Below are 72,089 nucleotides of genomic sequence, written 5' to 3' on the forward strand. Positions count from 1 at the left end.
CACCATTCCCAACCACTCACCCCACGCCTTACCATGCGCCTGCCAAGTAGCCGGGGAAAACGATGATCTGACCAGCGACATCAGCTCCTGTCCACCAGGTCCCACAGGTACAACGGGCATTTCCTGCCCTCCAAATCCGCTCCCGGAAGAAAGGACCTGAAATCCTGCCAACGAAAACGGGAAAGAGCATCAGCAATCTTATTATCAACTCCTGGAACATGACGAGCCCTAAAATAGATATTACATTCGAGGCACCGAAGTACGAGATGACGAAGCAAAGCCAGAACCGGGAGGGAAGAGGAAGACAAGCTGTTAACAGCATAAACCACACTCAAATTGTCCGTCCAAAACGAAACATGCTTATTGGCCAACCGGTCCCCCCACAATTCCACCGACACAATAATCGTGAACAATTCCTACACAAGCCAGAGGAACGCCAAGTGTCAGGCCACTCCCCGGCACACCATTCCACCCCCAAAATCATACCAAAACCACATGACCCGGAAGCATCCAAAAACAGGGACAGTTCAGAATTAGGGGTAATCTCAGACATGTAGCAGGTATGACCATTGAAAGACTGCAGAAAAACCTTCCAGACCCGCAAATCCTCCTTCAGTGACGCAGTGATCCGAATGCGATGATGGGGAGACTGCATACCCCTGGTAGCTAGAGACAAACGCCTGGCAAAAACACGGCCCATGGGCATCACCCTACATGCAAAGCACAAGAGGCCCAAAAGAGACTGCAGCTGCAGGAGGGTAACCTTCTTGACTGCCAGGAACCCATCAATCAAACCCACAAGCTTCTGAAGCTTATCACAAGGCAACCGGAAAACCATATCAACTGTGTCAATTTCAATACCCAAAAAAGACAAACACGTAACCGGGCCTTCTGTTTTCTCCATAGAAATCGGAACCCCAAACTGAGCCATCCTCTCCAAAAACAGATTCAGCAATAACAAGCAACCATCCCCGGACCCTGGAGAAACAAACAGAAAGTCATCCAAATAATGTATAACTGACGTAGAGGACGACCCATTCCAGAAAAGAACCAAACAACTCAAAATAATGACATGAAATGGAGCAACCCATAGGAAGACATGTATCATAGTAAAACTTACCGTCCACACAGCAACCTAGTAAATGAAAACAATCAGGGTGAACAGGGAGCAGACGGATAGCCGATTCAATATCCGACTTGGCCAGGAGGGCCCCCTTGCCCGCCTCTCTAACCAACGCGACCGCGCGGTCAAAGGAGACGTAAGATACCGAGGCATCCTCCGGACTAATGGCATCATTAACTAACGAACCCTTCGGGTGGAACAAATGATGAATCAACCGGAACTTACCCGGTTCTTTCTTAGGGACCACGCCAAGCGGGGAAACCCGTAAATTAGGGAACGGTAACACCTCAAACGGACCCCTAATCCTACCCAATGAAACTTCCTTAGAGACCTTGTCCCTAAGAACCTCCGGTAGCTCCCGGGCGGATTTCAAGTTATCCGAAAAAAACGGGAAGCGGTTAAAACAAAAGGGATAAAAAACCCATAGGAAAAACCAAACCGGAGTTGAGCAGCAGCCTGTTTATTGGGATACCTGTTTAACCAGGGGCCCATCTCTGCTCAACTCACGCTCACCGGGGTCCTTGTTCAAACTGCCTGGAAGGCTTAATCGCGGGGCGGGAGCATTTACCAGCTGGGTGAGGGCTGCCTCATGCTTGAATCTACACAATCCGGCAAACCTGCAGTTCCCCTCGTTAAACAACCAACAAGACCCGGAGCGGCGGACGGCCACCGGTCCATGGGAAGGTGATCCCCCTGAACCAGTGGCCGCCGCTGGAAAGGGAGGGGGCCTCTGCGACACCATTAACCTCGGCCAAACATCGGTCGCCTTCACCCCCCACCCAATCTCCGGATGTAACGCCAACCGACGACGGAACTCCTCATCGTACCGCCACCAGGCGCTGCCCCCGTGCGATTTATAGGCACTATAAATAATATCCTGATAGACGAACAGCTCGGAACATCGCTCAGGATGATGCTGTCCCATAACACAACCCAAAACAGAAAAGGCCTGCAACCAATTGTTCATGGTCTTGGCCACCCGGGGTCTACGCTCAGAAGGCCTATCCGAGAAACGCCTCTCCTTGTCTACCGTGTGTTGGTCAACCGATATGAGGGACCAAACATCCACATACTGGTTAGCCCACACCTTCTCCCTAACCGCCTCGTCCAGGTGGGCCCCAAGGAGGCTAACCCCGCAATAGCACGAATCCTTGTGCACCCCCGCCAGAACAGGCGCCTGTTTAACACTGGGAGGAGGGGGCTCCTGAACCTGGGCAGGCGGTTGCAAACGGTCTAACAACATCTTCAATAATTCGGCCGCGTTCGCATCCCCCGCCCTCTTCAACAACTCGGCCGTGTTCGCTTCCCCCGCCCCGCCCCCAACACACCCACAGAATGGTACTCACCGGACGAAGAAACAGGAATCACCGGAGGAACAGGCATCGGAACCTCAGGCTGAACAGACGCCGCAGGAGCCAGGCAACGGACCCTGGATGAGTGATGCCGCGACCGCCCACTGCGACACAAACGTGCTGCTCTACCAGACTCCCCCAACGCAGCCAGCGACCCCTAAGAGGAGGACGGCGAGCGCCACCTGGAGGATCTGGAGCGCCTGCTCCACGCCGAGCCGCCAGACCTGCGGCGGGAGTGAAGTCTGCGGGAACCGCGCCGACCGCGTCTCCTGCTTTCCGGAGAGGAGGACGACGAGCTGGACCGAACCCTGCGCTGGCGTAACCCATGGGGAAGGGGAGGGGGGGGGGGCGACAGAGAGAAAGAATTAACTGCAGAGGCAGAAAGGGGATCCACCCCATCATCATTGTGAGAAGGGGGGGGCCACCTCCACAACCGCCGCTGATGGCAGAGCCCCATCCATCTGCAGCTGCCCCTAGGGGCCAAGGGCTGAGAAGCTGGAGGAGTGAGGGGGAGACTTTGGGAGGAGGAGCTGCTGGCCTGTGCACCCATCACTACTCCACCGCTCCACGCCGCAGTCACACAAGGGAACCGGAAGGGGCGGAGCCACCGCTGACTCGGCAGCACAGGGGACCTGCCAGCCAGCCTGAGAAGCAGCAGCGCCGGCGGCAGCAGTCAAGGTAATGGGAACTGAAGGGGGGGGACTGCGCCCGAACCTAGCGGGGGGGCGGATAAGCCGAGCAGACCGCCTGCCCCCCACCGCAGTACCGGGATCCGCGGACATTACCTCCCCAGGGGCACACGCCAAGCCAGGGGAGGAGGAAGGCTGAGTGCGGGGGGGGTCAACATATTTATTGGGGCTTGTGCTACGGATCTTTTGAGACCCTAGCAACGCCCTTGGCTACGCCCCTGCAGAGGAGTGATATCTACACCCCTGGACAGATACGTCATTCATGTAAAATATACACAGTACATCTGGGAGTGATGATGAGCGCCTCAGACCTGAGATCCGCTCGTTACCAGCACCATAACTGGAGATTGACTTTAATTCTTACAATCTATTATTTCTAGAGGGTTCCTTCCAACCCCTCTAGTTTCAGGGAGCACCTACCTAACCAAGAGCTTATCACTATGTCATGCAAGTTTCCAAATCCTTCTCAGGTGGCAGAAATCAGACCAGATATTGGTGTAGAAAGGGTCTATCAGTACATTTCTAAGTGACTCCCATGTGAGAGTATCCTCTTAATGATTCTGGCATTTATAAGGACATCTGGACTTCAATAACGCACTGCTATCTTTCTCAGACTAACTGGTCCATGTCCAGAATTGAAATGCATGGCCACTTACACCCCTCACTGTCTTGGAAGTCTGATATCAGCGCCGACATTCACTCTTTTGGGTTTGTGACTATACTATCAATGCGTTAACAAAACACAACTGAGCAACAGAGGGTATCCTATGGGTCATCTAGAAGTAAATACTGTGCAGTGGGGTCACCAGGTAGCGAATGTTCTTTTTCCTGGATGTAGAGGTACTTAGTGATGTGCTTTCACATCTTGGAAATATACTATATAATAGTGTTATATCATTAAAAAACTTATTGATGAAATGTTTAGAAACAACCACAAATGATTGAGGAATAATCCATGTAAGCATGCCAGAAGGTAGCCATGAGTAATTGAGATGTCCTTTTGCCGTTGTGGGGGGGATTAAATGGCCTGTGCCTAAACCATGAACATGCAGTTGTCACGGCGCGGTGTGGGCAGTAAACTCCACACCAAACACAAGAGGGAAAGGAAAAGGTACTAGGCCTGGAAACTAGAGAAAGGGGAAATGTCCCCACCTAGTGAATCCCTAAACCAAGCCCTGACTACTATCAGTATGAACAGACCTCGATGGTAGGAATGTTCATACGCAGGAAACTAGAGCCCTATCTGACCCTAAAGGGTCCTGGAAATAGTGTCAGGACAAAGAAGTCCTGTTCCTTCCCAGCTGAAGGAACAGGAGACTTCCTCAGGCTTAATACCAAAAGATAGGGGAAGACCACAAACAAGAAATAAGGTAAAGACACTTAACTCCGAAGTACGCGGACGAGCAGGAACTCAGAGGAGAACCAACACCAGCACTTCCACAACCAAAAAGGAGCCATCAACAACATATCATGATGGGCGAGACCAGATTAAATAGAGGAGTTGGAATAACCACTTAAGCTACACCTGAGACAAGAGGTGTGGTCATAACCAGCAACAACACAGAAACAAGTGAAACCAAAGAGGCTGTCAGATCGCATCACGTGCAACCAGTCTCTTAGATCTTCTGACCCCTGTCACGGGAGAGACCGTGACAGCAGTAGATGGACACTGATGGGAAAACTGTCAGGAGCCTTCAGCGGTGTATCACCACTCTGGGGAAGACATAGTATCTTTGGGCAAGATGTAATGGACATTGTAGATGAGCAGCACTGGGGACGATGAGAAACACATCACTGATGTTATACTGCACCAGGATATGAATGCAGTGCACTGTATGCTGCACTGCATGTGTGTAAGTTGCAAGCAGCGCTGAGGTTTTGTTGTGACCTAGTGGCCTATTGTGTTACTGGTATTGCATAATGTGCAGTGAAGCGCACAGGACCTTTTTGATCACATGATCTAATTAAGCAGGTCCTTCAACTATAATGAGAGCACATGTCTGTTACAAAGAGTCATTTGAATGCAGGCAGAGAGAAAATTTGTGCTGGGGGAAGCTTCTGTTAGGAGCAAATCCAGCAATATTCCTACCTCTTAGTCGGCTATCAGTGGAGGGGAGTGACGCTAGTCACGAGGGTGCACCTCCACAGAGCAGCTGAGCAACACAGTGCAGATGGGTAACCTGGATTTGGGGTAGCCTGCTTACACTTTCTAACTTCAGCACCCTGAAGCTGATAGAGATCTGAAGAAAAGCCAGGTCGGGACCACAAATACCAGTTCTCCTGCCATAGTGTAAGCAGAAATTGTATGTGTCACAAGGAGCGATATGTGAGATAATGCAATGTGGAAGCATCTGTGCAGAATAATGCAAGGAAGAGGAGGCCTGTTAGAGGAATGTGCAGATTGTGCGATACTGCTACACATAGAGAGAGAGGACCTTGGAGATACAATATCTGTACATACAACTCACGTTCATTGCTGCCACTCTGAGGAGACCAAAGCCACAGTGTTGAATCCCAGAAATTTGGGTGCAACGCAAGCCAGAATGAGAGAGTGTTTAAAGGGGTTTTCTGAGATTTTGATACTGATGACCTATCCTCTGGAACCCCCGCTGATCAGCTATTTGAGAAGGCACTGGCACTCCTTTGAACACCGCCGCCATCTCACAGCTTACCAAGCACATTGTATAGCATAGTGCTTTGTATCACGCTCAGCCCCATACACTTCAATGGGGTTGAGCGTGATACCAAGCACAACCGCTATACAATGGACGGCGCTGTGCTTGGTAACTAGGAGAAGGCTGCGGCTCAAAGGACCCCCACCGATCACATATGGATGACTTATCTAGAGAATAGGCCATCAGTATCAAAATCTCGGAAAACCCCTTTAAAAGAATGGCGTTATATTTGATTTTTGCCACTCAGATTGTGTCCCCACTGAGAGACCCTGAAACCTATGTTAGGTGCCTTTTGTAAGACTGTAACCACTAAGATCTCCACCTGCCATAAGACTACTGTAACCATTAAGGTTGTTACCCAACGTGAAACCAGTAACACCACATTAAGTTGCAGCTGTGTCCACCTTATTCCTTATAGAAAGTCAGATTGCAGCACTCACCTGCGCATGGTATCAGAGGCCCGGATGTGGCCAGGACAAAGCCAACACAAACTGTGTAAAAAGTAGAAGGCTCCAGCTTCTGATAAAACTATATCCTTTATTATCTTTACAAGTATCGTTAACTTGAGATCCGAAAAGCGTCGATTTTGCATCTGTCTTGTTTTTGTATGGATTTTACCGCATTGAATAAAGGATATCATTTTATCAGAAGCTGGACCCTTCTACTTTTTACCCACCTTCTTCCTTCCACCATCCTAGGATAGAGAACCACGTATACCACCCAGGGCCAAAAACATACTTTTGATGGAACAGCAGAACACGTGCTCAACCACTGGTCCACCCATCTCCTCTTAGCTGCCGTCTTGTGGGAGACTGGGGTTCCCATGCCTTGTGATCGGTTTGGGTCCCAGAAGAACATCATTTAAAAATGTAAAATTGAAGGATCACAAGAACGATACGGTGGCAGCCTGAAAGAAGTTAGACTTAGTGAAGGCCCCTTGATTTAATATCAACAGACAAAAATCTATGGAATTTGGGTTGCCAATGTATTTTAAGACTCCCCTCCCCCTCCCATTGCACCTTGTGATGATATATGAGCACCAAAATGTACTCCAGATGTATGTTCTTGATCACAGTCTTTGAAAAACTAAGAAACTATGAACCAAAATTCAATATGAATATGATGGATTTGCCTTGTTTTGTGGTAAGGGAAACTTTTTGTATTTTCAGTGACCTGAGCTCACACTCCTGAAAGCAAGCTAAGCCTGTTTTTTTTGTAGTTTTTTTTTTGCTTCAAAAATAAGATGACAGGATGTGGAAAAAGAATGGTCTTCAGGATTCCACCCGCTATCCCAAAAAGCCACATGACCTCCAGTTATTTTGTCTCCAGGATCTGGTTCAGCCAAGGGCCTTCACTAATAACATTATTTTGGCAACTCTACAAATGGAAGCCTTTCCGTGATCCTCGGGACTCAGTACCTGTAACATTTCCTTGGAGACTTGTTTCAGGATGAGATGATTTTTACCACCTCGATTTGTAAGGGCCAAAAGTTTGTTGTGTTGCACCTGTGTGGGGGTGTCTGCAGTTTAGGTGTAAACACTCCTTCCCCCGGCCAAAGCTTCAATCCTGTGGCCTGGGCTCAGCCCTGTTGGAAGTTCTCAAGGAGGAAAAAAACTGCAAAAGCTTCTGATACTTTTACTGACTTTGTGGAATGGATCAGGTTCCAAATTAAACACTTGGATAATGTACAGCTGAATTACATGCATGACTAAAATATGCTGCACAATGGAAAAAATGCAGGTTGCGTCCAGATTAGCAATCATACATCGAGCATTTTATACAACCCACAATGGGCTTCCCGACGGCTATAAAATCCATGTTTGTAATGTCCTGTATGGAAAATATCTGACAAATATATTTGCAAAAATATGAAAAAAGTAAAATAATAAGTCACATTCTTCTGCTCCAGCACCTGATGGTCCTCTAAAAATCTGCTCAAGGAGACCAAACAACACCAGAGATATTTAGATGTGGAATATGAGAGCTCACAATGGAGGGGAGATGTGTGGGGCTGTAAGCAGGACCCAGGCAGATGGGAGAATCGAGGGGTTAAAGGTTCACAAAGATTCACAGAGACATTAATAGAGAATTTGAAGATTCAAACCCAAACCAAGAGGTGGGCATATGGAAGGAATTCAGTTTCTCAGGGCAGTAACTTGAAGCCCCTGTGGTGGTCTGAAATTAATATATTTAGCAAAACCAGCACCACCCCTGTCCACAGGTTGTTAGCAGTATTGCAGCTTTGCTCCATTGACTCTAGTGAAGCCAGGCTGCAATATCAGAAAAAACCTGTGGATGGGATGGTGCTGTTTTTAGAAGAAAGCAACCATGTTTTTCTAATCCTCGACAACCCCTTTAATATAGGGGTTTAATCTGGGGTCTGATATTAATATATGGGTCTAGTCTGGAGTCTGATATTAATATATGGGTCTAGTCTGGGGTCTGATATTAATATATGGGTCTAGTCTGGAGTCTGATATTAATACATGGGTCTAGTCTGGGGTCTGATATTAATATATGAGTTTGGTCTGGGGTCTGATATTAATACATGGGTCTAGTCTGGGGTCTGATATTACTATATGGGTCTAGTCTGGGGTCTGATATTAATACATGGGTCTAGTCTGGGGTCTGATATTAATATATGGGTTTGGTCTGGGGTCTGATATTAATATATGGGTCTAGTCTGGGGTCTGATATTAATATATGATTTTGGTCTGGGGTCTGATATTAATACATGGGTCTAGTCTGGGTTCTGATATTACTATATGGGTCTAGTTTGGGGTCTGATATTAATATATAGGTTTGGTCTGGGGTTGGATATTAATATATGGGTCTAGTCTGGGGTCTGATATTAATATATGGGTCTAGTCTGGGGTCTGATATTAATATATGGGTTTGGTCTGGGGTCTGATATTAATACATGGGTCTAGTCTGGGGTCTGATATTAATACATGGGTCTAGTTTGGGGTCTGATATTAATATATAGGTTTGGTCTGGGGTTGGATATTAATATATGGGTCTAGTCTGGGGTCTGATATTAATATATGGGTCTAGTCTGGGGTCTGATATTAATATATGGGTCTAGTCTGGGGTCTGATATTAATATATGGGTTTGGTCTGAGGTCTCATATTAATACATGGGTCTAGTCTGGGGTCTGATATTAATATATAGGTTTGGTCTGGGGTCTGATATTAATATAGTGGTCTGATATTAATATATGGGTTTGGTCTAGGGTCTGATATTAATACATGGGTCTAGTCTGGGGTCTGATATTAATATATGAGTTTGGTCTGGGTCTGATATTAATACATGGGTCTAGTCTGGGGTCTGATATTAATATATGGATCAAGTCTGGGGTCTGATATTAATATAGTGGTCTGATATTAATATATGAGTTTGGTCTGGGGTCTGATATTAATATAGTGGTCTGATATTAATATATGGGTTTGGTCTGGGGTCTGATATTACTACATGGGTCTAGTCTGGGGTCTGATATTAATATATGGATCAAGTCTGGGGTCTGATGTTAATATATGGGTCTAGTCTGAGGTCTGATCTTAATACATGGGTCTAGTCTGGGGTCTGATATTAATATGGGTTTGGTCTGGGGTCTGATATTACTACATGGGTCTAGTCTGGGGTCTGATATTAATATATGGATCAAGTCTGGGGTCTGATGTTAATAAATGGGTTTGGTCTGAGGTCTGATCTTAATACATGGGTCTAGTCTGGGGTCTGATATTAATATAGTGGTCTGATATTAATATATGGGTTTGGTCTGGGGTCCTATATTAATACATGGGTCTAGTCTGGGGTATGATATTAATATATAGGTTTGGTCTGGGGTCTGATTAATATAGTGGTCTGATATTAATATATGGGTTTGGTCTGGGGTCTGATATTAATATAGTGGTCTGATATTAATATAGGGGTTTGGTCTGGGGTCTGATATTAATACATGGGTCTAGTCTGGGGTTTGATATCAATATATGGGTTAAGTCTGGGGTCTAATATTAATATAGTGGTCTGATATTAATATATGGGTTTGGTCTGGGGTCTGATATAAATAAATGGGTTTGGTCTGGGGTCTGATATTAATATATGGGTTTGGTCTGGGGTCTGAGATTAATATATGGGTTTGGTCTGGGGTCTGAGATTAATATAGTGGTCTGATATTACTATATGGGTTTGGTCTGGGGTCTGATATTAATACATGGGTCTAGTCTGGGGTCTGATATTAATATATGGGTTAAGTCTGGGGTCTAATATTAATATAGTGGTCTGATATTAATATATGGGTTTGGTCTGGGGTCTGATATTAATATATAGGTTTGGTATGGGGTCTCATATTAATATAGTGGTCTGATATTATTATATAGGTTTGGTCTGGGGTCTGATATTAATATATGGGTTTGGTCTGGGGTCTTATATTAATATAGTGGTCTGATATTAATATGTGGGTTTGGTCTGGGGTCTGATATTAATACATGGGTCTAGTCTGGGGTCTGATATTACTATATGGGTCTAGTCTGGGGTCTGATATTAATATATGGGTTTTGTCTGGGGTCGGATATTAATATATGGGTCTAGTCTGGGGTCTGATATTAATATATGGGTCTAGTCTGGGGTCTGATATTAATATATGGGTTAAGTCTGGGGTCTAATATTAATATAGTGGTCTGATATTAATATATGGGTTTGGTCTGGGGTCTCATATTAATATATGGGTTTGGTCTGGGGTCTCATATTAATATAGTGGTCTGATATTAATATATGGGTTTGGTCTGGGGTCTGATATTAATATATGGGTTTGGTCTGGGGTCTGATATTAATATATGGGTTTGGTCTGGGGTCTCATATTAATACAGTGGTCTGATATTAATATATGGGTTTGGTCTGGGGTGTGATATTAATATATGGGTTTGGTCTGGGGTCTCATATTAATATAGTGGTCTGATATTAATATATGGGTTTGGTCTGGGGTTTGATATTAATATATGGGTTTGGTCTGGGGTCTTATATTAATATAGTGGTCTGATATTAATATATGGGTTTGGTCTGGGGTTTGATATTAATATATGGGTTTGGTCTGGGGTCTTATATTAATATAGTGGTCTGATATTAATATATGGGCTTGGTCTAGGGTCTAATATCAATACATGAGTCTAGTGTCTTATATTAATATATGAGTTTGGTCTGGGGTCTGATATTAATATATGGGTTTGGTCTGGGGTCTGATATTAATATAGTGGTTTGGTCTGGGGTCTGATATTAATATAGTGGTCTGATATTCATATATGGGTTTGGTCTGGGGTCTGCCAACGAATTAGAGGAATATTTTATACAATTTGAACATTTGACCAAAAAAGAGAGTCAGGTATCTTGGAGGAATTCAGATTATGCGGGCAGTAACTTAAACCCTGGGTGGCCTGAATGAATTGGAGGGTCTGGGTTTTGTCCTGAAATTAATTTGGGAATCTGATCTGGGTTGCTTATATTTAGGCTACATTCACACGAACATTGTGTTTTGCAGATCCGCAAATTGGGATTCCGCAGAACAGGATACCAGCCCATGTGCGGTCCGCAATTTGCGGACCGTACATGCCGCGGCTCTCATAGAAAGTACCTAGTCTTGTCCCCATATGTGGACAAGAATAGGACATGTTCTATTTTACATTTTTTTTGTGGGGGGGGGGCCTCGGCAAGGAGCAATGTATGTACTGTGTGTATTATCCCTGTACTGTGACATCACTGTGTGTATTATCCTGTACTGTGACATCACTGTGTGTATTATGCCTGTACTGTGACATCACTGTGTGTATTATCCCTGCACTGTGACATCACTGTGTATTATCCCTGTACTGTGACATTCACTGTGTGTATTATCCCTGTACTGTGACAATCACTGTGTGTATTATGCCCTGTACTGGTGACATCACTGTGTGTATTATCCCTGTACTGTGACATCACTGTGTGTATTATCCCTGTACTGTGACATCACTGTGTTTATTATCCCTGTACTGTGACATCACTGTGTGTATTATCACTGTACTGTGACATCAACTGTGTGTATTATCTCTGTACTGTGACATCACTGTGTGTATTATCTCTGTACTGTGACATCACTGTGTGTATTATCCCTGTACTGTGACATCACTGTGTGTATTATCTCTGTACTGTGACATCACTGTGTGTATTATCTCTGTACTGTGACATCACTGTGTGTATTATCCCTGTACTGTGACATCACTGTGTGTATTATCTCCTGTACTGTGACATCACTGTGTGTATTATCCCTGTACTGTGACATCACTGTGTGTATTATCCTGTACTGTGACATCACTGTGTTAGTTATCCCTGTACTGTGACATCACTGTGTTTATATCCTGTACTGTGACATCACTGTGTGTATTATCTCTGTACTGTGACATCACTGTGTGTATTATCTCTGTACTGTGACATCACTGTGTTTATTATCTCTGTACTGTGACATCACTGTGTGTATTATCCCTGTACTGTGACATCACTGTGTGTATTATCCCTGTACTGTGACATCACTGTGTGTATTATTCCTGTACTGTGACATCACTGTGTGTATTATCTCTGTACTGTGACATCACTGTGTTTATTATCTCTGTACTGTGACATCACTGTGTTTATTATCTCTGTACTGTGACATCACTGTGTGTATTATCCCTGTACTGTGACATCACTGTATGTATTATCCCTGTACTGTGACATCACTGTGTGTATTATTCCTGTACTGTGACATCACAGTGTGCATCATCCCTGTACTGTGACATCACTGTGTGTATTATCCCTGTACTGTGACATCACTGTGTTTATTATCTCTGTACTGTGTCATCACTGTGTGTATTATCTCTGTACTGTGACATCACTGTGTGTATTATCTCTGTACTGTGACATCACTGTGTGTATTATCTCTGTACTGTGACATCACTGTGTGTATTATCTCTGTACTGTGACATCACTGTGTGTATTATCCATGTACTGTGACATCACTGTGTGTATTATCCCTGTACTGTGACATCACTGTGTGTATTATCCTCTGTACTGTGACATCACTGTGTGTATTATCCCTGTACTGTGACATCACTGTGTATATTATCCTCTGTACTGTGACATCACTGTGTGTATTATCTCTGTACTGTGACATCACTGTGTGTATTATCTCTGTACTGTGACATCACTGTGTGTATTATCTCTGTACTGTGACATCACTGTGTGTATTATCCCTGTACTGTGACATCACTGTGTGTATTATCTCTGTACTGTGACATCACTGTGTGTATTATCCCTGTACTGTGACATCACTGTGTGCATTATCCCTGTACTGTGACATCACTGTGTTTATTATCCCTGTACTGTGACATCACTGTGTGTATTATCTCTGTACTGTGACATCACTGTGTGTATTATCCCTGTACTGTGACATCACTGTGTGTATCATCTCTGTACTGTGACATCACTGTGTTTATTATCCCTGTACTGTGACATCACTGTGTGCATTATCCCTGTACTGTGACATCACTGTGTGCATTATCCCTGTACTGTGACATCACTGTGTGTATTATCCTGTACTGTGACATCACTGTGTTTATTATCTCTGTACTGTGACATCACTGTGTGTATTGTCTCTGTACTGTGACATCACTGTGTTTATTATCCCCATACTGTGACATCACTGTGTGTATTATCCCTGTACTGTGACATCACTGTGTGTATTATCCCTGTACTGTGACATCACTGTGTGTATTATCCTGTACTGTGACATCACTGTGTTTATTATCTCTGTACTGTGACATCACTGTGTGTATTATCCCTGTACTGTGACATCACTGTGTTTATTATCCCTGTACTGTGACATCACTGTGTTTATTATCCCTGTACTGTGACATCACTGTGTGTATTATCCTGTACTGTGACATCACTGTGTTTATTATCTCTGTACTGTGACATCACTGTGTTTATTATCTCTGTACTGTGACATCACTGTGTTTATTATCCCTGTACTGTGACATCACTGTGGTTATTATCAATGTATCTATATTTGCATGATGCGTTTTGCTATGGGGCCCGATGCTTGGTTGTTATGCCCCTGGTCGGGTTTCCTCAGTTCTAGTGATCCGTGCAGGACTCAGGTCACGCACACGTCTTTATGACACGCTAAAGGCTTTTCATACCCAGACATCTATGTCATTCCCAGCACATGGATAGATCTGCCCGGTCCTGTCCTCGTAGTGTCCCATTATCATATGCCTCACGAGTCCTGGCCTCCTCAGGGTTTAGGGTTACTCCTCACACATGGCGTCTTTGTCACAGACTTTATTCACATGTTCATATTTAGTTTTCATTAGTGGATAAAATATCAGTTTACTTATAATAAAAACAGCCTTGTGAATCATTTTTCTCATCTCCATAGCAAAAGTGAACACAAATGATCGCCCAGATATTCAGACGCAGCAACTTCATCGTCTTCTCCTCGGCTGTTGACATGTTTTTGGCATTAAGGTGCTCCAGGTTCTACAGAAAGATATTTCAGCGAGATCTCGAGGCGTCCTGTGATTCACGAGGGCATTTACTATACCCGCTCCGTGCGCTCCTTGTTTTGGTACACAATGGTGTTACTATAACGACTTTTGTGTGATGGGAATGGCGGTGGTAAGGAGCGCTGGCACGCACCGACGCATTTTGTAGACATTGAGCAAATATTTGTTAAGGTTTCACTGGAGTTCCTCAATTCCCTTTTTGCAGCCAAAATAGTCGATGTCATATTTGGATCTTGTGTTTCAGTCCAAAGAATTTACCACACCTTCCTAACATCACCTCACATTTGCCCTTTAAAAGATTAGACGTGCGATTAGTTTAAGGAGTCTTAGCTCTAAAAATGGAAAATATTTCATCATTAATCGTCGCGGTGCTTTGGCGCGCTCACTCAGGAGGCTGATGGCACCGCAGTTGTACACTTTATCATGTATAATGGTGTCATGTCATGATGATATCCTCCTTCCCTCCAACAGTATAACTTCATTTCTCAGGATTTCAGGGGTTTGCATATACATTCAGGATGTAGTCATCGTCTCATTTACCCCTAAAATAGATTAAACAATATGGAGTCAGTCAAAGCTCCAGGCAGAAGAACATGCTGGGGTTATGGAGAAGTGATGATCTCCACACTCAGTGATGGAGAACATGTCAAAAACCTTTTGGAACTTTGGAATGTCTGAGCCAAGGTAGGTGATGGTTACAGGTGAGCAGGAATGTACAATATTCTGGTGAGGAAATCAAAGGTGAAGTCCATAAAGGTCAACCAGGGGATGGAAGAGGATGTCAATGAAGGGAAGAGAGAGAATCAAATCTTAAAACTTTCTACTTCCCCCTATTAATCCACAAAAAACATTGCCCACTTGCCAATTGGCCCTAAAAGTGGAGAATATCCCTTCTGATCTCAAGTGGCTTTGTCCTTTCGTGGTCAGTGGTGATCATTTCTCATGAAGAGCATATTGACCTCAAAGAGGGGAGTCCCTGTTTTACATGGACGACTAGTCATCTGAATGGCCGCCATGTAATCCCCCATTTCTCCTGCATGCCTGGCTGCTCATGGTTTCATCAACAAAGTTAGCTATTTACTGGAGATGCCAGACCTGAGGTGATCGACTGATCGCCTCACAGGCCACATTTTAAGGGCTTGTCTCTGGTAATGCAATCCCTTTTTGCCTTTGATTTAGTCCTGCATCAGAATATTTTCCTTTAAAGTTAAAGGGAAAGTTATCACCTATCAGCAGATGTCCCAGTGGTCAGACCTCACCAATCATGGGAACGGGAACAGGGCTCCCCGAGTGAATCAACCATGCGTGCTGGCACTCCACTCTTCTCTCAGGGAATGCCGGGCATAGGTGAGTACTTGGCTTTTCTTCGGCAGTCCCATAGACATGCATGCTCCACCAACTCTCCATTCACTCTGGGGACTGGTTTTATGGGGGTACTAGTGGCCGTATCCCAATCAGATACTCATGACTTATCTTGTGGATAGGTGATATCTTGTTATGGTGGGGTAACCCTTTTAAGGGAAGATCTGTCAACTGGAAACTATCTATGTAATAACACCCTATGGCATATTGTATGAAGAAGGGTCGGTCCATATGGCAAGGCATTGCTTATCCCTAAATCCACCATTCTGATGGATCCTGGTTGAGGGAAAAGTTCGAAAAACTTTTTGAAGATTTTTCCCATGACTGTACATATCATCGAAATGGTGGGGCCGGTGGTCACGATAGGTATGAGGTGAGTTCCCCCCAGGATGGCTGATAATAAATGATAATATCTGCACCTCCACAGAATGGTTTGGTTAGTTACCGCCACATTAACCGGCTGCAGATACTTCTTCCGATCTCGCGCGCTTTTTCGGTTTCCCTGTAATGAAGAACATCCCATGTAATCCTGCTCTAAGTTTAATTTCGGCATTTGACCAAAGTCCCTGTAGACAAAGAGACAGATGAAAAGAACAAAGCCGCGGCATAGAAACTGCTTTGTTTGTGTTCTTAGCCTTGGACGTTGGGCTTTGTAATCAGTTTTAGCGCACCGCTTCAAGCATTTTAATAAAGCCGGAGCCCACGTGAGCGCAGAGCGTTATTGCCCAGAGAGAGCTTTAATTAGAAAATATCTGGGTTTCCAGGGCGACCCGGCCCCATACAAAGCGGCGGCCTCCTCGGATTGTGTTTCGCATTAAAGTATTTTATTATCTTGTTTAAAACGACTGTTTCCTTTTGCTCTGGGAAATTCTTGGGGTATAAAGGGTTATGGCGTTTCTGTGAATTTTATACAATCGCATTTCTAAGGCTGCTCGTGTTCTAGAGGCAAAATGCTTTATTACAGCTGGAGCGTAATCCCCGGCAATCAATCATCTAATGGACGGAGAAAGCCCCTGAGATGTCGTATAATGGAGTAGGAGGGAGGACCCCGTGTAATATGTGTGGGAACCCCTAGATGTCACGCTTGTATCGACGCTCCACAATCTCTGCTCAATAAAGCTTCATTCTTTGCTCCGCAATTAAGTAGTTGTCTCTCTCCTTCTCCTTGTTTCTCTTCCTATCACTCTCTTTTTCTCTCCGTCCTTTTTTTCTCTCTCATCCCTTTCTTTCTATTCTAACTCTCATCCTTTCTCTCGCTCTGTTTCTCACTATCTTTCTCTTTCTATTCTTTCTTTGTTTCTATCTTCCTCTCTCTCACTCTCTATCTATTTCTCTCTGTCCACTTCTCTCTCTATCTTTTCTTTCTGTTTTTATCTCTCTCACTTTAGTTTTATCTCTTTCTCCCTATTTTTTTCTCCTTTTCTCTCTTTTTTGCTCTTTATTTTTCTCTCTCTCTCTCTCCTTTCTCTGTCTTCTCTTTCTCTCATCCTCTCTCTCTCTTTCTCCCTATTTCTCTCTTTCTCCTTCTCTCTCTCTCTCATCTATCTCATATCTTCTCTCTTCACTCTATGGGGGACATTTATCAATAATGGTGTAATTTGCGCCAACAAAATACTAACATTACAAATAAAAAGTGCTGATTTGTTTCACTTCATATATCAGAAGCCACGCGCTACATTTAAATGTGACTTTTTAAAATATAAACCTGATTATCCGCCTGATTCAACATATTAATGCCAATAGCACTAAAATGCTACTTTTTAAACCGAAATGCGCCATTTCAGCTAACCCTGCCCATTTGAAACATATTTGCGACATTTCCTGAGGTAAATTGCGACTTTTGTCTCGGACTCGGGAAGTTTTCGTTGAATGAACTCGCTGTTTGGCTCATTTATATCGTCCTGTTTTATTATTTACCGATCACTTGTTCCCACAACGAGTTGGTTTTACTTTTCTAAATGCGACTTTTTGGAAAAAAAATTGCATCTTTCTGCCATAAATGCGACTTTTTACACAAAACACCACCACATTTAATTGTCAGCAACAATTGGAGCCATTTCTGCTGATAAGAGGATGATAAATGAGGCGTAATATGCGCCAATTTGATAGCCCCGCCCACTTTGACATTTATCATTCATTTCTGGCGTGATGCGTTCTTCATGGTGAAAATTCTGGAGAAAACAGTTGATATATTTGGTGCAAATCGAAATACACCATTCTTTTTGGTGCATTTTACGCCATAATTCTAACACGCTTAGTAAATGCCTCCCTATTTCTCTCTCTATTTCTATATGTTTCTATTTTACTTTCTTCCTCTTTCTCTCTATTTCTTTCGCTCTTTCTCTCATTCTCCCTCTTATGTCTCTCTCTTTGTCTTTCACTCTTTCTCTCTTTATCATTTTCTTTTTCTCCCTCTTTCTGTTTCTCTTTCATTCTCCCTCTTTCTCTTGTTTCTATGCTTTTCACTCTTTCTCCCATTCTACCTCCTTTCTCTCTCTTTCTCTCTTTGTCTTTCACTTTTTCTCTGTAATTTTGTACTTTCTCCCTCTCTATTCTCTATTTCTCTCTCTCTTCCTCTTTCACTCTCTTTCTCCTTCTCTGTCTTATTGTCTGTCTTTCTCTTTCTGTCTCTGTAATGGGTTTCCAATGGCTGGTGGCATGGAGCTGATGTAATACCATACGGTGGTGGACTCCATTTCTAGTTTCCAGCAAGATACCACCCATAAATGTGACACAGATGAGGACACCAGTTTCTCATACAGTTTGCTCTGTGTAAATAATGGTCACCAGAACAAAATGTATATTTGGGGTAGATTTAACATCTGGGTATTCTGCATGGATCCAGACTAGCCAGAAGCTTGGTAGAAAGATGATCCCTTTTTTGAATACCGTGGATGTGCAATAGAGCCGGACTGGGGTATGCACTCTGACCCCAATAATATGCAATGGCTGGGTCAGGTGTAGATGATAGTCTATAGTTTTGTTTGTGACGCCAATTGCAGCGAGAGCAGGGTACTAACACAGGGCCCTTTAAGGTGTTGTAACTCACGTACCAGGTTAGGAATGCCAGAGTGGTGTAATGTCTCTGTGTGGTAATGGCAATAGTGTCAATGGTGTCTTCTACCTGGGTACAGCTGGACTCCTGGATCCTGGCTCACTTGCAATAAAATGAGTGTGGTGCTAGTAGGAGTAATTGAGGAATTTGCAGCAGTAATTGAGATCCAGACCTTTGGTAAAGTTCAAACATGTCTTTACTAGTTGCAGCTTTCATCCAAGCAAGATACAGCATTGGCCTTTAGGTCTCAGCAGGTATTGGCAATGTGTGGCAGGAATATATCTTCTGCTCCCTCATGTACCCGTAGCTTTTGCAGGAAAAGTACGTCTGCTTAGTAGCTCTGTAATGTGGCAGGAATTTATCTTCTGCACTATCTGTCTTCTGCTGTCTTGGGGACTGACTAGCTGAGGAGGAATATGGCTTCTCTTGGGTCTCTGGATGGTACTCACAGCTATCTTCACAGGGTATGCTTCTTCCTGGAGTTCTGGAGTTGTCTGCTTGCTTCTACTAGCTGAGGCTGCAAGGCTCAGGCTGGGGATGATGATCAATTGTCTCAGCCGAGACAAGATCCTGGCTTTGGATCCCTATATCTGGGAGCTCCTACACTCACAGCCTTCCCCTAGCCGTGGTGGCTGGCAAACTAACTTTAACTTCCTTCCTTCCCCATGAGGCAGGATGTGGGCCAGCCCACTTCTGCTCATAGAGGGGGAGCTGAACTGGAAATAACTATTCGAGCTCAGAAACACTAAACTGTCTCTAAGTCCCTGCTAAACACATTGCTGCCACCTGCTGGTGAACATAGAAATTATAGCAATATACAATTAACAAGGCTTAGAATGCACAATTGTAAGGAAATTACATGAAATTACACAAGATAACAATTTTAATGCCCTTAACAGGTTGTAGCGTGGTAAAAGAGTTTCGCAACACAACTCTGGGGTGTTACAGATGTCAAGAAAGAAAGAAGTCGTTTCTTGACCATTTCAGGCTGCATCGGAAAACTGTAATGACTAACATGAAGCTTTACATGTACAAACCGGATTCCCAAAAAGTTGGGACACTAAACAAATTGTGAATAAAAACTGAATGCAATGATGTGGAGATGGCAAATGTCAATATTTTATTTGTAATAGAACGTAGATGACAGATCAAACGTTTAATCCGAGTAAATGTATCATTTTAAAGGAAAAATACGTTGATTCAAATTTTCACGGTGTCAACAAATCCCCAAAAAGTTGGGACAAGTAGCAATAAGAGGCTGGAAAAAGTAAATTTGAGCATAACGAAGAGCTGGAAGACCAATTAACACTAATTAGGTCAATTGGCAACATGATTGGGTATAAAAAGAGCTTCTCAGAGCGGCAGTGTCTCTCAGAAGCCAAGATGGGTAGAGGATCACCAATTCCCACAATGCATCTATCATCATCAACTGTGCAGAACATCATCCGAAGATTCAGAGAATCTGGGACAATCTCTGTGCGTAAGGGTCAAGGCCGTAAAACCATACTGGATGCCCGTGATCTCCGGGCCCTTAAACGACACTGCACCACAAACAGGAATGCTACTGTAAAGGAAATCACAGAATGGGCTCAGGAATACTTCCAGAAACCATTGTCAGTGAACACAATCCACCGTGCCATCCGCCGTTGCCAGCTGAAACGCTACAGTGCAAAGAAGAAGCCATTTCTAAGCAAGATCCACAAGCTCAGGCGTTTTCACTGGGCCAGGGATCATTTAACATGGAGTGTGGCAGAATGGAAGACTGTTCTGTGGTCAGACGAGTCACGATTCGAAGTTCTTTTTGGAAATCTGGGACGCCATGTCATCCGGACCAAAGAGGACAAGGACAACCCAAGTTGTTATCAACGCTCAGTTCAGAAGCCTGCATCTCTGATGGTATGGGGTGGCATGAGTGCGTGTGGCATGGGCAGCTTGCATGTCTGGAAAGGCACCATCAATGCAGAAAAATCTATTCAGGTTCTAGAACAACATCTGCTCCCATCCAGACGTCATCTCTTTCAGGGAAGACCCTGCATTTTTCAACAAGATAATTCCAGACCACATTCTGCATCAATCACAACATCATGGCTGCGTAGGAGAAGGATCCGGGTACTGAAATGGCCGGTCTGCAGTCCAGATCTTTCACCTATAGAGAACATTTGGCGCATCATAAAGAGGAAGGTGCAACAAAGAAGGCCCAAGACGATGGAACAGTTAGAGGCCTGTATTAGACAAGAATGGGAGAGCATTCCTATTTCTAAACTTGAGAAACTGGTCTCCTCGGTCCCCAGACGTCTGTTGAGTGTTGTAAGAAGAAGGGGAGATGCCACACAGTGGTGAAAATGGCCTTGTCCCAACTTTTGGGGGATTTGTTGACACCATGAAATTTTGATTCAACATATTTTTCCCTTAAAATGGTACATTTTCTCAGTTTAAACTTTTGTTCCGTGATTTCTGTTCTATTCTGAATAAAATATTAGAAGTTGGCGCCTCCACATTATTGCATTCAGTATTTATTCACGATTTGTATAGTGTCCCAACTTTTTTGGAATCCGGTTTGTATCTACACCACTGTCCCTACCTAGTTGCAGGATCCATCCTAAATGATAGTCCACAACTGGATGACCATCGCTTCCTAACCATATGCCGGGACCTAAAATGGAATCGGTAGCCGGGAAGAAAATCTAAAAAGTTGTGTCAGACAAAAGTGATACAGAAACAGTGATGAGCAGGGAGAAACCGGCCAGACCAGATCAAAACCAGGAGAGACAAAACAGAACCAAGTTAGCAGACAAAGATCAGAAACGTTACAGTGCTGAGGTCAGTACCAGGAGAGTCCACCAAACTAGAACAGATGACAAGAACCAGAAATTATAATCATTCAGTGTCAAAACCAGGAGAGTATGTAGAACCAAAATCAGAAGGAGTCCAAAACCAAAGTCGCTATTGAGGTAAGAAATACCCTCGATCCCAATTGGTCCCACGTGACCTAGAAGTGACATCCACACATGCAGGCCACCATTGCCACCTCCTATTGGCCTGGTGACTATGTGACTATGCCTTCATCACCTACAGCTTTGCAAAAAACATGCTCCCCAGGCCACAGCGCGGCAATCACATTTTCCTATATCCAGCTTTTCTCTTTTGCTTAATATGCTTTTCAAAAACATCAAATTCCATCCTTTCTCTCCATCCAGTACCGATCTTCTTAATACAATGGAGCAAGTTTGTTGTCCAGACTGCCTGGCTTGACAGGACGTTAGGGTTGAGAACATTAGATTATTTAGAGATGAGCAAACCTTTTGAGATTCGGTTTTGTCACGGCCTTTGGTGTGCACTGTGACACTTATGCCACGCTTGCTGTTGCCTGTGGCAACGTGTTGCTGTTTCAGCATGCGGGGGCAGTGTCACGGCCTTTGTGGTGTGTGCCGTGACATGGTTGCCTTGCATGTTGTTGCCTGCGGCAACATGTAGCTTTTAATGCTGGTGTGTGCACTTCCCCTTTCAGTTGTTTCCTCCTCTGTCCGATGCTGGAGGGGTTAACCACCTTGTTGGGCGTGGTCACTAGGTGCTTCATCGTACCTGTGGCTAGAGGCCAGGAGTCAGTGGTACTCCAGCCATGGTGTGTGTTGGAGTTATGCTCCTGGTCTTCATGTTTCCATCTCCCAGAGTGAGGGCCTCCTAGTGGGACATCAAGGTCTCCAGCGATGTCTTCTCTCTCTTACATGTGTTGTATGTTTGGTGTGGGGTTATGATTTGGTGTGTTGTAATGTCTAGTCTGGTGTTCCTTGTCTGGTATGTTTGGTGATATCTTCCAGCATGGTTGCTAGACTTCCTAGCCTGTATGCAGTGCCACCTGGGGCTGCCATGCACCTTGAGGCATGGGGGTCCTGGAGGAGTCTGGTGTGCTGGATACCTGTGGGAGTTGCTGGTACGGTGTCCTGTTTGGTGTTAGGGCTCCGGTACGTATTCACGGGTTCCAGTTGTGGTGGCAGCGGCAGGTAACTGTATTGTCTTGTTTTCTTACCTGCCGATTCTCTTGCTGCATATTGTCTTTTCCTTTCCCTGCTTCTAGGCCTTTTGAGACTCCTGTTCTTCAGTGTCCTGGAAGAACGCCTCTCCTTAGCTCCTTTGTGAGGGATTCTCAGGGCGACTTAGGGCCTCAGGTATCCAGGGTATGAGCCGTCCTACCATCCAGGTCTGCTCATACGGTGAGGAGTTAGGGCTAGGTATAGGAACACATTAGGAGGTGATCTGCTCCCTTATCCTTGTGTTCAGGCCTAGTTGCTTTCCTTATCACCCAGTCATCATACGGTGGGGGGTTTTCCCCACTCCCCGCCGTGACAGGTTTGTTTCAGGTTTGCCAAATTTTTCTAAAAATGTGGCTCGGACTGATTCTACCCAAACCAAAGTTGCTCCAATTTCCATGAGAATTGGTAAATAACTCTTCTAGCTTCCTTTAGGAAAACATTTCTCTTTTTGTTTTTTGTTTTTAATGAATTTTTGCTTTTTCCTTCCCTCCCTCCCTAAGCTCTTGAACGCAATGACAGCAATAGTAAGTGATGTCTGAATAACACTGACATACATAGCTGTGGGTAAGTGCATGTTTGATGGCGTTAACGAACAGCGTGCTTAATATCACACCACACCGGCACATGTTTTCTGCTTTTTCATATTCCAAAGCTTCCAAAAATTGTCCCGTGTCTGGGAAGATGGTGTTTAACCCCTTAGCGCAGAACGCCGTACATGTACGGCGGGGGATGCATTGCCAGAATGCATTCCGCCTTACATGTACGGCAGGATGATCGGGCGGGCACCGGAGCGGTGCGCACCCGATCACTGCAGGGGCCGGGCCGGCCCTGGTAGCCGGGCCCCTGCTGTATCCGCCGGCATCGCTTTTTACAGCGATGCCGGCGGATTAACCCTTTCTATGCCGCGGTCCGCGCGGACCGCGACATAGAAGTTGTTTGCGGCAGGTGAGTGATCGCATCGAGTCCCCGCGCTGCTGTGGCGGGGACCCGATGCGTGACAAGGCAGCCCGATGCCGTGCAGAGGCTGCCCAATGCCCTGCACGGCATCGGGAACTGCCTTCTACGGGAGCCGAGGAGATCCAGCCTCAGGCTGGGTCTCCTAGGCAACCAGTTAGTGTATGACTCAGTGTCATACACTAACAGGCAATGCATTACAATACAGATGTATTGTAATGCATTGCAGAGGGGATCAGAGTGGGATAGAAATAAAGTTTAAAAAAAAGTTTAAAAAAAAAAGTGTTTGGAATAAAAAAATAAAGTTTCAAGTAAAAAAAAAAAAAAAAAAGCCCCATTCCCCTGATTTTCTAATAAAAAATTGAAAAAAAAAGAAAAAACACACATATTAGGTATCGCTGCGTCCGTAACGAACGGCTCTATAAATATATTACATGATCCACCCCATCCGATAGGCACCATAAAAAATAAAAAATAAAAACTGTGTATAAAAAAGCCATTTTTGTCAACTTACATCACTAAAAGTGCAACACCAAGCGATCAAAACGGCGTATGCCCCCCAAAATAGTACCAATCTAACCGTCACCTCATCCCACAAAAAATGAGCCCCTACATAGTACAATCGCCCAAAAACTGAAAAAACTATGGCTCTCAGACTATGAAGACACTAAAACATTTTTTTTTTTTTCAAAAATGAAATCATTGTGTAAAACTTAAATAAATAAAAAAAATATTTATATATTGGGTATTGACGCGTCCGTATTAACCTTCTCTATAAAAATATCACATGACCTAATCCCTCAGGTGAATACCGTAAAAAAAAAAAAAAAAAAACGGTGTAAAAAAAGCCATTTTTTGTCATCTTACATCACAAAAAGTGTAGTAGCAAGCGATCAAAAAGTCATACGCACCCCAAAATAGTGCCAATCAAACCGCCATCTCATCCCGCAAAAATCATACCCTACCCAAGATAATCGCCCAAAAACTGAAAAAACTATGGCTCTCAGACTATGGAGACACTAAAACATGATTTTTTTTGTTTCAAAAATGAAATCATTGTGTAAAACTGACAAATAAAAAAAAAGTATATATATTAGGTATCACTGCGTCCGTAATAACCTGCTCTATAACAATATCACATGATCTAACCCCTCAGGTGAATACCGTAAAAAATAAAAAATAAAAACTGTGTAAAAAAAGCCATTTTTTGTCACCTTAGATCACAAAAAGTGTAATAGCAAGCGATCAAAAAGTCATACGCACCCCAAAATAGTGCCAATCAAACCGTAATCTTATCCCGCAAAAAATGAGACCCTACCTAAGATAATCGCCCAAAAACTGAAAAAACAATGGCTCTCAGTCTATGGAGACACTAAAACATGATTTTTTTTGTTTCAAAAATGAAATCATTGTGTAAAACTGACATAAATAAAAAAAAAGTATATATATTAGGTATCACTGCGTCCGTAATAACCTGCTCTATAAAAATATCACATGATCTAACCCCTCAGGTGAATACCGTAAAATATAAAAAATAAAAACGGTGTAAAAAAAGCCATTTTTTTGTCACCTTAGATCACAAAAAGTGTAATAGCAAGCGATCAAAAAGTCATATGCACCCCAAAATAGTGCCAATCAAACAGTCATCTCATCCCGAAAAAAATGAGCCCCTACACAAGACAGTCGCCCAAAAAATAAATAAAACTATGGCTTTCAGAATGTGGAGACACTAAAGAATCATTTTTTTTTTCAAATGCTTTGTTATGTAAAACTGAAACAAACAACCAAAAAAAGTTGTCATATTTGGTATTGTCGCGTCCGTGACAACCTGCTCTATAAAAGTACCACATGATCCAACCTGTCAGATGAATGTTGTAAATAACAAAAAATAAAAATGGTGCCAACACAGCAATTTTTTGTTACTTTGCCTCACAAAAAGTGTAATATAGAGCAACCAAAAATCATATGTACCCTAAAATAGTACCAACAAAACTGCCACCCTATCCCGTAGTTTCTAAAATGGGGTCACTTTTTTGGAGTTTCTACTCTAGGGGTGCATCAGGGGGGCTTCAAATGGGACATAGTGTAAATAAACCAGTCCAGCAAAATGTGCCTTCTAAAAGCCACACGCCGCACCTTTCCCTCTACGCCCTACTGTGTGCCCGTACAGTAGTTTACGGCCACATATGGGGTGTTTCTGCAAACGACAGAATCTGGGCAATAAATATAGACTTTTGTTTGGCTGTTAACCCTTGCTTTGTTACTGGAAAAAATGGAGTAAATAAAAAATTTGGCAAAAAATTTAAATTCTCGAATTTCATCTCCATTTGCCAATAACTCTTGTGGAACACCTAAAGGGTTAACAAAGTTTGGAAAACCAGTTTTGAATACCTTGAGGGGTGTAGTTTCTTAGATGGGGTCACTTTTATGGAGTTTCTACTCTACGGGGGCTTCAAATGGGACATGGTGTAAATAAACCAGTCCAGCAAAATCTGCCTTCTAAAAGCCACACGCCGCACCTTTCCCTCTACGCCCTACCGTGTGCCCGTACAGTAGTTTACGGCCACATATGGGGGGTTTTTCTGCAAACTACAGAATCTGGGCAATAAATATAGACTTTTGTTTGGCTGTTAACCCTTGCTTTGTTACTGGAAAAAATGGAGCAAATAATAAATTTGGCAAAAAATGTAAATTCTCGAATTTCATCTCCATTTGCCAATAACTCTTGTGGAACACCTAAAGGGTTAACAAAGTTTGTAAAACCAGTTTTGAATGCCTTGAGGGGTGTAGTTTCTTAGATGGGGTCACTTTTATGGAGTTTCTACTCTAGGGGTGCATCAGGGGGGCTTCAAATGGGACATGGTGTAAATAAATTAGTCCAGCAAAATCTGCCTTCTAAAAGCCACACGCCGCACCTTTCCCTCTACGCCCTACTGTGTGCCCGTACAGTAGTTTACGGCCACATATGGGGTGTTTCTGCAAACGACAGAATCTGGGCAATAAATATAGACTTTTGTTTGGCTGTTAACCCTTGCTTTGTTACTGGAAAAAATGGAGTAAATAAAAAATTTGGCAAAAAATTTAAATTCTCGAATTTCTTCTCCATTTGCCAATAACTCTTGTGGAACACCTAAAGGGTTAACAAAGTTTGGAAAACCAGTTTTGAATACCTTGAGGGGTGTAGTTTCTTAGATGGGGTCACTTTTATGGAGTTTCTACTCTACGGGGGCTTCAAATGGGACATGGTGTAAATAAACCAGTCCAGCAAAATCTGCCTTCTAAAAGCCACACGCCGCACCTTTCCCTCTACGCCCTACCGTGTGCCCGTACAGTAGTTTACGGCCACATATGGGGGGTTTTTCTGCAAACTACAGAATCTGGGCAATAAATATAGACTTTTGTTTGGCTGTTAACCCTTGCTTTGTTACTGGAAAAAATGGAGCAAATAATAAATTTGGCAAAAAATGTAAATTCTCGAATTTCATCTCCATTTGCCAATAACTCTTGTGGAACACCTAAAGGGTTAACAAAGTTTGTAAAACCAGTTTTGAATGCCTTGAGGGGTGTAGTTTCTTAGATGGGGTCACTTTTATGGAGTTTCTACTCTAGGGGTGCATCAGGGGGGCTTCAAATGGGACATGGTGTAAATAAATTAGTCCAGCAAAATCTGCTTTCCAAAAACCACACGCCGCACCTTTCCCTCTACGCCCTACCGTGTGTCCGTACAGTAGTTTACGGCCACATGTGGGGTGTTTCTGCAAACTACAGAATCAGGGCAACCCATATTGAGTTTTGTTTGGCTGTTAACCCTTACTTTATTGCTGTAAAAAATGGGTTAAAATTGAAAATTTTCCAAAAAATAGAAATTTCTAAATTGTTTCTCCATCTGCCATTAACTCTTGTGGAACACCTACAGGGTTAACAAAGTTTGTAAACCCAGTTTTGAATACCTTGAGGGGTGTACTTTCTTAGATAGAGTCACTTTTTTGCAATTTCTATTCTAGGGGTACAAGGGGGGGGCTTGAAATGGAACATGGTATAAACAAAACCAGTCCTGCAAAATCTGCCTTGCAAAACCCATATGGTATTCCCCTCCTTCTATGTCCTCCCGTTTGGCCAAACAGTAGTTTACGACCACATATGGGGTATTTCTGCAAACTACAGAAGCAGGGCAACCCATATTGAGTTTTGTTTGGCTGTTAACCCTTACTTTATTGCTGTAAAAAATGGGTTAAAATTGAAAATTTTCCAAAAAATAGAAATTTCTAAATTGTTTCTCCATCTGCCATTAACTCTTGTGGAACACCTACAGGGTTAACAAAGTTTGTAAACCCAGTTTTGAATACCTTGAGGGGTGTACTTTCTTAGATAGAGTCACTTTTTTGCAATTTCTATTCTAGGGGTACAAGGGGGGGGCTTGAAATGGAACATGGTATAAACAAAACCAGTCCTGCAAAATCTGCCTTGCAAAACCCATATGGTATTCCCCTCCTATGTCCTCCCGTTTGGCCAAACAGTAGTTTACGACCACATATGGGGTATTTCTGCAAACTACAGAAGCAGGGCAACCCATTTTGAGTTTTGTTTGGCTGTTAACCCTTACTTTATTGCTGTAAAAAATGGGTTAAAATTGAAAATTTTCCAAAAAATAGAAATTTCTAAATTGTTTCTCCATCTGCCATTAACTCTTGTGGAACACCTACAGGGTTAACAAAGTTTGTAAACCCAGTTTTGAATACCTTGAGGGGTGTACTTTCTTAGATGGAGTCACTTTTTTGCAATTTCTATTCTAGGGGTACAAGGGGGGGCTTGAAATGGGACATGGTATAAACAAAACCAGTCCTGCAAAATCTGCCTTGCAAAACCCATATGGTGTTCCCCTCCTTCTATGTCCTCCCGTTCGGCCAAACAGTAGTTTACGACCACATATGGGGTATTTCTGCAAACTACAGAAGCAGGGCAACCCATTTTGAGTTTTGTTTGGCAGTTAACCCTTGTTTTTTTCCAGGAAAAAATTGATTATATTGGAAAATTTTCCCAAAAATCAAAATTCTTAAAATGTATGTCTTTTTGCCATGAAGTCTTGTGGAAGACCTAAAGGGTTAAAAAAGTTTGTAAAAACAGTTTTGAATACCTTGAGGGGTGTAGTTTCTAGAATGGGGTCATTTTTGGGAGGTTTCTATTATCTAAGCCTCACAAAGTGACTTCAAACCTGAACTGGTCCATAAAAAGTGGGATTTTGAAGATTTCTGAAAAATTTCAAAATTTGCTTCTAAACTTCTAACCCTTGTAACATCCCCAAAAAATAAAATATCATTCCCAAAATGCTATAAACATGAAGTAGACATATGGGGAATGTAAAGTCATCACAATTTTTGGGGGTATTACTATGTATTACAGAAGTAGAGAAACTGAAACTTTGATATTTGCTAATTTTTCCAAATTTTTGGTAAATTAGGTATTTTATTATGCAAAAAAATTAATTTTTTTGACTTTATTTTACCAGTGTCATGAAGTACAATATGTGACGAAAAAACAATCTCAGAATGGCCTGTATAAGTAAAAGCGTTTTAAAGTTATCAGCACTTAAAGTGACACTGGTCAGATTTGCAAAAAATGGCCTGGTCCTTAAGGTGAAAATGAGCCTGGTCCTTAAGGGGTTAAACACACACAGTGTTATGGAAAAAAATAGTGGCTTGTTGGGACCAAGCGTCCAAAAATTATGACTAAACATGGGCAAAATGCTCAATCGTATTTGGCCTCATGCACATGACCGTTGTGTGCATCCGTGTCCGTTGTGCCGTTTTCCGTGATTTTCTGCGGACCCATTGACTTTCAATGGGTCTGTTGAAAACTCAGAAAATGCACCGTTGTTCATCCGCGTCCGTGATCCGTCAAAAAAATACGACCTGTCCTATTTTCTTAACGGACAACGGTTCACGGACCCATTCAAGTCAATGGGTCCGTGAAAAAACACGGATGCACACAAGATTGACATCCGCGTCCATGATCCGTGTCCGTCTGCATAAAAGCTTTTTCAGAGCTGAGTTTTCATTTTGTGAAAACTCAGATCCGACAGTATATTCTAACACAGAGGCGTTCCCATGGTGATGGAGACGCTTCAAGTTAGAATATACTAGGAACTGTGTACATGACTGCTCCCTGCTGCCTGGCAGCACCCGATCTCTTACAGGGGGCTGTGATCCGCACAATTAACCCCTCAGGTGCCGCACCTGAGGGATTAATTGTGCGGATCACAGCCCCCTGTAAGAGATCGGGTGCTGCCAGACAGCAGGGCGCAGTCATGTACACTGTTCTTAGTATATTGTGGAAGTGAAGCGCTCATCTCCATGGTGATCTGTTTCTGTTTATATCGCTGTCCTCAGGACAGCGATACAAACAGAAGGCTGCAGAGGAGCAGGGCAGGGAGGTGTGTCCCTTTTCTGTTCCTCTGATAGGCTGCCGGCACTACTAGGCCAGCAGCCTATCAGAGGCCGGCGTAGGCGGCGCAATGACGTCATCGCGCCGCCGGCCTGAGCCGTACAGCGCTGGAGTCAGGACACAGGCTGGAAGAGGCCTGCATCGCTCCAAACAGGTAAGTATAAGTGTTCATTTTTTAATTTTTTTAACTACATTATACTGGCACATGATTGGGGAATTTGGGGGGGGGGGGCTGGTATTATACTGGGCTGGCACATGATTGGGGAATTTGGGGGGGCCCTGGAATTACTGCCACAGATTGGGGGGGGGGGTGTCTGGTATTACTGCCACATGATTGGGGGGTCTGTCTGGTATTACTGACACATGTTTGGGGGGTCTGTCTGGTATTACTGACACATGATTGGGGGGGGGGTCTGGTATAGTGGCACATGATTGGGGGGGTCTGGTATAGTGGCACATGATGGGGGGGTCTGGTATAGTGGCACATGATTGGGGGGTCTGGTATTACTGGCACATGATGGGGGGGTCTGGTATAGTGGCACATGATTGGGGGGTCTGGTATTACTGGCACATGATTGGGGGGGGGTCTGGAATTACTGGCACATGATTGGGGGGGTCTGGTATTACTGCCACATGATTGGGGGGGTCTGGTATTACTGCCACATGATTGGGGGGGTCTGGTATTACTGCCACATGATTGGAGGTGTAATAAAAAATATTTTTTTCTTAATGTGACCACTTCCAGCCCAGAGCCCTGATCCGGAGCAGCTTGGAGAAAAAAGGCCTCACAGTCCCACACTCCTTCTGCTTGGCCAAGCCAGCCAGCACCCCTGAGGCCAAGCCAGCCAGCACCCCTGAGGCCAAGCCAGCCAGCACCCCTGAGGCCAAGCCTGCCAGCACCCCTGAGGCCAAGCCTGCCAGCCCCCCTGAGGCCAAGCCAGCCAGCACCCCTGAGGCCAAGCCAGCCAGCACCCCTGAGGCCAAGCCTGCCAGCCCCCCTGAGTCTTCAGAACTGTAATTAAATTATATATATGGGGAGGTTTTGTTTTGATCACAATGTGTACATTTGGCTCAGTCCGCAGCGACACAAATTACAGCATGCTAGATTTTCTGTGCTTTTTTTTTTCCATTCACATGTATTGTATTTTAAAGGGGTTTTCATGGGGGCATATCGCTAGGATATGCCCCCATTGTCTGATAGGTGCGGGTCCCTAGATATATTTGTTTATTTCATGTTCATTTTGCAGTTGTTTGTGTAAACTGGCACTTTACAATAAATGTTGCACTGAATTTTCAGCGAAATATATATTATAATTTTTTTGGGGGGGGGGGGGGGGGGTTTGCAGTGGATCTTGGGTGAGTTCCCACACTTTTTTTCCCAGGACTTGAGCCCTGGTGACACTGGAGGCTGGGAACAGAGAGAGAGTACTGGGTCTATTTGGGCCACTGTTCCAGTCTGTTTGCCCAGAAGTTCTTGGGGTTAGGGAACCTGGACATTGAGACAGTAGGACTCTGTTTGCTGATTTGCCTCAGCCAGATGCAGCACATGAAACAACTGTTCCATCATGTTAAGGAGACTAAACCGGCTGCTGCAGCCATTAGAGGTGGGGCCACAGAGCAGTACCTCCCTTTAAGACAAGCTGGTGTAATACCTCAGAGTGGTATTACCAGTTCTTCACTCTGCTACTGCCTAATGGTTAACATACATGTCATCTTTGTATTTATTTCCAGGTCCTCCACATTGCATTGTGCATTCATAATCTTGCTATGTAACTGGCATTTCTTATATTACATATAATGTGCCTGGCTCACCAGCAGGTGGCAGCATGTATGGCACATCTTCAGACACAATGAAACTTACTATTTCATTCTTCCCCCTTTTGGGCTGAAGTGGGCCATTCCCTTTTCTTACCCAGGAAGGGGGGGGGGCAACAGGAAGAGTCTATTTAGTCTAAACTAGGGCAGTGTGAGATGCAGACGTGCCCATGATGCAACAGTAAGGGGAAAATTCCCCTACTGCAGCCGGAGTCTCTCCAGAGGGAAGTAGCTCACAGAGCTCCCTGACTCCTTGAAGATCAGATTTACCTACAGAGTGTCACTAGGGGGTCAGCAGCCAAAGGCACCCCACTCCACAGATAGAGAACAGACAGAAATTCCAGCTACCAGACTAAAGCCAAGCCCAGCAGAGAGAGAAAGCAGAGTTATCAAGTTTGCCTGCCAGTTTATGCCAAAACCTGCTGGAACCAAGAGAAAGCCTGAATATTGTCTGGATGCAAGTTTCCTCAAACAAAGCTGCTGAACTTTATAAAGTCTGGACTCAAATTATTCTCCATCTCCACCTCCACCATTTCTCATTCCCTTTATTGCTGGGAATCGACAATATCCAGGTGGGAGCACCGTGACACACACATAGAGACTATTGGGGCCACACCACTCGGCATTCCTATAAACCTGGGACATGATCGGCTTTTGCACTGGCAGCAGGGGTCTGTTTAGCAAAAGCCGCTTCAAGCTGTGTACACAGCGTTTTCGTAATAAAGTAATTTGGCCTCCTCTCCAGAAAGAGGAAAATATCCCCCCACTTTGCTTTGATAGAGAGGGTCTATAAGAATGGCTGTCCTTTAATCATCAGACTTCTTGATGTCAACCAATCGCCTGTCAGTATGTAAGTAAGCAAACATACAAGTCACCATTCCAGCCAGCATGCTCGAGGAGCCAGTTCGATCCGGCTTCGCATCCCACTGGGTGTCATCATCATCCTCCTGCTCCTCCATCTCCTACTGATCCATCTCCTCCTCCAGTGGAAACAAATCATCTTCCTCCATGGGACTTTCTCCTTGTGTAACCCCAACAGCTACAGGCTGAACAGAAATATGAATTCCACTGCTCGTACAGATTCTCTAAAATGTGCAAAGTGGAATTCCAGTGAGTTGGAACATCGCAGATCAAATAATATATAGGGGCAGACTGTTTTGTTACTGCAAGTCCAGGAGGGTGTTCCTTGCCACATAAGAATGGCTGAGATGCTTGACTTCACACATGTGATAGGGAGGAGGGGAATGGGAGCAAAGCTGTGCCTTGCTGCTCTTGGGGTCGGGAGGATGTCCATGGAAGAGAAGGTGGATAAGTTCCTGGTGTGGGAGCCAGGCTGACACAATCGTGGGAGGGTCAAAAGGACCTGGCCTTGTTGCCTGGGTTCCTTTACTGCTGTTGTGAAAAACATTAACCCATGGGCCATGAAAGACATGTACTGTCCCTGCCTGTAATAGTGCAATAAAGCGGTCCGCAAGGGGACCCTTTAAGATGAGATAAGTGTTTTGTCAGTTGCAATGAAGCAACAACGCAAGAGAGTCCCTTTAAGAAATGGTGTTGGTGTGCAGGTGTAGGAATGGCCGAGTGATATAAGGTGGCCTATAATGTCCCTTAATGTTTTGTGCACATGTCACGGTGCTCCTACCTGCATACGCTGGAACCCCAGGCGTTGGGTCTGAAGCAGACAACTAGGGTGAACAATTGAGGGATTTGAAGAAATATTTGAGTCCAGACCTTGTGATGAAGTTCAATGGCACCTTTACTTTGCATAAACGTTTCTCCAAATGGTTTACAGACTTTATCTTGGTTCCAGCAGGCTTTAACATTAACTCTGGCAGGCAAACAATCTCAACTCTGCTACATCGGTTTCTCTCTGGCTCTGCTGTACTAACAGACTTAAATGGAATATCTGCTTCTTCCAACATGGAGTCTCAACAGAATTTTTCTACATCTTTCTGGTAGCAAACACGACTGTCTCACTTCTGACCAAGAAAGGAGGGGAGAATGGAATGGTGAGTTCCATTCTCTCTAAGTGTAGCTCTGCCATAGTTGCTGCCACCTGCTGGTGAACCAGGCACATTACATGAACAATTACATAACATTATTATAAATGCACAGTGCTGAGGAACCTGGAAATAAATATATAGGTGACATACAGGTTAGACCATAAAAGATAGTAGCAAGGTGCAGAAGTGGTAACCAGTGGTGTCCACCATGGATTGCACCTTGTCGCACAGCAACAATTGAAAGGAGTGGCACATGTTCCCTGCCATGTAAGAGTACAAGGCAGGGATGACTTTTTGGGAGAAATAATGCTGGCTAGGTATCCTCTTCTACTAAATGGTATGGCAGTGACTACACCGCCAGCAACTTAGCCAAGTGAAAGGTAAGCTTGTGCACCATCGGATTGCCGGGCACGTAGCATCGCTATGCTCGGCACATCGCGGTGTTCGGCCGAATACTGTGTGTGCTCGAGCGCGATGCTCGAGTCTCCTCCCCGCACGTTTGTTGGCTGCTATGCAGTCAATAAACGTGCAGGTAAGTACTGCCGTTCACTGTAATGCAGTAGTGATGTTGGCTACTGGCATTACAGTGATTGGCTGGCCAGCACCCGATGACGCATGTTCGGCTCATTTGTAGTCAGGGAGAGCTGCGCTGTAGAAGGGACAGAGAGTGTAGGGAGTAAAAAAGTAATATTTTATTGAAAAAACTTGTTAGAGACCCAAAAGTCCTTTTAAGGACTATTGTTGTATCTGCAGCAATATATATTTTTAGCGCAACCTGCGCTAAATAGCTTCAATTGTTTGGTCACTGCAGACAGCGACATTATCTGCGCTACATCTCCTGTGTAAAGTGTGCGCAGCCTAACAATATCTGTGACATCCAGTGTACTTTTTTAGTAGACGGTGTCCACTGCAGACAGTTACATTACCTGCGCTACATCTCCTGTATAACGTGTGCGCAGCCTAAATATCAGTGACATTAATTCAGTGTAATTTTTTATTAGCCACTGGTGACAGCAGTGACATTACCTGCGCTATACCTCCTGTATAACGTTTGCGCATCCTAAAAATATCTGTAACATACTTGCAAAACCTGCGCTACTGTACGTGTGACATACTTGCAAGCATATCAACCCTAAGGCGAGCAGTAAGGGACGGGGAAGTGGGCGTGCTGATGATGGTGCACGCAGAGGCCGTGGCCCTGTTCGTGGCGAAACTGTGCCTGTTGCCAGAGCAAAAGAAACAGACTTATCCACGATACCTAGCTTCATGTCCTAGTTTGCAGGGCGGCGCAGGACACCACACTTGAAGTCAGACCATTGCGACCAGGTGGTCGGTTGGATTGCAGCAGATAATGCTTCCAGTCGGTTAAGCGCCACCCTGTCTTCCACAAAGTCCAAGAAAACAAGACACGTCCCACGGTGTGAATTACCGTCAACCAATCACCAGGATCAAGAAGGAATCTTTTATTGCAGCGATACAACGCGTTTCGGGGAATCACTCCCCTTCATCAGGTACAAAAAAGCTGCACCTTTTTTGTACCTGATGAAGGGGAGTGATTCCCCGAAACGCGTTGTATCGCTGCAATAAAAGATTCCTTCTTGATCCTGGTGACTGGTTGACGGTAATTCGCGCAGTGGGACGTGTCTTGTTTTCTTGCACTACTATCTTCTTGGGGGCTCCAGGCTTCTCCTTTTGAAGATCCCTCGTGGTCCCGAGGCTGCAGACCGCCATATCCAGACGTCCAGGCTTGTTTGAAAATACCTACAATAGTGTTGTGCCTACAATTGCACAACCATACAAGGTGAGTCTTGCCAATTCTCTCTGTTTGCAACTGTACACCCACAGAATTACCCTATGGTGTGCCCATCTGTTTTTTTACAGTTCTAAAACCAGCCTGTTATATTACTTCCACAAAGTCCAGTCTCAGTAGCCAAGAGTCTGGTCAACCGAATCCTCACCCTGATCCTCCTTCCTCCCACCATGGAGAGTCTTTCCAAACAAGTGATCACCACACTCGAATATACCAAGGAGCTCTTTTCTTCACCATTCCTTGATTTGGGCCTCTCGCCAAGCCCTCTTGAAGAGGGAGATGAGGAGATCGTGTGCCCTGATTCCCAAACTCTTGAGCATCCACAGTTACAAGAAGATGACAGTGGTGAACAACAATTAGTGTTTCACGAGGTGGATGATGATGATGATGATGATGAGACACAGTTGCCAATAAGTCAACCGCAATTACTGTCTCAAATGAGACACAGTTGTCAATAGGTGAGTTTCTTGTTAGGTCAACAAGTTAGGACGATGACCAGAGTGAGGAAGTGGAAGAGGAAGTGGTGGACGGTGAAGTCACTGACCCAACCTGGGAAGGTGGCAAGCCGAGCGAGGACAGCAGTACAGAGGCGGAGGCATCTGCAGCACTGCAACAGGCTGGAAGAGGCAATAGAGTAGCAAAAGGTTGAAGGCGGGCCATGCCAAACAAGCCAGCAACTGTTCCCTGGAGCACGCCCTTGTGGCAATCTCCCTTGCCAAGGGGTAGGTGTTCTGCAGTCTGGTGCTTTTTGAGGAAAGTGCGGACGATAAAAGAATTGTCATTTGCAACCTGTGCCGCACCAAAATGATCTGGGGCGTGGACACTAGCAACCTCACCACCACCAGCATTATCCGCCACATGGTATCCAAGCACCGTAATAGGTGGGACGAACGCCTGGGTCCACAATCTGTGTCTGTGGTTCACACCACTGCCTCCTCTTCCCCTGTGTTACGTGCTGGCCAATCCCCTATCCAAGACGTAGGCCCAAATGCCTCCTGCCCTGCACCTGGACTTTTGCAAGCACCATCAGCTAGCACATCCACTTCTGTGTCCCAGCACAGCGTACAGATGTCATTACTCCAGGCCTTTGAACGAAAGCGCAAATACCCAGCCACCCACCCACAGACCATAACACTCAATGTCTGATGTCGGCGGCGGTCGCTCGTTACTCTGTCCCCAGCCACCACTATTTTTCCACTGAAGGTCCACTTAACGACTGACACATGGACAAGTGCTAGTGGCCAGGGACGCTACATTTCCCTTACGGCTCCCTGGGTGAATGTTGTGAAGGGCCGGGAGCGAGTCATACCCTGGGATGGCACAGGTCCTACCGACCATCAGGATTTCCGCCACCACCTACATTAGTGGCTGCAACCCCCCCTTCTCCTCCTCCACTTCCACCTCTGAATTCTCATCTTGCAGCACCAGTCAGACATCAGTCGGTAGCTGGAAGCAGTGTAGCACTGCAGTGGGGAAGCAGCAAGAGGCTGTGCTGAACTGATCTGCTTAGGGGACAAACAACACACCGCCGCAGAGCTGTGGCAGGGGATAAGGGACCAGACTGAACTGTGGCTCTCGCCACTCAACCTAGAACCAGGCATGGTTGTGTCTGATAATGGCCGTAACTTGGTGGCGGTTTTGGAGCTCGGCAAGCAAGCTCACACACAAACCATGCCTAGCCCACGTGTTCAACCTAGTGGTTCAGTGGTTTCTCAAAACCTACCCCAATTTTCCTGAGCTACTGGTGAAAGTGCGCCGCGTGTGTGCACATTTCTGCAAGTCATCGACAGCTTCCGCAGGTCTGGCAATGCTGCAGCAGCGCTTGCAATTGCCAGCTCACCGGCTGTTTTGCGACGTGAGCACATGCTGGAACTCCACGTTCCACATGTTGGCTAGGCTTTGTGAGAAGCAGAGGGCAGAAGTGGAATACCAGCTGCTACATGGTCGTCACCTTTCCAGTCAGCTTCCGCTAATCAGAAGCGAGGAGTGGGCATGGATGTCTGACCTCTGTGAGGTTTTACGCAACTTTGAGGAATCAACACAGATGGTGAGCGGCGATAACGCTATTATCAGCGTCACCATCCCACTTCTGTGTCTTCTCAAACGCTCACTGCTCACAAGAAAGGCGGACTCTTTGCATGTGGAAGAGGTGGAAATGGGGGAAGACATTACACAGGGTGATAGCCAGACTACCCTCAGTTCGTCTTCTCAGCGCGAATTGGATGATGAGGAGGAGGAGGAGCAGGAGATGGTTGCCTCCGCTACAGAGGGTAGTACCCATGGAAGTTTTATTCCATCTGTTCAGCGTGGATGGGCAGAAGAGGAGTAAGAGGATGAGGAGATTGAGAGTCATCCTCCTGATGAGGACAGGGATTTCTTGTCTGTTGGGACTCTGGTACAAAGAGAACTTCTCATCTCTCATTCCTGTGGTGGAGAGGATAAGCAAAATGGTGCAATACCAGAAGGTCCTTGTGGAAAAATTGCTCCCAAAATTTCCATCTGACAATGCTGGCTGCAAAGTCCGTACTTCCTTGGGCGACCGAGGAGGGGGAGACAAGGGGAACACACAGCAGTTCCAGCAGAGGCAAGGCAACACTCTCCAAGGCCTGGGACAGTTTTATGACACCCCGCCAGCACCCTCGCCCTGATGCGCGGCCTAGTGTCACAAGGAGGGAAAATTTTTGAAAGATGGTGAAGGAGTACGTAGCAGACCGTGTCAGCGTCTTCAATGATCCCTCTGTGCCTTACAACTGTTGGGTGTCCAAGCTGGACACGTGCCACGAACTGGCGCTCTACACCTTGGAGGTGCTGCCTGCCCTGCCGCCATTTGTTTCTGCTGGTGGCATAATAACTGATAAGCGCATCCGCCTGTCAACTGAAAATGCCCCTGACTTCTCTTCTCTACCAGAGGAAAGCGGCTGAACATAAAGGCACTTTACATGTGTTGTTTATAATGTACTGAATACACTGTATTCCCGCACCCCTTCCACCACAAACAAGGGTATATGGTTGAATCTTTCTTTTCTCGTCGTCCTCCTCCATCATATCAACATGCTTATTAGGCTGCCCTCGCTCCTAATGTTTTAGATGGTCAGTTCAGCAGCAGGCCCTCACCCATAATGTTTTTGAGGGTCACCAGCAGCCATCAATCATAATTTTTCAAGGCTGTGTATGATGTCCTCCTTTATGTATAATAAAGGGTGTATTGGAGTGCCGGTTCCTTGTAATTTTTGGCAGCCCTTTCACTTAGTGCATAGGCTTTATGAGTGTAGGAGTCCCATTACCTGAACTATTGTACCACAATGTGAATGAGGCCCTCCTTTGTGTGATATACAGGTTGTATCGGAGTGCCTCTTCCTAGTAATTTTTGGCAGCACTTTATATACAAGTAAATATACAGGAAAGAATGTTTTCTAACTATTTTTCCTCTAAAAATCGATTTTATCTTCGGTTTTGTGCGTATTATTGTCAGTCTGTAAAAGTGCCGTACTACTAGGACAACATTGTTCCCAGCAGCGACCTGGGAGTCCAAGATGCATCCAGACGTCCTCCCCATGCTGTTCCTGAACCATTTCAGTGGTGTTTCCATTAATTTCTGACCTTTTCCTATGAACCAGACACAATCCCCTCTTCAGAGCAGGGGCTGCCTGGTTTAATGCTTGGGGTCGCCCATTGACTTCCATTGTGCTCGGGTGCTCGGTAGAGAACCTGAGCATCCCGAGGTGTTCGGCCAGAGCACCCGAGCACTTTGGTGCTCGATCAATACTAGTGATCAACCTTCTTCATCCTATGTCATGGTTTTGCCCACCAACGTGTGCAGTAAAATGGTGCTACGCAACGTTTTACTGCATTCATCCAAAGCGAACCTGAAAAGTTTCGGCTTTGTTTGGCAGACAACTTTTTGCGACATATGTAACAAACCCAGTCTGTTATGAATTGATTCGCTCATCCTTAAAGGGATTGTCTCATTTCAGACAATGGAGTCATATTGCTAGGATATGCCCCTATTGTCTTATAGGTGTGGGTCCCACCGCTGGGACCCGCACCTATATCGGGAACGGAGCCCCACAAGGTGGTGGCTGGGGGACTCCGGGCCAGCCACCACCAAGCACGGTCCCCATAGAAGTGAATGCGAGTGCACCGCACTTGACCGGCCCCTGCTTCCATTCAATTCTATGGGCTCGATGGATATAGCCGAGCCAACGCTTGGCTATTTTCGGCGGCTCCATAGAAAAGTAACGGAGGGCGGCTGCGCATGCGCAGTGCACCCTCCAACACTTTCGGCTCTGTCGTTCTCCGTGCGAGTCCCAGCGATATGCCCCGATTGTCTGTGATGAGACAACCCCTTTAAGATGAATGATTGTTTGCCCCTTTTAGTGTTTACCCTGGTGTTAATACATTAGGAGGATAGTCGTTGCATAAATTAGTGCACCTTTTTCTTTAATATTATCGGTGGCCAGAGATGAATGAAAATCCCCAAAATGTTCTCATTGATTCTCAAGTATCCCTCAATGCAGATTTGGACCTTGCAATCCTTCCACTTCTAGCGTCAGCGTCATGCTCTGTTCTAACACAAGTGGTCATGTCTGTCATTTGTGTGCTTTTAGATTAAGTCTAACATTTTGCATCGCCAGACTTTGCTATTTTTCCAGTTTGGCAGCCCATAAAAGCAGTGAATTCTCCTCGCTCATTTACATTACAAATTATTTTCTTTTCTTAATGGGGTTTAAGCACCGCACTTAGTGCTCCCTTTTCATGTAAGTAAACTTTCCATCATTCATCAAGTGCGTGGCTTTCCGCACCTAATCTGAGTCACTGTCCTGGTAAATCTGTGCATTCCTTGCCAATTTATCCCAAGGCTCTGACTGCTCTAATGATCCCTCCTGCGCACTTGGTGCTCATTGGCAGGTCCATTCACAGAAGAGCCTCGCTCAGGAGAAATTATACCCTTATATTTGTGCAAACATATGTGGAATAATTTACTCCATTTTTCAGCCTCTCCTATTTTTCCAAGTCAAGCAGAACCTATATTGCTCTCTGAAGGGTCATATCTGCAGTGTTTGGCCGCGTATAGACAGAACGGGACCTGCTGGAAATGAATAATGTTATGCTTGAAGATATATTTCTGGTATTTGTGGCTGATGTCTTGGGCGTAGCCTTGGGGTATATGCTAATATTGCATCATCCAGTGGACCACCCAAAGGCCATCAAAAATAGAACCCGAGATTAGTTGTGGTTCAGATTTATTGCTCTATACAGTATGTGTGATCCCCAACCAGTGATGCAAAAAGACAACTCCCATCGTCCTCGGACAGCTGCAGGCTATTTATGCCAGTATATAGGACCTAACCGGGTAAAAATTAGAGAATAAAATACTCATCTCTAAAAAAAAAAAATATAGCGTCAGCGTTTTGATCAGTGATTTCCATCAGCCATTGTGGAGGTCTGGTGGTGTAGATAGCAAAATAACTTGTAGGAGAACATCGTCCCTGACAGAAAATCATTGATGCCTTCTTCCCAAAACCAGAAGACCAGGTCTGTATCCACAAAACCCGGGGAGTAGAACAACTTCACACACAGGAGATCAGAAACCTTATCGGTCAGGTAGAGGCAGGGGCGTACATAGAAATCATTGGGGCCCGTAGCACGAATCTGAATTAGGCCCCATAAAAAGAAAAAAACTTTTTAAAATGTTTAACACATTTTTGCACTATTTAGACATACGGTACCTGTACATATGTGGTATTACAATCATACTGACCCAGAGAATGAAGGGCATGGGTCAGTTTTTCCGCAAAGGTAACACCGTAGTAACAAAACCCATAAAACAATGGATGTATTAAGACTAGTGCTCTTACTGTGGGCGGGCGGCGGCTGGCTTGCCTGTGGCACAATACAGGGGCAGCCTGCAGCTGCAGGCAAGTGCAACATGCCAGTCCGCAGGGGTAGAAAACGTGAGGTGCACGGTGGGCCGGAAGGTACAGACAGTTTATCGGTTACTCACGGTTTAGCGGTCGCCTCCCTGGGCCGGCAGTGCAGTGAAGGGGAGAACAGCACTGGGTTCTCCGGGGCACACTCTATTACAGGGGACACCGGCCAGGTGGTGATCGAGGTGCCCTTGATGGTGGATGGGTGCTGAATGCTTGTGCGGATGGGCCCCTGACTTAGGTAGTGTCGTGACGCCAGCACCTTCATGGTGCAAGAGGTTGAGGGTAGTAGTGCTGTGGAGTTGGAAGAATGAGGCAGGTTTAAATCCAACGGTGACCTTTACTGTAACCAGGATCTTGGTAACAGTTTACATCCAGTAGTAATACAGTCTCTGATACACATGCAGGTTGGGTGTGATGAATCCCAGTAACAGGCTAGGGTAGGTACTTAGGTACTCACTGATACTCAGCTCTTGGCCTTACTTCAGCCTCAGTTGAGGTTGTCCCAGTCTTACTGTTCTACACAAGTGATATCACAGAATCCTTGCCTGTCTTCAGAATAACGGTGAGGCTGCCGGAAGCTAATAAGTCCTTCACCTAATTACAAAGGCGCCTAGAGCCTAGAACAATGGCTTTGTCCTTCCTTTGTGTTGATCCACTAAATATCAGAAATCCACTTCTTGCTCCTGAAGAATAAAGGTAGACTTCCCTCCACCTGGCTTCCTGGCTTAGATCCTGAGGTGTATGATAGCTTCTCTGGGCCGTGAAGCTCCAGAGAGCTGGGAGGAGAGGGGTCCTCTCCTTCCCCCTGTAGCTCCTCACTCCTTCTCCTTAGAGAGAACCCACAATCTCCTCTAGCTAGGCCTGACCTACACTATATATACTGTGGTGCTACCCCCATCTAGTGGTGGATGTATGTAGTGCAACTCACAGCCTGGGAAACAGGAATATCACAGGATGATGCAATACAGCATGATATACAGATGATAACAAAACGCTTTTGCAGTTCCCACATAGGCTAGTGGGACGCTGCACATGTGCTGTTTATTCTGGCCGGGCTGGCTCTTTGATCAGTGACCGGAGGAGCCAGGGGCTGGAGCGGTTCTTCAGTCCAGGCTGGGGGATGGCTAATGACTTGAGGCAAGTAGCGGGCAGCATGTGAGCGCAGGTGAAACTACCGCGCCGGGGCGCACCCTCAAAGTTGTGCTGCCGAGCTGCTCCTGCTGCCTGGCCAATCAGCAGCAGAATCTTTGCCCTGCTAAATGCTGATTGGCCAGTTTGCAGCAGACGCAGCGCCTGGGAGGGAGCCTGGCTCATGGACAGGTCAGACATGGAGGGGAGGGGTGAGACCCGGGACATTGTGCTACCTGTTCACACAAGGTGAGCCCTGACTGAGCATAGGAGGTTAGGGACGGAACACAAGTGGCTGAGTGTGCAGAGTAGACGTGGGGTAGGGGGCAGGGCTTTCCATGTGCTCCGGGCCCCCCCTTGCCGTGGGCCCCATTGCAGCTGCGTTCTCTGCCTATTTTGGCAGTACGTCACATGACCTGCAGTAGGGGTCATGTATCAAAACCCATACAGATGAAGAATTATCAATGAGATACTGGACCTAATGTATTACTTGGCCATGAGCTGCTCAGGATTGGAATTAGTCCATCCACCGGCATCACCTGTGTGAACGTCACCTCATTCAGGGCTCTGCAAGCAGGGGTAATTGAAGAATGCACCCCATACTGTCTCTAACCCTCCATGTTTCATATGCGCGTGTGCGGAATCTGATGACGGGTTGGATGAAAGCGTGATGACGTTTCTATGATGTTTACAGGAGCAGTTATCTTAGTGGACAAATTCTGAGCCAAGAACTGACCTCATAAAACTATTAGCATCCAGACTAGCCTCGGTCATGACATCACAGGGGGTTAGTGGGGACAGCTGCAGACCTTCTTAAGGTGTTTGTGTGGCCGACTTCCCTTCCGGGCGACCGGACTTTAGCAGATTAAGTTCCCTTTTATTTTCATTCTGTTATTTTTGCCTTGTGTTTGTATTTCCTTGTATTTTTACCTTGTGATAACTGTATTTTTTGTCCTTTAGATATTAAAACTTCACTTTAATAAGAGAAACTGGCGCTAAAATCTGGGTGACCCTTTAAGCTCCCATCCTGAGTCATCCTGACGGTAGGCTATAAGGGGAAGATCTGCTCTGTGTTTAGAGCCGCCCCTGGTTCTGGCTGACAATCACTGACTGTTTGAATACGGCCTGAACTACAACCTTGCTCAGCTGACGAAGGGCTCCGACAGAAATGCAGGAGTCAGACATTAAATCTCCATCTTCAGATCGAATGTAACATTTGACACTGTGGGACATTTTAGATGGCTCCAGTGTGTATTCTTATTTTATTGGTCCCTTTAGAACATCAGTTCAGACAAAAGTGTATTGTGCTCGTATTATTTTGCCAAACCTGAGCTGTTATACACAGGATAGGAAAGGAGTGCTCTTCTGTCTATCATGCCTCAGCAGCTTGCTCATGGACAGTCCTCGGGGTTAATGTGTGACTTGATTATAGACCTTGTATCCCAAAGGCAGTATATGAGGAGAAGAGGGTTTATCTTCCAGCATCGTAGATACAGTTACTGGGCATAGGCTGGTCCCTTCCCTCTAGCTAAAACTGTAGAGAGTGTGGAGAGTAGCAGTTGTCTGTGTGGAGAAGCAACAGACAGGGATACACCAACCCCTTAAGCTAAGAGAAGCCAGAAAAGTGACTGTAACGAGTGCGCCCCTCTGAGGGAGACTAGAACTGCACCTAACAGAAGGTTTAGCAGCCATTTCAAGGGACAGTGCATGGACGAAAAGCCAGTGAGGGTAATGCATGCATTTTGGCTGTAGACTTCACTGCATTTTGGTTGGGGATAGAAGTTTAAAGCTCCCTACCATATTTAAGAGACAGATTGGCCAGATTGATTACTACGACCACCATCTTCCATGCTACCACTGCCACTTCTCGCTCTCTCCTCTCAGGCTCGATGGCTATGTATATAACATCTTCTGACATGTCATGTGAGCTCAGACCAGTACCAGTAGCTAAATTATAATATCCAACATTAACTGTGGCCCTCTGGCTTCCATCGTTAACCTTCAGGGCTTTCCATCAGTGAGGCTGGTGGCCCTTTACTGCAACGCCCCATCAGCTCCACTCATGGACGCCTCCAAGTGAACCCAACAGAAGCCATAGTCATTTTATTCTGGAAGCTTCTGCGATTCTTGGCCCCCACGTATAATTATCAAACTTTTAGACTATTTTCCCTGGCTCTGATGGATACGAGAATTTAATATTCCAGTGTTTTATGCCCATAGTTTCTAGTTTGATCAGAAACACGGAAGAATTGTGTCCCTGACTTTACTCCACGCTAATGTACCAGTTCAAGTTCTTCCCTCGGGCTCTAAGTGGGGAATGGGTTCTGACAAGCTCGAAAGAGCCCCAAATCCTAGCACCTCATCCATCAACTTACAGCCATTTCATATTTTTCCATCTTGTAACAATATCTAAGGCAACCGTGACTTTTGGCCGGGTCCTCACATGGTGCCTATTGTGAGGTGGGTAGAAGGAGAGCGCTAACAATGGTCTGCGGCTCACAATGTACACAGAGCCAAAGATTTCGGCATTAACAAATGCTTCGCTCTGCTGATGCTTGGAGATATCAGGTCGTGTCAAATAAATGCAATCGTTTAAAAAGTGAAAGTGATATAAGCCAGGGCTAATGGCGGTCCTTGTAATGAATACATTATGTCTGCGCTGGTTAGCGGAAGAATATTGGCAGGGAGCGTTGGAAATGAGTGCATTCTAAACAAGGGGAAAGATATAAAATATCAGACCTGATATAGTAGGTGCACTGACCACTGCCCATGTCTGTCATTAACCCGAACCCAATTAGTGCATGAGGACAGGAATTCTCGAGCAAAAACTCCTAATGTTTTTTACATATTTTATTTGTTGCTTAAATTAAAACAACTTATTTAATTGAAAACATTAACTGTAGTGGAGCAATCGCCGGGATAATGACGGGACCCGTGTTACAGATAGAAATCTAAGGCTGCAAATGATGCAGTGACTTCATGTCGATAAAATGTTCAGCTAATAAAAGGCTCCAAAAACCTGCAGTTAACAGGAGAAAAGAAGCATAAAACACAACATAAAACATTAATAAGACATAGCCGGGTTCATAGAATCAGAAGGGATGATTAACTCAAGACAAAGGTGATAATAAATGGTTAATACATGACATATGATCATGAACCCAAGGTAGGTACGTCGTGTCACAGATGGTCAAAACTGAGCAGATGAGCGAAAAAACGCACGCGACCGGAATGCGGCCGATCTGTTCCGCAGCGTGCGGATGAGGATTCATTGCTGTAAGTTTACATCACAAACATCTGCTCATGTGTGTGCGGAGCCTACAGAGGATGAAATGCATCAGTCACAGAGGAGATAATAAATGGCACAGATGATAAAAACTCTAGGGCTCCATTCACACGAACAGGAAAAATGGAAGAACCAGTCAACAGGACTAGTCACACTAGTCAGAGAATAGCGGGCGTCAGAAAATAGGACATGCCCTACTTTTTGCCCTTTTTCACAGCCAGACGAACCCCTTTGAAATCAATGGTTCAAACGGCCACTGAGACAAGAGTGTGCCCGTCTAACAGCCGTTCAAAATGGGTAACAGTGTCATTTAGGCCACTATTGGGCACAATATTTTTACTAGAGGCCACTATTGGGTACAATATTTTTTACTGGTGGGCACTATTTGGGGCAAAATTGTTACTGGAAGGCACTATTGGGGACAATATTTTTACTGAAGGGCACTATTTCAGGTCATTTTATTTACAGAGAGCACTGTGGGGCCACTATGGGGGCATTATAGACACTGGGGACACTGAGGAGCAGCACCCCATCACTCTCCTTCACGGTCAAATAGCCCTTACACAGCCTGGAGGTGTGTTTGGGGTCATTGTCCTGTTAAAAAATAAATGATGGTCCAACTAAACGCAAACCGGATGGAATAGCATGCCGCTGCAAGATGCTCTGGTAGCCATGCTGGTGCAGTATGCCTTCAATTTTGAATAAATCCCCAACAGTGACCTCTGCTGCGGAGGAGAAGTTCATCCGAGTCACCAGCCTCAGAAATCGCAGGTTAACAGCAGCTCAGATTAGAGACCAGGTCAATGCCACCCAGAGTTCTAGCAGCAGACACATCTCTAGAACAACTGTTAAGAGGAGACTGTGTGAATCAGGCCTTCATGGTAGAAGATCTGCTAGGAAACCACTGCTAAGGACAGGCAACAAGCAGGAGAGACTTGTTTGGGCTAAAGAACACAAGGAATGGACATTAGACCAGTGGAAATCTGTGCTTTGGTTGATGAGTCCAAATTTGAGATCTTTGGTTCCAACCACTGTGTCTTTGTGCGACGCAGAAAAGGTGAACGGATGGACTCTACATCCCTGGTTCCCACCGTGAAGCATGGAGGAGGAGGTGTGATGGTGTGGGGGTGCTTTGCTGGTGACACTGTTGGGGATTTATTCAAAATTGAAGGCATACTGACCCAGCATGGCTACCACAGCATCATGCAGCGGCATGCTATTCCATCGGGTTTGCATTTAGTTGGACCATCATTTATTTTTCAACAGGACAATGACCCCAAACACACCTCCAGGCTGTGTAAGGGCTATTTGACCATGAAGGAGAGTGATGGGGTGCTGCGCCAGATGACCTGGCCTCCACAGTCACCGGACCTGAACCCAATCGAGATGGTTTGGGGTGAGCTGGACCGCAGAGTGAAGGCAAAAGGGCCAACAAGTGCTAAGCATCTCTGGGAACTCCTTCAAGACTGTTGGAAGACCATTTCAGGTGACTACCTCTTGAAGCTCATCAAGAGAATGCCAAGAGTGTGCAAAGCAGTAATCAAAGCAAAAGGTGGCTACTTTGAAGAACCTAGAATATGACATATTTTCAGTTGTTTCACACTTTTCTGTTATGTATATAATTCCACATGTGATAATTCATAGTTTTGAAGCCTTCAGTGCGAATCTACAATTTTCATAGTCATGAAAATAAAGAAAACTCTTTGAATGAGAAGGTGTCCAAACTTTTGGTCTGTACTGTACATTACATTAGTTATAAAGGCTCGTGTTGTCTAGGGAGCAATCAGCAGGAGAAACAAAATGGCCACTGTCCTAATAGTGCACACAGAACGTGTCCTAATCACACAGGAGGACAAGTTACATCACAACAATGAGCCATAGAGCTGCTTCATCCTCCTCTCTGCTCTGCTTGTCAGGGATTATGATGCTGAATACAGATGATAAGATCTTCAGCTGAATCTCTGTAGGAATGGAGGTCATGAGCAGATGTGGCTACTAAGCATTCTGTGCAGTCTCCATTACCACAGTCCGTCCTCTCTGTACTTCATGTCTCCTGATGAGCTTCATTCCCACAAAGATTCAGCTCAATATCATATTAAACTGTATTCGGGATCATATTCCCTGACAGTGAGAGCAGAGAGGAGGATGAGGCGCTTTTACCTCAGGGTTGTGATGTAACTTGTCCTCCTATGTGATTAGGACAGGTTTTGTGTGTGCTAACAGGACAGCGGCCATTTTGTTTCTCCTAACCATTGCTCCCTAGACAAAACAAGCCATTATAACTAATGGAAGGTATTTTGGAAAATATTTATAATAAAGTAATATTTGTGTGTTTTCATTTTCTTAATTCCCGGAGAACCCATTTAAATAATGTGCCCAATTCAATTGTAAATGGTGGTATTTTCTTATACAATTGGAAAACCATTGCTTCCCAGTCACCTCTGAACAATGTCCATAGATATTTGATTTAATTTGATGTTGGCTCGTATGTCTTCTCCTCCGATTGTCACCAGTCCACCAGTCCACATGTGTCACATTCGCACCACCCTGTGAGAGGCGCCTGGCATTGTACTTGTCGTTGCCTTGTGAAGACGTCCACCCCTAATGCACAGACTTCGAGTCCATCTCCATGAATTATTCGCTTCCATCCAGAGTTTGCAGTTGGATTAGACGGCTTCCAGCATGCGTCGCCGGCTCTTAATAATATATCGTTTAGATCGCTTGGATATGGAGTTTCAGACACAATTCCGTCTCTAACGTCATCATCCAAAGCTTCCAACACCATAACTCTATGAACCAAGCCACCATGTCCAAAACCAGGATCTCCACTAAGCACATATTCCACAACAGTAGCAGTTCTATTGGACAACTCATAGGGACACTCCTGCTTCATTTGCTTAACTTTTCCAGACAACCATATATTTGAAGCCACGCCGTACAATGCCTTCAACAGTTCTTTAAGAATGTCCTCTACTTTTCTTTGCTGCCCACAGTTTTGTGTAATCCACAATCCATTTCGTAACACTCTATCCATGTCATCCACATTCAAGTTCTAAGTCTCTATAACTCTCTGCAAATCACAAAACCGTCTCATGAACCTGCTGATATCAGGCCTTGGGACCTGCCCGATTTCTTTAACAATTGCATCCATTTCCCATGGCTGTAACTGTTTTCTAATCAGCTGCACTTCACCTGAATCGTCAGCATTTCATTTAGTTGTAGGAGCTGCTGGAGTATTCCTAACATTATGTAGATCGCCCCAAGGATAAATGAGACTGTTACTAACACTTCTTGATGTTAAGTTTTGATCTACATTATTCACAATATGCTTTTCAGACAATTTATCAAATGCAGTATTACAAACCGGATTCCAAAAAATGATGTGGAGATGGCAAATGTCAATATTTTATTTGTAATAGAACGTAGATGACGGATCAAACGTTTAATCCGAGTAAATGTATCATTTTAAAGGAAAAATACGTTGATTCAAATTTTCACGGTGTCAACAAATCCCCAAAAAGTTGGGACAAGTAGCAATAAGAGGCTGGAAAAAGTAAATTTGAGCATAACGAAGAGCTGGAAGACCAATTAACACTAATTAGGTCAATTGGCAACATGATTGGGTATAAAAGAGCTTCTCAGAGCGGCCGTGTCTCTCAGAAGCCAAGATGGGTAGAGGATCACCAATTCCCACAATGTTGCGCAGAAAGATAGTGGAGCAATATCAGAAAGGTGTTACCCAGCGAAAAATTGCAAAGACTTTGCATCTATCATCATCAACTGTGCAGAACATCATCCGAAGATTCAGAGAATCTGGAACAATCTCTGTGCGTAAGGGTCAAGGCCGTAAAACCATCCTGGATGCCCGTGATCTCCGGGCCCTTACACGACACTGCACCACAAACAGGAATGCTACTGTAAAGGAGATCCCAGAATGGGCTCAGGAATACTTCCAGAAACCATTGTCAGTGACCACAATCCACCGCGCCATCCGCCGCTGCCAGCTGAAACTCTACAGTGCAAAGAAGAAGCCATTTCTAAGCAAGATCCACAAGCTCAGGCGTTTTCACTGGGCCAGGGATCATTTACAATGGAGTGTGGCAAAATGGAAGACTGTTCTGTGGTCAGACGGGTCACGATTCAAAGTTCTTTTTGGAAATCTGAACGCCATGTCATCCGGACCAAAGAGGACAGGGACAACCCAAGTTGTTATCAACGCTCAGTTCAGTAGCCTGCATCTCTGATGGTATGGGGTGGCATGAGTGCGTGTGGCATGGGCAGCTTGCATGTCTGGAAAGGCACCATCAATGCAGAAAAATATATTCAGGTTCTAGAACAACATCTGCTCCATCCAGACGTCATCTCTTTCAGGGAAGACCCTGCATTTTTCAACAAGATAATGCCAGACCACATTCTGCATCAATCACAACATCATGGCTGCGTAGGAGAAGGATCCGGGTACTGAAATGGCCGGTCTGCAGTCCAGACCTTTCACCTACAGAGAACATTTGGCGCATCATAAAGAGGAAGGTGCAACAAAGAAGGCCCAAGACGATGGAACAGTTAGAGGCCTGTATTAGACAAGAAGGGGAGAGCATTCCTATTTCTAAACCTGAGAAACTGGTCTCCTCGGTCCCCAGACGTCTGTTGAGTGTTGTAAGAAGAAGGGGAGATGCCACACAGCGGTGAAAATGGCCTTGTCCCAACTTTTTGGGGATTTGATGACACAATGAAATTCTGATTCAACAAATTTTCCCCTTAAAATGGTACATTTTCTCAGTTTAAACTTTTGTTCCGTGATTTATGTTCTATTCGGAATAAAATATTAGAAGTTTGCGCCTCCACATCATTGCATCCAGTATTTATTCACGATTTGTATAGTGTCCCAACTTTTTTGGAATCCGGTTTGTAGTTGCATGTTTGCATTCCACCGCCTCCTTCTCTACACTCTGTATTTTTACTGATAATTCCTCATTAACACGAGATAACGCTTTCTCAATCAGAGCCTCCCCAGTTATCGCAGCATGCAATCTCAGTTCAGCCATTTTATATCCCAATCCTTCTGCCTCTACTTTAAGCTTCTGATCTCTTTGTACCACAATCTCCATCAACTTCACACAACAGGACAATAAACCGTGCACTATCATTCATTTTCTCTTTACTTTTCTTATCAAACACTTCCCTATCCAGAAAACATTTCATCTTATCCCATGAACTTTTCCATTCCTGTGGGATCTCATATGGTCCACCATGACTTTTTATGTAATTTATGAGCCGCTCATTAACGATAACTCCATTCATACTACCTTCCCCACTAGCCATACTACAATAGAAGTCTTACAGCAATTAACAATGCAGAGTAAGTAGAGAATACTCACTAGCCTTTCTGGCACCAGAGTCCTCCAGTCTTGTTGGGTTATGGGGTCAAAAACTCCCTTCTGGGTTGCCTCTTGCTGAAGCAGGCACAGACTTCTAAGTCACCACCAGACTTTGGGTCACAGCACTTCTGGGTCACGAATCTTCACAGCTTCTTCTGGTCACTTGTCATGGCACCAAAATGTTGTTAATACACGTGATGATGAAAATGATGAATGATGATGGCAGCAATCCTCGGTTCTTTTCCAGAGATGAAGCTTTATTCTGATTATCAGACCCAGATACAGCAAGGTTATAGCTCTTAAGAAGAATGAACCTACTGATACCCAGAAGGATGTTACCTCAGTTCATGCCTCTCATCATTTCATTTTCCCTAACCTTCCTTCAGCCTTCCTTGTTATTCCATATTTACCCACTGACTAACATGTGGAGGACATCTAATTGTCTAGGACAAAATTCCAGCCCTAATCATCTAACATCTATTGGCCGTTTTAAACTAAACTGATTTTCTGATAGGTTGATTGTCGAATCCTGTTTTAGTGGAGGCAGTTGTATAAATTAAAATGTGGAGGGAAGATTCTTGTCCGGGCACTTCTTGTGCCACCTGGATGACAGATAATAGTCACCTTTTCCATAAACAGAAATTGCTCTGGAACGTTGTCCATTGTTCTCCCAGCCACAGAGTCTTCGATGGCCTAGAAAACCCTTAGGTCTACAGTTTTGCATTTGATTGAAACAAAGGGATCTTTATCCTTCCAATCTACCCTCTAGACATCACCTCGGAGTTATACATAGCTTCTGATTGTAACCTGATTAAATGTCCTCCAATGTGTAAACATCATATATAATATATGTAACAATATGTAATATACCAGTAGTGACATCATTGGCGGTTAGGTGGCAGACACATGTATTGCTTTTGCACCAAGACCCCGAAATCCTAAGATGCACCTCTGCAAAGAAAAGATACCTTTGTTTGAGACATGGAGATGCTTTGAAGACAGTGAGAGACGGCAGTCACCTCCTCCCGGACCATATGTTCTGAATTGCCGAGACACTTAGAAGCTGGCTCTGTCAGAAAATCTAGTCTTTAACACTCAATAAAGCCCGAATAATTGACAGAAGATGCTCGGCTGCGACGCGGCGCATTTCTTTACAGGCGTTTGACACTTTCAGTATGCAATAAAAAAAAGAATTTTGATCATTTGGAAACTGAATGCCCAACATTGCTTCCCCAAAATGCAGACGCATTCCTCCTGACCTAACCCCTGCCAATGAATCGTAAAGTTTCCCTCACGCTATGGCTGAAGAGGAGAAAAAGTGAGTGAAGGTGAAGGATCCTCCATGATAATACAAAGACCATCATACTGCACCAGGGGCATTCAGAGGGGGACAGTATGGGAGAGGTCCGGGACTGGACGCAACAGCCCATCCCGGATAGATCACTTCTCATCCATCCAGAGGAAGTCAGCATGGGGTCACCGGTTTCCTCTTCACCCAGGTGACTGATCTTTCGCCTTACACGGAAGACTTTTTAAGGGTGTTTTTCTGTTTGAATAAAAAAATGCAAGAGGTTTGTCATCTATTTTGCTGATAAGACTTCAGATTTGGATAATCTTTAAAGAGAGACTCTTAACTGCAACTACACTTCAAATGAAGGTTAATAATATGATTTTTATTAAACATAACAACAATCAAGTATACATACTATGTCCTTTCTTTTATAGGTTAAGTATCAACAAAGGATAGAGAACTTCCATCACCGATCGAGTTAATATCATCCTACAGCAATTCATCAAGGGCTTCACCCACTAGTGCACGGCAGCCATGTTCAATCTATGAGGGTCACTGTGTCTATCTGGTTTATCTGTTATCATTCCGGACCTTGTAGAGGCCAATTACCAGATCCTGCAAAATCCCAAGATAACCTTGGCAGACAATGCCTAACTTTCTGTCACAAACAAGTCCTTATTTATTTTTAGCTGTTAACGATTCTTTCAAATAAATTGGGCAATAACTTGTACAAACAATTCCAATAAGTCTTTGTTCGTTCTATCAGATAAAATTAACTAAGTCTTTCACAAACATTTCAGACAAGTCTTCAGTTCATTCATAGACCAGGATAGTTTTACCCGAATCCATCTTCACACTTTATAGATCGTAATAGCTGAACAGTTGGCTTTACCTTTGCTTTGCAGGTGAACATCTTGATGGTTACAGTTCGCAATATATGGTCCTTTAATAGGGTTGTGAAGAAAAGTCCGCTGAACCTTAAGTGGAGCGTGTGGACTGCTGGAGGCGCACGAAACAACCGATCGAAGACAATGTTTTGGTTTCAGCAATGTTCCATTTATTCGTAAGACAACGCGTTTCGGGGTGCTAAAGAGAGGTTAGGTAAGAAAGGAGAAACATATGTTGGGAAACACAAAATTTGTGTTTCCCTATAGTGATTCTGTATAACAAACGGAATATATAAATAAATAAATAGGTATAGATAAATATAGCTGTAAATATAGCTGTAAATATAGGTACCAAAGTATATACTGATAAAATAGTAAGTCTCACAAAAGTACACATAGGGAGAGGATAAAAAGTAAACGATGAGATAAATACGGAATTAAAGCAATGTTGTATCTATGCTGCTGTATTATAATAAAATCTCTGTTGTGAGAATAAACTGCATGTTATATTAACAACAATGCTGCAGGATACTAGTATATAAGACCAAATCCGGGACCAGACTTCTTAATATAGTTGCAGGTAGACTATAATAGCATACGGCTGATATTTCCATACATTTGGAAAAAAAATGGATTTTGGATTTTTAAATTACAAACCCTCGAACCCCATGGACTCAATGAGTCCTTAGAGAGCAAATGTTTCTGATCAGTTCTCTGCCAAGCAAACAAAAAAGAAAAGAAATAAAGTTTTTCAATCGCACATACTTGAGCTATGGCCTGCAAGTATAGTCAGGACACTCGTCTCCGCCTTTGAGACCCCTCTTTTTCCTCATTTTGTGGTTCTCCATCGCATTGATCCCCCCTTCTCACTACAACCAATCTTCCCGCTCCCACCCACCTGTACACTCCTTATATCCAACTGTCACTTATTTACCAATTTACATCTTCTCATGTTTGAAATGAATAAAATGGTATTTTGCAGTCAGATATTCCATATTTTGTTCTGCAGCCATCAGTATCGTCCCTGGTGGGCTATGCATGGAGAGGTTAATGGTAATATCTATGGTGATATAGAATAATAAAGGGGTTGTTGGTAACATCTCTGGTGGTCTAGGGCATTGAAGGGGTTAGTAATAAAATAACTGGTGGTCTAGATTCAAAGGGCAGTGAATCTTGCAATCTTTGACTGGACACCTGGAGAGTGCCTGGCCCGCACATGCACTTGACACGTGGTAAGACGCTGCCATCCACATGTGGTTCCCGTGGCCTGGGCTGCACTGTGTACAGGCATTCTTACTTACCCTCTATGGCCTGAGTTGACCCCTCTCACCCCCGTGCACTGGCTCTATTTCCACCCCTGAGTTGATTATGGCTAGGTAGTTAGGTTACTCATTTGCACTTGCAGGATATCCTCTCTTGTTATCCTCATCACTGTGCACAAATAGATTAATAGGATTTGTGTCTTATTAGAAAATGTATCATTTTACGGAAGGATTCCCCATCCATTACACAAACACATTGCAGTTTCAATCATTCAACCAAACTAGAGAAACCTGGCTTCTGGCTTCTAATTCTGGAGATGATGCATCATGGGACAATGTCTATAGGAGGGCTTAGTCCTGGGGTTCACCTTACATCCACTCTCCAGGGAGGGGGGGGGGGGGTCATATCCATAGCATATGTCCTTGTCACTTGATAAGACAGTAGACTGTGAAATCCCAGAAGATCCATGGAGCAGACAATGAGAGTCTCCCCGCCTGCCCCTGTATCTAATGGGTTATTGCACCAGTAAATCTTCCTGAGGAGGCTCTGCCATGTTGCTTTCTGCATGCATTCCCAGACTCCTTTGAAGCAATGACCTTAATGCTGCATTGTGTGCCCGGCTCCCGAGCCTCCAGCCCTGACTCACCCGCAATCATTTTCCATTCATGTCCTCTCCGGATTACTCTCTGCAGTTTACACATTTAACACATTTTCCAGAACTAATTCTCGTGACTTGCTGCTGCTCGGAGTCTCTTTCTGCGGCAAGTTTGGAATTTATTTGCACATTACGGCTACAATTGTGTGGAAATATTTTATGAAGGGCGATGACGACGCGTCGTGTTCCCAACATGAAACCGCATTCCCTCATAATCACAGAACTGAGCAATCCACTTATTAAATAATGAGGGTAGCAGTTCTGCCCCAGGTAAGGGATGTACTGTACCAACCTGGCGGCCATGCGCACATTATACAGGGTACAGGGTGCAGTCATTACGTCTGATCCCAAATATTGATATTTTCAGTAATTTTAATGAGACACTCAAAGGAGAAACAGAGGGTGAGGAGAAGGAATGGCTCCGGAGACGAGCTCCTCGCTGGTTTTATACGAGGCGTCCGGGACCATCGTCACATTTCTTTAATGTTCTGACTGTTGTTTTGCCAAAGAGTCAAAGAATTCTCGGGTGGTCCAAACTGTGACACCATCGGATCAGGGCCGGTGCTAATCGCTGTGCCATACGGTGCCGGTTATAACCAGCATATGGCACCATTACTGCAGTACATATTACATTTGTGGATTTTATATTGTGCTATTTATTGCCACATTAGCTTACTTATGTGACGAGTTTCGGCTTGATGAGCCTTCCTCAGACATATTACAATCACTAGTGAATAGGAAGTTTAAATAACCCGCCCGGAACCCATTAGTGACGTCACGTTACCATACTGACAAGTAAACAAAGCAAGATAACACATGTACTCATATAGTCCATAGAAGATAATTCAGTGTCCCAGTGAAAACTGTCCTGACATAAAGTCCTTATGTACCATTATTTTTGTAGAAAGAATCTCATTGTTAGCCATCTGAACAGGATCAGCAGTTACAAACAACTATTGAGTTTGTACTCGCTATTGTCTTCAGTCCATGTATCCAAAAAGCTTCCCGCTTCAATAACAGATTGTTCCTGTTACCCTCTCTATGTGGTTGTTGTACCTGCTCCTGTTACCTCCTCCCTGTGGTTGTTGTACCTGCACCTGTTACTCCCTCTCTGTGGTTGTTGTACCTGCTCCTGTTACTCCCTCTCTGTGGTTGTTGTACCTGCTCCTGTTACTCCCTTTCTGTGGTTGTTGTACCTGCTCCTGTTACCCCCTCTCCGTGGTTGTTGCACCTGCTCCTGTTACCCCCTCTCCATGGTTGTTGTACCTGCTCCTGTTACCCCCTCTCCGTGGTTGTTGTACCTGCTCCTGTTACCCCCTCTCCATGGTTGTTGTACCTGCTCCTGCCACCCCCTCTCTGTGGTTGTTGTACCTGATCCTGTTACCTCCTCTCCAGGGTTGTTGTACCTGCTCCTGTTACCCCTCTCTGTGGTTGTTGTACCTGCTCCTGTTACCTCCTCCCTGTGGTTGTTGTACCTGCTCCTGTTAACCCCTCTCTGTGGTTGTTGTACCTGCTCCTGTTAACCCCTCTCTGTGGTTGTTGTACCTGCTCCTGTTACTCCCTCTCTGTGGTTGTTGCACCTGCTCCTGTTACTTCCTCTCTGTGATTGTTGTACCTGCTCCTGTTACCCCCTCTCCGTGGTTGTTGTACCTGCTCCTGTTACCCCCTCTCTGTGGTTGTTGTACCTGATCCTGTTACCTCCTCTCCAGGGTTGTTGTACCTGCTCCTGTTACCCCTCTCTGTGGTTGTTGTACCTGCTCCTGTTACCTCCTCCCTGTGGTTGTTGTACCTGCTCCTGTTAACCCCTCTCTGTGGTTGTTGTACCTGCTCCTGTTACTCCCTCTCTGTGGTTGTTGTACCTGCTCCTGTTACTCCCTCTCTGTGGTTGTTGTACCTGTTCCTGTTACCTCCTCTCTGTGGTTGTTGTACCTGCTCCTGTTAACCCCTCTCTGTGGTTGTTGTACCTGCTCCTGTTACTCCCTCTCTGTGGTGGTTGTACCTGCTCCTGTTACTTCCTCTCTGTGATTGTTGTACCTGCTCCTGTTACCCCCTCTCCGTGGTTGTTGTACCTGCTCCTGTTACCCCCTCTCTGTGGTTGTTGTGCAGTACGCCGCCCTGCAGGGTGAGGCGAAAGGTGAGGTCACAGGGGTAGTTACTAACCGAGGGTGGTTATAGTACTCACAGTCTTTTATATACCCTGGGCATATGTACAGCAGTGATGGAGAGGCTGGCACAGGGGTCCTCTGGGGCACTCTCTGAATATAGGGACCAGGCCTGATGGTAGGTGAGGTGCCCTGGATGTTGCAGGTTTTGTTTAATGTGCCTGCCGGTAACGGTGGCACATTGATTGATGGTAGTAATAATGGAGGAACACAATGTTGTGGTGAACCAAAACTTCCTTTTACTGGAACAATTAACTATTTACAGTCTTTTGATCAAAGTTCCATATATCAGCAGCAGTCACAAGAAGGCTTTACATGAATTGGCAGGCACAAAGTTCTGGCAAGATACTCAGAGGGTTAAACACTTACAGATCAGGCTGCACTTTTCCTCAGAATCCTGTCTGTCTTTATCCCAAGGCCCGTATGCCCTATTGCTGGCTTTATGTCACGACTGTGACTGATCCAGACAGGTCTGGGAGGAGAAGGTCGCAGCGACTTGCTACTCGCGATAGCTTGTGAGTTTGCTCCGTGGTTCAGGGTATGTCATCCGGGTTTTGCCTTGTGAACCTTTTTGTCCTGACTGGGAGTTTGTAGGCATCCTTCTCAGGTGAGTCCTGTCTGCCACTCCCAGCTACTATATTAGTTTCAGTTTCACTTGCAGTCATTGCCAGATATAGTCCTTACTTCCAGTGGTATGCTGACCTTTGAAGGAGATTGTTTGATGTTATTACTGTGGAGCTCTTGTCTGGCGTGGACTGTCGTTATTGGGATCACCTTCTCTGCTCGTGACTGGATAAGTCTATCTCTGCTGGAGATTGTTTGTTTGTTGCTGTCTTCCCCTGTTGTTCTCCTAGACATGAGTGATGGTGACTAGTGCTCCCATCTGCCTTTCCCCAGTCTAGTTTTGTTAGGGTGACTGAGGGTTTCGGCATCCTGCTCGCTGCACGGGTTCACACCCAGTCTAGGGTATCAGGGCAGACAGGTGCCAGCTTAGGGTTAGTCAGGGGTGGTCGTTCTATTTCCCATCCTTAGATAAGGGTCCCCCTTCCCCTCCGTCTGGTGTGACACGACTGCTGCTGGGATAGCGGTCGTGACACTTTATCCTTGGTTAGGGAAAATTTCCTCAGGTATATGTCTCCTTGCTTTAAATATATCCTTCTGCCCTTCAGCTCTCTGGTTCAGCTAGAAACGCTTTTTATCTGCTCTGCACTGTACTTTGTAGGAACTTAGTTTCTCAGGAGGTAGCTTCTTCTCCTGGTGGCCAGCTAGAAGCCTGGACTGTCTAGCTGCATGTCAGGAGGTGGCCTTCAGCTCCTCTCTGGCTAAAGTACCCACTCTCTTCTGACTTTACACAGACTCCTGACTCTACACTACCTTTCCTGCACAGGACCTGACTATATATATTAGGGGTTCCCTAGCTCCCTCTACTGTCTAGGAGATGGAAATACACCCTAACAGGCCCGAAACACAGATAACAGGGAAAATACACATAAAAACATTGCAATATATATTAAAATGTAATGTAAAATACAATGCCACTGCTCCACAGGAGTTGGATAACAACGTGGCCCAATTGACCCTTGTGTAGTGCCCACATTTACCTAGTGGGACACTACAGTTGTACCTGCTCCTGCTACCCCCTCTCTGTGGTTGTTGTACCTGCTCCTGCTACCCCCTCTCTGTGGTTGTTGTACCTGCTCCTGTTACCCCCTCTCCATGGTTGTTGTACCTGTTCCTGTTACCCCCTCTCCGTGGCTGTTGTACCTGCTCCTGTTACCCCCTCTGTGTGGTTGTTGTACCTGCTCCTGTTACCCCTCTCTGTGGTTGTTGTACCTGCGTCTGTTACCTCCTCTCCGTGGTTGTTGTACCTGCTCCTGTTACCCCCTCTCCATGGTTGTTGTACCTGCTCCTGTTACCCCCTCTCTGTGCTGGTTGTATCTTTAACCCCCTCTCCGTGGTTGTTGTATCCAGGGGCACACCAACAATGAGGCCAGGTGAGGCGATCATCTCAGGAAGCATCACGTTGAGGCAAGAGGGGGGCTGTAGCGCAGGGGTTAGGTTAAGAAATTGGCTTTGGGGAGTGGGGGCTTCCTTTTAGTTTTTCCTCAGGCAGCAAAAAGGCTAGGTGCACCCCTGGTTGTACCTGCTCCTGTTACCCCCTCTCTGTGCTGGTTGTCCCTGCTCCTGTTACCCCCTCTCCATGGTTGTTGTTTTACAGGCTCCTTTTACCCCCTCTCTGTGGTTGTTGTACCTGCTCCTGTTACCCCCTCTCTGTGCTGGTTGTACCTGCTGCTGTTACCTTCTCTCCATGGTTATTGTACGCAGGGATACACCACCAATGAGGCCAGGGAGGCGATCGCCTCAGGCAGCATCAGGAAGGGGAAAGCGGGGGGCTGAAGGGAAGAGATTAGGTTAATAAATTGGCATTAGGGAGTGGGGATGTCCTTTCAGTATTTGCCTTAGGCAGCAGAAAGGCTAAGTGCACCCCAGGTTATACCTGCTCCTGTTACCCCCTCTCTGTGGTTATTGTACCTGCTCCTGTTACCCTCTCTCTTTAATTGTTGTACTTGCTCCTGTTACCCCCTCTCTGTGGTTATTGTACCTGCTCCTGTTACCCTCTCTCTTTAATTGTTGTACCTGCTCCTGTTACCCCCTCTCCGTGGTTGTTGCACCTGCTCCTGTTACCCCCCCTCTCTGTGGTTGTTGCACCTGCTCCTATTACCCCCTCTCCATAGTTTTTGTACCTGCTCCTATTACACCCTCTCTGTGGTTGTTGTACCTGCTCTTGTTACCCCAGCTCTGTGATTGTACCTGCTCAATAATTTGGAAGCACAGTTAAGATGTGTTATGTTTTTGCTGATGAAAATAGTGAGGGATTGGGAGGAGCAGATTACCTGTGTGTATAGTGGATTTATGTTTGCAGAATGGTTATTCATACAGGTAGATGCCTCTTCTACAAACAGAGGTCCATGTGGACATTTCAGGATATAGACTACATACTGTAAGTGCTATCACTGGTAAAGAATCCTTGTGCATGGAATTTCTCTCCTGTCCGCGGAATGTTTGAAATACAGTCTAGTCCATCAGTTTCAGTTATGGAAGGTCTCTTGTGGACACAATACATAAAACTGGCATGGTCCTCACCAGGAGGATAGAGACTTCCTCTCCAACTGGACCTCTTGGAGTTCACCTATTTTAGTTCACCACTTTGATCTCAGAGCTTTTGCATGTCTGACCTGGTCAACAATGATGGTCCAGTCTATCAGTTTCAGTAATGGAAGGTCTCTTGTGGACACAATACATAAACCTGGCACGGTCCTCACCAGGAGGGTAGAGACTTCCTCTCCAACTGGAGCTCTTGGAGTTCACCTATTTTAGTGAAGGTGATAGTGACCACTTTGATCTCAGAGCTTTTGCATGTCTGCCCTGGTCAACAATGATGGTCCAGTCCATCAGTGTCAGTTCTAGGAGGTTTCTTGTGGACACAATACATAAACCTGACATTGTCCTCACTAGGAGGATAGAGACTTCTCACAGATTGCTGGACATGACATTTCAGTGCTTTACTCAATTCCAAATCACTTTTCTACATTAAATCTGTTTAACAATTTCCCTGTTCCCAGTGTTTGCCAACCCCTGCCAGAGCGAAAACGAGCTTCAGAAAAACTGCGTCCAAGTAACATACAATGAAGCCGTCCCGGGCCAGGGAACACAAGAGGACGCAGCACAAGCTGGGATCTCATTTCCACATTTAATCGTATCTGAAGGTCTGGTTGCACATTGTGTTTATTTTACGCTGCGCTGGAATTACACCTGCAGCTCATTATTTACAGAAACTTTTTCCACAATGGAACAAAATCCTCCTTTTTTCATTCTTTTGGCCCCGTTAAAGACAATTAGTTTTGTGCCTTGGTCTTCCCCACCCAACTAAGCATCCGTGAAACCATGAAAATGAGACTGCAAAGCTCCACAAAATGAATACTGATGGGATCGTAAATACAGCGGCTGCTCTGCTCCACGGTTAGTCATGCACGGGGTGAATACATCAATCAAAACCGGAGACGTCAAACAGCATCTGAAATCCTTCACTTCTTTGGTTAAAAAGACCATAATTTTCCTTCAAAAACTCTGAAACACTCTGAATTGTTGGTGGTTCCTCTCAATTATGACAAATGGTTGGATGGTCACAAAATGTCTAATTGGCCTTTTCCCACTTGATCTTTAGTTTCCCTGGAAGATAAGCGGTGATGAAGGTTCTGCTGATCTCAGCAATGTTACAGCGTGCACCCTATGCTGAGCCTTATATACATGTTTATGGGGTAGTCGGGACAAGAGCTCCTCAATAAACTCATCTCTGTACTGTGACATCACTGTGTGTATTATCCCTGTACTGTGACATCACTGTGTGTATTAGCCCCGTACTGTGACATCACTGTGTGCATTAGCCCTGTACTGTGACATCACTGTGTTTATTATCCCTGTACTGTGACATCACTGTGTGTATTTTCCCTGTACTGTGACATCACTGTGTCTATTATCCCTGTACTGTGACATCACTGTGTGTATTATCCCTGTACTGTGACATCACTGTGTTTATTATCCCTGTACTGTGACATCACTGTGTGTATTATCCCTGTACTGTGACATCACTGTGTGTATTATGCCTGTACTGTGACATCACTGTGTGTATTATCTCTGTACTGTGACATCACTGTGTGTATTATCCCTGTACTGTGACATCACTGTGTGTATTATCCCTGTACTGTGACATCACTGTGTGTATTATCCCTGTACTGTGACATCACTGTGTGTATTATCCCTGTACTGTGACATCACTGTGTGTATTATCCCTGTACTGTGACATCACTGTGTGTATTATCTCTGTACTGTGACATCACTGTGTGTATTATCCCTGTACTGTGACATCACTGTGTGTATTATCTCTGTACTGTGACATCACTGTGTTTATTATCCCTGTACTGTGACATCACTGTGTTTATTATCTCTGTACTGTGACATCACTGTGTGTAATATCTCTGTACTGTGACATCACTGTGTGTAATATCTCTGTACTGTGACATCACTGTGTTTATTATCTCTGTACTGTGACATCACTGTGTGTATTATCTCTGTACTGTGACATCACTGTGTGTATTATCTCTGTACTGTGACATCACTGTGTGTATTATCCCTGTACTGTGACATCACTGTGTGTATTATCTCTGTACTGTGACATCACTGTGTGTATTATCTCTGTACTGTGACATCACTGTGTGTATTATCTCTGTACTGTGACATCACTGTGTTTATTATCTCTGTACTGTGACATCACTGTGTGTATTATCCCTGTACTGTGACATCACTGTGTGCATTATCCCTGTACTGTGACATCACTGTGTGTATTATCTCTGTACTGTGACATCACTGTGTGTATTATCTCTGTACTGTGACATCACTGTGTGTATTATCTCTGTACTGTGACATCACTGTGTGTATTATCTCTGTACTGTGACATCACTGTGTTTATTATCTCTGTACTGTGACATCACTGTGTGTAATATCTCTGTACTGTGACATCACTGTGTTTATTATCTCTGTACTGTGACATCACTGTGTGTATTATCTCTGTACTGTGACATCACTGTGTGTATTATCTCTGTACTGTGACATCACTGTGTGTATTATCTCTGTACTGTGACATCACTGTGTTTATTATCTCTGTACTGTGACATCACTGTGTGTATTATCCCTGTACTGTGACATCACTGTGTGCATTATCCCTGTACTGTGACATCACTGTGTGTATTATCTCTGTACTGTGACATCACTGTGTGTATTATCTCTGTACTGTGACATCACTGTGTGTATTATCTCTGTACTGTGACATCACTGTGTGTATTATCTCTGTACTGTGACATCACTGTGTTTATTATCTCTGTACTGTGACATCACTGTGTGTAATATCTCTGTACTGTGACATCACTGTGTTTATTATCTCTGTACTGTGACATCACTGTGTGTATTATCTCTGTACTGTGACATCACTGTGTGTATTATCTCTGTACTGTGACTTATCTGCTCCCCGATGAATCATGTACATCCACCAGGTGCAGTGCTCTGGTTTTGCTGGAAGTCTTAGGACACGTTCACACGCTGCAGAATTTTCCACTGTGGTCAATGTTAACAAATTTGTGTTTTTCCGGATGTTGGACATTTTGCTTTCTGGATGTGGATTTTGCCCTTTTTTTAGTGAAATCTGTAGCAGTTTTCCTGGAGACATCAACATGCACACGTGTGGAAGCCCAAAACAAGCACTGCAGGTGTGTACACGGCCTCATACACCAGAGGTCATCAGCTGTCATGAAGTTCAGATATTGGGGTGTCCTCCGCTGCCCCCAGAACCCTCAGTTATCATGACTCCATCAGTCAGGCCGCGGATCTCTGAGAGCGATGGCTTGTTATTGCCTCCTCCACCATAGAACTTTTTTTTTCCTTTGCTTTAGGTCTCTTTCTGGCTGAGCTTTTTTGGGAAAAGCCCTTTTCCTGCAATTGATTAATTTGTGCCGAGTTGAGCAGAGTTTCCACATTGCTGTGAAATAACAACATAAATGTTACGACATGGAAGCTGCGGCTGCGCCAGGTGAACGTCTGCAGGTCACTGAGGATCAGCGTCTACCTGATCAGTCTACAGAGTCCTCTGCGCTCCAGACTGAGACCTGTCACCTGCACTGATACATTGTAACAAATGTGTGCCTGTATAGCGGTGTACAACACTGTGCCTGTATAGCGGTGTACAACACTGTGCCTGTATAGCGGTGTACAACACTGTGCCTGTATAGCGGTGTACAACACTGTGCCTGTATAGCGGTGTACAACACTGTGCCTGTATAGCGGTGTACAACACTGTGCCTGTATAGCGGTGTACAACACTGTGCCTGTATAGCGGTGTACAACACTGTGCCTGTATAGCGGTGTACAACACTGTGCCTGTATAGCGGTGTACAACACTGTGCCTGTATAGCGGTGTACAACACTGTGCCTGTATAGCGGTGTACAACACTGTGCCTGTATAGCGGTGTACAACACTGTGCCTGTATAGCGGTGTAGAACACTGTGCCTGTATAGCGGTGTACAACACTGTGCCTGTATAGCGGTGTAGAACACTGTGCCTGTATAGCGGTGTAGAACACTGTGCCTGTATAGCGGTGTAGAACACTGTGCCTGTATAGCGGTGTAGAACACTGTGCCTGTATAGCGGTGTAGAACACTGTGCCTGTATAGCGGTGTAGAACACTGTGCCTGTATAGCGGTGTAGAACACTGTGCCTGTATAGCGGTGTAGAACACTGTGCCTGTATAGCGGTGTAGAACACTGTGCCTGTATAGCGGTGTAGAACACTGTGCCTGTATAGCGGTGTAGAACACTGTGCCTGTATAGCGGTGTAGAACACTGTGCCTGTATAGCGGTGTAGAACACTGTGCCTGTATAGCGGTGTAGAACACTGTGCCTGTATAGCGGTGTAGAACACTGTGCCTGTATAGCGGTGTAGAACACTGTGCCTGTATAGCGGTGTAGAACACTGTGCCTGTATAGCGGTGTAGAACACTGTGCCTGTATAGCGGTGTAGAACACTGTGCCTGTTATAGCGGTGTAGAACACTGTGCCTGTATAGCGGTGTAGAACACTGTGCCTGTATAGCGGTGTAGAACACTGTGCCTGTATAGCGGTGTAGAACACTGTGCCTGTATAGCGGTGTAGAACACTGTGCCTGTATAGCGGTGTAGAACACTGTGCCTGTATAGCGGTGTAGAACACTGTGCCTGTATAGCGGTGTAGAACACTGTGCCTGTATAGCGGTGTAGAACACTGTGCCTGTATAGCGGTGTAGAGCACTGTGCCTGTATAGCGGTGTAGAGCACTGTGCCTGTATAGCGGTGTAGAGCACTGTGCTCTGTATAGCGGTGTAGTACACTGTGACTGTATAGCGGTGTAGAACACTGTGGCTGTATAGCGGTGTAGAACACTGTGCCTGTATAATGGTGTAGAGCACTGTGCCTGTATAGGGTGTAGAACACTGTGCCTGTATAATGGTGTAGAACACTGTGCCTGTATAGCGGTGTAGAACACTGTGCCTGTATAGCGGTGTAGAGCACTGTGCCTGTATAGCGGTGTAGAGCACTGTGCCTGTATAGCGGTGTAGTACACTGTGACTGTATAGCGGTGTAGAACACTGTGGCTGTATAGCGGTGTAGAACACTGTGCCTGTATAATGGTGTAGAGCACTGTGCCTGTATAGGGGTGTAGAACACTGTGCCTGTATAATGGTGTAGAACACTGTGCCTGTATAGCGGTGTAGAACACTGTGCCTGTATAGCGGTGTAGAGCACTGTGCCTGTATAGCGGTGTAGAGCACTGTGCAGATAAGAACCATTTGGCCCATCTAGTCTGCCCAATATACTGAATACTATGGATAGCCCCGGCCCTATCTTATATGAAGGATGGCCTTATGCCTATCCCATGCATGCTTAAACTCCTCCACTGTATTTGCAGCTACCACTTCTGCAGGAAGGCTATTCCATGCATCCACTACTCTCTCAGTAAAGTAATACTTCCTGATATTACTGTTAACCCTTTGCCCCTCTAATTTAACACTATGTCCTCTTGTAGCAGTTTTTCTTCTTGTAAATATTCTCTCCTCTTTTCCCTTGTTGCTTCCCTTTATGTATTTAGCAGTCTCTCTCATCTCCCCTCTGTCTCGTCTTTCTTCCAAGCTCTACATGTTAAGGTCCTTTCATCTTTCCTGGTAAGTTTTATCCTGCAATCCATGGACCAGTTTAGTAGCTCTTCTCTGAACTCTCTCCAAAGTATCAGTATCCTTCTGGAGATATGGTCTCCAGTACTGAGCACAATACTCCAGATGAGGTCTCACTAGTGCTCTGTAGAGCGGCATGAGCGCCCCCCTCTGTCTACTGGTAATGCCTCTCCCTATACACCCCAGCATTCTGCTAGCATTTCCTGCTGCTCTATGACATGGTCTGCCTACCTTTAAGTCTTCTGAAATAATGACCCCTAAATCCCTTTCCTCAGACACTGAGGTTAGGACTGTATCACTGATTGTATATTCTGCCCATAGGTTTTTACGCCCCAGGTGCATTATCTTGCACTTATCCACATTACATTTTAGTTGCCAGATTTTTGACCATTCCTCTAGTTTTCCTAAGTCCTTTTCCATTTGGTGTATTCCTCCAGGAACATCAATCCTGTTACAAATCTTTGTGTCATCAGCAAAAAGACCCACCTTACCATCGAGGCCTTCTGCAATTTCGCTGATAAAGATATTAAACAATATGGGTCCCAAAACAGATCCCTGAGGAACCCCACTGGTAACAAGACCTTGGTCTGAATACATTCCATTGACTACAACCCTCTGTTGCCTGTCCCTCAGCCACTGCCTAATCCATCCAACAATATGGGAGTCCAAGCCCAAAGACTGCAATTTATTGATAAGTCTTCTGTGTGGGACAGTATCGAAAGCCTTACTAAAGTCCAGATAAGCGATGTCTACTGCACCTCCGCCATCTATTGTTTTAGTCACCCAATCAAAAAAATCAATAAGATTAGTTTGACATGATCTCCCTGAAGTAAACCCATGCTGTTTTTCATCTTTCAATCCATGGGATTTTAGATTTTCCACAATCCTCTCCTTAAGTATGGTTTCCATTAATTTCCCCACTATTGGTGTCAGGCTTACTGGCCTATAGTTGCCCGATTCCTCCCTACTACCTTTGTATAGTATAGTGGTGTAGAACACTGTGCCTGTATAGTGGTGTAGAACACTGTGCCTGTTATAGTGGTGTAGATCACTGTGCCTGTATAGCGGTGTAGAACACTGTGCCTGTATAGCGGTGTAGAACACTGTGCCTGTATAGTGGTGTAGAACACTGTGCCTGTATAGCGGTGTAGAACACTGTGCCTGTATAGTGGTGTAGAACACTGTGCCTGTATAGTGGTGTAGAACACTGTGCCTGTATAGTGGTGTAGAACACTGTGCCTGTATAGCGGTGTAGAACACTGTGCCTGTATAGCGGTGTAGAACACTGTGCCTGTATAGTGGTGTAGAACACTGTGCCTGTATAGCGGTGTAGAACACTGTGCCTGTATAGCGGTGTAGAACACTGTGCCTGTATAGTGGTGTAGAACACTGTGCCTGTATAGCGGTGTAGAGCACTGTGCCTGTATAGCGGTGTAGAACACTGTGCCTGTATAGCGGTGTAGAGCACTGTGCCTGTATAGTGGTGTAGAGCCCTGTGCCTGTATAGCGGTGTAGAGCACTGTGTCTGTATAGCGGTGTAGAACACTGTGCCTGTATAGTGGTGTAGAACACTGTGCCTGTATAGTGGTGTAGAACACTGTGCCTGTATATCGGTGTAGAGCACTGTGCCTGTATAGTGGTGTAGAACACTGTGTCTTGCAGTAACACGCATAGGGAGTCTTCTGTGGTAGTGAGATAATACTGTGAGTCCGTGTGACATGCAGATGACAGACGTCGCTCTTAGAATCACTGCACACTTCACTTATTGGGGCAGTCACGGGGCCAAAACTGACCAAATAACTCCAGTGTCAACTCAGCCTCACAGGTCGATGTTAGCGCCAAGAAGAAGCGCAGTCCTTTTACACCGTCGTCAGCTGATTCCACATTGATGTCTACAGAACCTGTTCTATTACACGCTTATACAAGTAGAGCCCCCGACAGAGCGGAGAGGGGGTCAGCAGTAAGTTTGTGTTGACGTCACTGAATATTTTGCCCTTCCTCTGATCAATCAGAACAATAACTCCCAAAAATCGGATCCTGTCTGTGGAGCGTCCGCCGTCACTCGGTCAGCATTTGGTCAGTAATCCATCAGTATTGCTAATGCCCCAAAAAAACAGGAGTGGATTTAAAACAGAGATAACATTTGAATGGAATATTTGCATGTCTTCTGTGTTTTGTACCCACTCCTGCTTTTGGCTACCAAATCATAAGCCAGTTCTGATGTGACCATACAGGCCTTACAGCTGCTACACAGACAGGATCCGCTGTGCGTCTAATTTTCACTTCCCTCTGACAGATCAGAAGAAAGGTCAAATAAATGAGGATGTCAGCCAGGGCAAAAGGAAAAATAGTGGCCCAGTCATAAAGTGGGGAGGGTGGAACAGCATGATAAGTCCACAGAGTGGCCCAAAGACATAGTGGTGAGGTGGAAGCAGCATGAGGAAGCCGCAGAGTGGCCCAGTGACATAGTTTGGAGGAGGCAGCCAAAGCATGACGAGGCCACAGAGTGGCAAGGTGACATAGTGTTGAGGTGGAAGCAGCATGCGGAGGCCGCAGAGTGGCCCAATGACAGGGTCTGGAGTTGCCAGCAGAATGAGGAGGCCACCGAGTGGCACAATGACAGAATCTGGAGGTGGCAGCAGAATGAGGAGGCCACCGAGTGGCACAATGACCGAATCTGGAGGTGGCAGCATCAGGAGAAAGCCACTGAGTGGCACAACCACAGAGTCTGGAGTTGGCAGCAGTATGAGGAGGCCACAGAGTGGCACAACGACTGAGTCTGGAGGTGGCAGTAGCATGAGGAAACCACAGAGTGGCAAGGTGACATAGTGTCGAGATGGCAGCAACATAACGAGACCACAGAGTGGCAAGGTGACATAGTTTGGAGGTGGTGGCTGCATCAGGAGGCAACAGAGCGGCAAGGTGACATAGTGTGGATAAGGCGGCAGCATCTGGAGACCACCGAGTGGCAAGGTGTGGAGAATGCAGCAACATGAGGAGACCACAGAGTGGGAAGGTGACATAGTGTGGAGATGGTAGCAGCATCAGGAGACCACAAAGTGACCCGGTAACAGAGTGGAGCGGTGGGTGGCATTACCAGTACCAGCTGACGAAGGTGGGTGAAATAAGGAGCACTTGGCATCAGGCGTGTGGCATCAAGCGGGTGGCAGCATCAGAGTAGTAGCTGAGGCAGGTAGTCAGAAGAAAACCGGTCTCTTGTATCAATGTGATGGTGTGGTACCATGGATGATCTAGTCTAATGCATCAGGCATTGGTGGGTGGAAATCTTGGCTGATCCACGCCTGATTCCTCTTGACAAAGGTCAGTCTCTCCACATTTTGGCTGGACAGGCGAGTTCTCCTTGGGGTAACTATGGCCCCCGCCGCACTAAACACCCGCTCTGATTCCACACTACTGGCCGGGCAGGATAGCTTTTCCAGGGCAAACTCTGGCCACAAATTCAATTTGGCTGCCCAGTAGTCCAGCGGATCTTCAATGTGGGGTGGCGGGTGCTGTCCAAGTATGCCACCACCTGCTGGTTCAGGTTCTGCTCCAGGTCTAGCTGTTGTTGGTGAGTAGTTTCTTCACTATGCGGGTGAAGAAAGCTGCTCATCAGTGACTGTAGACTCAGGCTGCCTGATGGACCTGGTACTGCTCCTGCCACCCCACCCCTCCCCAGCAGCCATGGCAGTGGAATGTGAGCGCAGAGGGACCCCTGGTCAGACCTGCGAGAGGATGGACGATGGCGCAGATAGGCAGCGGCCAAATGACTACATAGGATGTCTTTGTAGTAGTTCAGTTTGTCCTCCCTCTCAGCAGGTGTAAAAAAGTACCCCATTCTGGACCGGTAGCAAGGGTCCAACAAGGTGGAGAGCCAGAAGTCATCCCTCTGCCGAATAGTAACAATTCAGCTGTCACTACGCAAGCAAGTGAGCATGCATCGGGCCATTTGTGCAAGTGACTCGGATGGACTCCCTGCCTCCATCTCCGCTGCATACTGACACGGTGTGTCTGGGTCCTCTGCCTCATCTTCATCGCCCTGTGGCTCCTCTGGCTGCTCCTGCTCCTCCTGACCTGTCAGCTGAGAAGAAAAACCACCCCTTTGGCTACACATTGCTTGTGCTCCAATGTCCTCTTCCTTCTCCTCTTCCAGTTCATCCCCCACAGGGCTCATGTGGCCGTGAGTTCGAGGCGCCATGTCTCCTGTCCCCTGACCAGCCATTGTTACCAGCACCTGTTCCAGGGCATGAAGCAGGCGACTGACAAATAACGTGGCCTCCTCAAAGGGCCTGAGTAAACGGCAGGTGTCACGCATGAGCTGCCACTGGCTGACATCGAAGTTACACAGAGGAGTACTCCTATCAGCTTGCATCATCAAGAAATCGTTTATGGCATTTCTCTGTTCGTATAGTTGTTCCAACATACCGAGGGTGGAATTCCAACAGGTGGAAACATTGCATATCAGCCTATGTTGGGGGATGCCGTTCTGCTGTTCTGCCGATGCAGCTCAAGGAGGGTGTGTTTTGCGGTAAACGAGAGGCTGAAGGCAATGCCAAGTTTCCTGGCCATTTTTAGGATGTCTTGCAGATGGGTGGAAGACTTCAGATTGAACACGTGTGCCATGCAGGGCGCATGGCTCAGCCTTCCTTGATGCAGTGCCAACACCATGTTCTTCCCGTTGTCGGTCAGCATGGTTCAGATTTTCAGTTGTCGCAGAGAAAGCCAGGATTCTATTATTTGATGCATCACACAGAGCAGTTCCTCCCCTGTGTGACTCAGTTCGCCAAAGCAAACGAGGTGCAGAACAGCGTGACACCGCCATGCTCTGCACATGTGGTATGCTGGAGGGGCACTGTGAATTGTCCCTGCAGTGGAGGCTGAGGACACTGTGGAGGATGAGGAGGTAGAGGTGGACACTGTGGAGGATGAGGAGGCAGAGGCAGACATTGTCGCAGGACCAACGGCGTGACAACGTGGAGGCAGAAGCGGTGTGACCTGGCCAAGTTGCTGGTGTGGCTGTGCAAGAACCACATTCACCCAGTCGACGGTAAAGGACATGTATTGTCCCTGAGCGTAGTTATAGCTCCACACGTCGGAACTGTCGTGCACTTTGGCAGACGCCGACAGGCTCAAGGACTGTGCCACCTTCTGTTCTACATACGTGTGCAGGGCTGGTACAGCCTTTTTGGCAAATAAATGATGGCTTGGGACTCTCCACCTCGGCTCGGCACAAGCCATCAGTTCTCTGAAAGGTGAAGAGTCCACCTTTCAGACTGCAGCACCAGCAACTTGAACAGAAGCACGTTCAGCTTCTGTGCCGTTGGATGCGTGCACACATACTGCTGTCTCTTGGCAATTGCTTCGGTGATTGATGGCTGACGGAATGACTGACGAGGAGTAGGATCAGGAGCATCTG

The 72,089-nt window shown here is 45.3% G+C and overlaps 1 pseudogene; it reads right to left on the bottom strand.

The window, feature by feature from the left end:
- Positions 1–14,977: 14,977 nt before the first annotated feature.
- LOC122939535 lies at positions 14,978–51,526 on the bottom strand (annotated as a pseudogene).
- Between the last annotated feature and the right edge of the window lie 20,563 nt (positions 51,527–72,089).

The sequence above is a fragment of the Bufo gargarizans genome, chromosome 5 (assembly GCF_014858855.1).
Source record: "Bufo gargarizans isolate SCDJY-AF-19 chromosome 5, ASM1485885v1, whole genome shotgun sequence".
Taxonomy (NCBI): Eukaryota; Metazoa; Chordata; class Amphibia; order Anura; family Bufonidae; genus Bufo; species Bufo gargarizans.